Source organism: Humulus lupulus, chromosome 7 (assembly GCF_963169125.1).
Source record: "Humulus lupulus chromosome 7, drHumLupu1.1, whole genome shotgun sequence".
In the NCBI taxonomy this organism is placed as follows: domain Eukaryota; kingdom Viridiplantae; phylum Streptophyta; class Magnoliopsida; order Rosales; family Cannabaceae; genus Humulus; species Humulus lupulus.
Window position 1 is genome coordinate 126,984,237 of NC_084799.1, and position 72,089 is coordinate 127,056,325.

Here is a 72,089-nt window from a genome sequence, read left to right on the forward strand (position 1 = left end):
GGATCAGACAACACAAGCTGATCCCACAACTTCTATTATCCCCGCCACCACCGTATGTATCCCAGTTAATGCTTAGGACTTGGAGAAGATCCCTGATACCTTTCGGGGGACTCTCTATGAGACGGATAACCATGTGGTGGAACATATATACAAGGCCAATCTGAAGGACCTGGGGGTAATTGAGGAGAGGATCCCGGAGAACGTCCTAGAGTCCGCACTGGGGATGAATCTCACAGTGCCAACTTTCCTCAGTTGAACATACACACATTATTATTTATTATTTATTATATTTTTTTTACCCTAGTATGCGTCTAACTTTTTTCTTTATTTTTTTGCAGTTGGTCTTGGCTCATCACCACATCATAGCTCGGGTCAGGGCTAGGAATGAAGAGCTTCAGGCTGAGCTATCAGGCTGCTCAGACTGCCTTGACTTCTGCCCAAGCTGCCCTCGCAGTTGCTCAACAAGGGGAGCTCTATGCCAAGGCTACCCTTGCATCGTCTCAAGAGAGCGAGGAGGCTACAAAGGTTGCCTTGGTCGCTCTTCAAGTCGAGGTCGTGGAGGCTAAAGCCAAGCAACTGGAGGCCGAGGTTGCTATTAAGGAGGAGAGGGCGACCTCGCTATCCTCCATGGAAAGCATGTTGTATCACTGCTGGGATTTCAACCAGGATGGCAACTTCTCCTTCCTAGCTTCTGAAGTGTGGGATCCTTACCTCGAGAAGTTCAAAGCTCGAATCCTACAAGAGCAGTTTGAGACTGGGGATGCTTCCATTGTGGGCGAGCAGGAGACCGAAGAGGTTACATCCTCAGAGCGCCCTAGAGGGGCTTGATTTTCTTTTTCTTTTTCTTTTTTTATCTTTTTTTGTAAACATTTGCCATTTGGCCTGGTGTGAGGTTATTTTTCCTCGAAACAATTTACTTATAATTCATTTATCTACCTTTTTATCTATTTTTCTTTTCCTTGATTATCTCTCATGTTTATGCTTTTTTAGACTTGCACATTCAAAACTTAGGAATCAACTTTTAGATTGGGATAGATATTTTGAACTTGGTTATTTCCAAAATTAATTAGTTGATTTATATCATACATGTCAAGTATCAGGCCTTGCACCCAGTTATATCCAGGATTTTAAATATTTCAAACTTAGTCCTTGTTAGGTTTATTGCTTTCTCGAGCTTCTAAGGAAGCCATTGAATTTTCAATTTTGCTAACTTCTAAGTTGTGGACCTGGTTATATCCAGCATTTTAAATGGTTTAATACTCAGTTTGTGCTATGTTTATTGACACCTCGTGTATTTAGAAAAAGCATGGGTTAATTAATTTTACTAACTTCCAAGTTTTGGACCTAGTTGTATCCATGATAGTTTTGTACCTGGTTGTATCCAGGATTTTAAGTGCTTCGAATGTTCTGATTTGTCTCGGGTTATATGCCCCCTAAGTAACCAGAAAGTGAACTTTCTCGATTACTTGGACAAATGTTATCACACGATCTAATACATAAATGAACTTCATGAAAGACAAGAAATACATATCGATTCCTTCATTTCTTAATCAAATGGCTTTTATAACTAAGCCTTACATAGATGGACAGTGTCATTATTGGTAATACTTCTTTAGGTGCATGGCATTCCAGGTCCGTGGGACTGTTTCCCCACTAAGTCGAGCTAATTTGAAAACTCCTTCACGCACGACCTCCCCTATTTGATAGGGCCGTTCCTAGTTCGGACCTAAAGCACCGTCTTTGGGGTCCTTGTTTGCCAAAAGGAAACTTCGGAGGACTAGGTCGCCCAAACCAAAGCTACGCCTTTTGACCTTGGAATTAAACTAACGTGTGATTTTTTGTTGGTAATGCGCGAGCTGTAGATGCGAATCCTCTCATTTCTCATCAATTAGGTCAAGAGATGCATTGAGCAACTCATCATTCTGCTCCTGGTTGAATGCCTGGAGCCTGTGTGTGGTTACTTTTATTTCGACAGGAAGGACGACCTCACTTTCAAAAGTCAGGGAGAAAGGGGTGTGTTTTGTAGAAGTTCGTTTGGAGGTCCGGTACACCCATAACACCCGCGGGAGCTGCTCAGGCCAGGCTCCCTTGGCCTCGTCTAACCTCTTCTTAAGATTCGCCTTGAGGGTCTTATTCACGGCCTCGACCTGCCCATTGGCCTGCGGGTATGCAACCGAGGAGAAACTTTTAACTATGCCGTGCTTTCCACAGAACTCAGTGAAGAGATCACTGTCGAACTGAGTTCCATTATCTGACATGATCTTCTTCGGAAGCCCAAACCGACACACAATGCTCTTAACCACAAAGTCGAGAACTCTCTTTGAGGTGATGGTTGCCAACGGTTCGGCCTATACCCACTTCGTGAAGTAATCAATGGCCACCATCGCTTACCGAACTCCTCCCTTTCTCATAGGCAAAAATCCTATTAAATCGATTCCCCACACTGCAAATGGCCAAAAGGATGAGATCATTGTTAGCTCAACCGGCAGAGCTCGTGCAATTGTGGCTAATCGCTGGCACTTGTCGCACTTTCGAACATGGGAGATGGAATCTTTTGTTAAAGTGGGCCAAAAATAACCATGCCTTAATATTTTTAAGGCCGGGTTTTGCCCCATAGCATGATCCCCATAGAAGCCTTCATGTATTTCCTGCAGGATAGTTTTAGCCTCCTCTGGCAGAACACACCATAGCAGAGGAAAGGAATGGCATTGTCGGTACAATGTTCCATCCATTATCACATATCTTGGAGCTTGATAGAGTATCCTTCTCGCGTCTTTTCTTTCATCAGGCAGTTTTCCTATTGTAAGATTTTCTATAATAGGGGTCATCCAGGTCGGTCTAGTGTCAATCATCTCAACCTCCATCACGCTTCCTGCCACGCTTGGACTTTCCAAGAATTCCACTGGTACTACGTTCAAAGTCTCAGCTTCCTTGGAGGTGGCGAGCTTCGCCAAAGCATCTGCATTAGCGTTCTACTCGCAAGGGATTTGTTCGACGGTGCTAAACTCGAATTCTAATAGCTCATTCTTTACCTTGGCTAGGTAAGCTCTCATCTTGGTACCCCGCACTTGGTATTCCCCTTACACTTGATGGACCACGAGTTAGGAATCGCTATAACACTAGATGGCCTTGGCCTTCAATTCCTTTGCAACTCTAAGCCCGGCTAACAAAGCCTTGTACTCGGATTCGTTGTTCGATGGCTCAAACCCGAATCGTAGTGCGGTATGGAATCGATGTCATTCTGGAGAAATCAATATGATCCCAACTCCGCACTTGTTCTCATTAGAGGAGCCGTCCACGAATATTCTCCACAACATCTGCACTGGTTCATTCAAAAGCTCTTCTTGAAATCCAGTGCATTCAGCCATGAAATCAGCAAGGGCCTGGCCTTAATTGATGTCCGTGGTACGTATAGTACTTCAAAGTGGCTGAGTTCGATAGCCCACTTTGGGAGATGTCTCGACGCTTCAGGTTTTTGTAATACCTGCCTTAAAGGTTGGTCGGTCATGACATGGATTGAATGGAACTGGAAGTATGGCCTAAGCTTCCTGGAGGCTAATATCAGACAGAACGCCATATTTTCGATTAGGGGATACCGCGATTCAGCTCCAAGAAGTCTTTTGCTTATATAATATAATAGAGTTTGAACCCAGTCTTCTTCCCAGACCAATACGGCGCTGGTTGCATTTTCTATCACAGCCAAATAAAGGAATAGGGGCTCCCCTAACACTGGCTTAGACAGTACTGGGGGTTCGGCCAAATGTGTTTTTAGATCGAGAAATGCCTGTTCACACTCCTCAGTCCACTTAAATTTCTTATTCCCTCAGAGCAAGTTATAGAATGGCAAGCATTTGTCCGTGGACTTTGAAATGAACCGATTAAGGGCTGCCACTCTTCTAGTCAGGCTCTGGACTTCTTTACGCGAGTTGGGTGAAAACATCTCCAATAACGACCTGATTTTATCTGGATTTGCCTCTATCCCCCTTGTATTGAATATGAATCCCAAAAATTTTCCGGACGCCACTCTGAAAGTACACTTCTAGGGATTCAACCTCATGTTATATTTCCCCAGGACTTCAAAACATTCATTTAGGTCGGATACATGGTTGTTGGTAGTCTTGGATTTGACTAGCATATCATCGACATACACTTCCATGTTTTTTCCGATCTAACCAATGAACATTTTGTTAACTGACCGTTGGTAGGTAGCCCCGACATTCTTTAATTCGAAGGGCATGACTTTATAACAGTATAGGTTTGTTGGAGTCATAAAGCTACTATGCTCCTGGTCCACAGGATTCATCGCGTTCTAGTTATATCTAGAATACACATCCATGAAGGACATGAGCTCGTGCCCCGTAGTGGCATCTACCAACTGGTCAATTCTCAGCAATGGAAAGCAATCCTTGGGACATGCTTTGTTTAGATCGGAGAAATTGACATTGTCCATTTGGCTTCGGGACCAGAACAGGATTCGCGACCCAGGTCGGATATTTTGCTTCACGAATGAACCCGCATTTTAATAATCGAGCTACTTCTTCCTCCAACGCCTCAGCTTGGGTTGTTCCTAAACGTCTCTGTTTTTAAGATTTTGCAAGTATGCTTTTATCCACAATTAGGGTGTGCATGATAACACTCGGGCTTATTCCCACCATGTCTTCATGAGACCAGGCAAAAACATCTAGATTCCCTTGCAAAAAATTTATCAGCTCCATTTTTCTCTCATCGCCAATATTTTTCCCAATTTTAACGATTCTCGAAGCGTCCTTGGGATCTATATATACCTCCTCGAGCTCTTCGATAGCTTGGAGCTCTGATCTATCCTCGCCCATTCATGGGTCAATAACATCACTTGGGGTGATGCCTCTATCCTTGGTTTCGTGAGGTTCTTCCGTCCCAGAAGCAACTTCCACTTCCTGGGACTCCTCGCCTCTGTCATTTATGGCCATTGCTTGCTGCCCGAGTTGTGATTTTCCCTTCATGGAAATGCTATAGCATTCCCTGGCAGTGAGTTGTTCACCCCTGACAGGGCATATTCCCGCAGAGGAGGGGAATTTGATTGTAGGTGGCGAATAGAGGTTATGGCTTCAAACGCCATCAACGCAGGTCGGCCCAAAATCGTGGAATAGGCTGCTGGACAATCGATGACCACAAACTCAAGGAGTTTTGAGACAGTTCGTGGGCCTTCTCCCAATGTCACCACTAGCTTGATTGTTCTGATTGCCACTGATCCCTCACCAAAAAATCCATATAGAATCATGGAAGTCTCCTTTAGGTCGGCTACAGACAACCCCATTTTTTCTAAAGTGGACCTAAATAGTAGATTCACAAAACTTCCATTATCTACTAGTAGCCTCCTAACTCTTTGGTTAGAAAGCTGAACCATTACGACTAAAGGGTCGTTGATTGGGAACTGGACATGGCTGGCATCTTCTTCCATAAAAATGATTGGTTGTTTTTCTAACCTCCGGTGCTTTGATAGTCATTGCTCTGGGATGAATCCACTCCATTGTGGGATTTTAGCTCGTTGATATACCTCTTCTGGGCACCTCTGCTCGTGCCTGCCAGGAGAGGACCTCCAGAGATGGTTGCCATATCTCCTCCCGTGATCGGGGGAGGGTTGTCTTGATTCACCTGACCTCCATTTTGATTTATTGGAGCCTCCAGAGTTGATGAAATGTTTTGTCCAGCGGGCTGTCTGGGAGTCCCTCGATTCCGGGAAAACTGAGCCAACGGTCCTGCCCTGATGAGAGTCTCGATCTCATTCTTTAATTGTTTGCAGTCATCAGTATTATGATTGATATCATTGTGGAATCAAATTTTTTTCGAGGGATCTCTCTTTTCCCTTTGATTCTTTAACAGTTTTGGCGTTTTCCATGGAAGGCAAGCAGAATTCGCCAAGAAGATTCGTTCTCTAGTATCCGTGAGGTTGGAATAAGTTGCATAGATCAGTTTAAATTTCTCCACGAAATTGTTTTTCTTTAACCCGCTCTGGCTGCCTTCACCATTTCCCTTTCTTTTGCCACCCCCTTGGTTATTCTGGGCAATGGTTTAGGCTATAGCACCAGCCACAATTGTTGTCGCTCCAACGGGTTGAACAAGGCCTGGCCGGTTCCTGTAATAGAAGCTTGCACTTCTTCTAGATTAATCCACCTTTGAGCTCAGTTCAGGAACTCAACCATAGTGTCAATTCCCTTTCTCTATAGTTCCTGCCATAGGTCGCCTCCCACAAGGATTCCTGTCCTCATTGCCATGTGTTTAGAACTCTCGTCGGCGTCTCTAGCTCGGGCGGCAACGTTGGCAAACCTACTTAGGTATGCTTTCAATGGTTCCCCGGGCTACTGCTTTACATTTGCCAGGGAGTCAACCTTAATCTGAGCTGCCTGAGAAGCCCTAAAAGCTTTCTTGAAGTTTGCAGAGAATTCTTCCATGAGCTAATAGAGTGCTTTTTGTATTGTTTGAACCATTGCCTAGCCAGTCCGATCAGAGTCGAAGGGAATATTAGGCATCTTAGCTCGGGTCCAATGTTGTGGGCCATCATCAGGGTGTTGAACATTCCCAAGTGGTCGGACGGGTCTCCATCTCCATCAAATTTTGATAAATGGGGCATCCTGAAACCCGGCGGGTACGCAGTTGCTGCAATGTTTGGGGCGAAAAGCTCGAGCTCATCCCCTGAATCATATTTATCTTTTTCCTTTTCTGATAGGAGTCTTTTCATTAGCTCCTCCATCCAGGCTAATCTTTCGAGGGTTTGGTCTTTGATTCCTTGGTTATTCTGGGGTTGTTCAATAACTCCCATCCCATCATGCATGTTCGGCGGGTTGTTGTCCCTCCAAGTTCGAGCTTGGTTTGGTGGGACATTCCCAGTATCACGTACTTCAGAAGGACCTTCCTCTTGACGAGTGTAACTGACTCCATTTTGGGCCGAATTTATCCTATGTGAGTTTAGGTGATCTCGAAGATTGGCCTAGGGATCGACTTGAGGGCTTTGAGGCGAACTCAGGTGATTTCTCAAATCTGTATCAGACCTGCCACTTTGACGACCCTCAGTCCAATAACTCCTATTAGAGAAACTTAGAGCTCACAACTGAGGATGGGGATCTGGGATGTTGCCGCGTGTCCGCGGGGCATAGGTAGGGGCAGCGGGAGGAGGATCTCTCCTGCCGTAATGCCCAAAATTTCCTAATAAGGTTTAGGACCTTGATTAAGAGGCCGGGAGGGCCATAATTGATTTATTATGTTATTTAATGATAATATGCATGTTTAGGTGTATTAAATATGCATGTGAACCCATTTGTGATTAATTGGGTGATTTTCATATTTTGGCCATTTCGGGCATTTTTGGCATATATGTGAAATGGGCGTGGTGCTTTATTATTGTTTGGTTATGCCAGGGTTACCCAACACAAGACGATCCTAGGAGGTAAGCTAGTGGGAAAGTCACAACGGGATTTAAGCTTGACTTGGAGTAAGTCAAGGGGTATTTAGATCATTACCAGGTTATTGGGTAATGGGAATTAATATTTGGTGATAAATTGGGAGTTAGTAAGATCAGGGGGAAATTATGGAAGTTTTGACTATAATGTCCCCAGGGGTCTTTTCGGGACCCCAAGCACTAGGTTTTATTGGAAGCTACTTAAGCTTGAAGTAACCCTTTTAAGAAATAAAAAGAACGTTGTGTACGTTCTCTCTCCCTAAAAGTTCCCTTTTCGTCTGCCGATCGCGTTTCGAAGGTATCTTGAGTTCTAGGACTCGGATTCAAGCAAGGATCGAGGCATAGAAATCCTAAGAAAAATTAGAAGCTTATTAGCTGGAGGATTTAGTTGAAAACAACTCAATCAGAGGTAATTCAAGTTTTAAGTTTTTTAAAGTTTTAAGCTTGAATTGGATTTTGTGAATCGTTGAGTTTTTAGTTCGTTTGAGCCTCAGGTTTTGGTGGTTTTGGACCATTGGGGAGTTTGGGAACTTTGATTTGATGATTTGGGAATGTTTAGACATTTTTTTGGGAGGTTTTAAAAGGTTAAAAACGAAGGAAAATGGTTTCCCCGAAGTTGGGCCGCGGCCCTTGCTCGATGAAGCAGGTGCCCCAGTTCTGTGCTTGTTGGGCGTCGTGGCCCTTGGTGTTGGGCGCCACGGCGCTTGCTTCAGGTTGTGCTGGGGGCCGCGGCTCAGGCAGTCTTTTGAGCCCGTTTCCGTGTTTTGACCCCGGGAACATGGGTTTAGGCCTCGAGATCATTCCTACTACCCGGATTAGTGAGGATTGATGTCTTGGAGGCTAAGTTTTAGTTCAAGGATTGGTTTTAGAACTTGAACTCATTGGATCACCATTTGTGGTTGTGACTAGGTTATCACTAGAGGCTTGGAATCAGGATCGTGCTTGTGGCTCGTTTGTTGGTAACCTGTGCTTGGACCGAAGGTAAGAAAACTACATCCCATGGATGACATGCATGGCCATCTTTGATGCATGTTGGATGTTTAAATGTAAACATTGATAGCATAATGAATGCTTAGCAATCTTGCTCATTTTCATATGATTATTATTGAGGCATGCTGGATAATTAAGTGTGATGCATGTGATGCACGAGAAACATGTGATTAGGGCATGCCATGAATGATGAATATGAGATTGGTCAGAGCTTGAGTCTCTGTGTTTGTGCATGATCATTATTATGCTCGCAATTATTAAGTAAGCATGCTGAATGCCCCATCTTTGGATGTTTGACATATGATATATGTTTGGTATCAATGCTTACTTGTGCATGGTACTGATTCATTAGTCAGAATTGGCAAAGGTGTGAGTATCAACTGTGAAGCTGTGACTCATTAGTCAGGTTCGGCAGTGGTACTGGGCACTGACCACACGGTGCTGACTCATAAGTCAGGACGGCCTTAGCGTGTTCAACGCAAGCCAAAAAGATTAGATCTAATCGACAATCTGCATTGGATGACTCAAAGAGCATTAATGCCAGACTGACCTCAATTTCGATGAATATTGATAAGCGCTTGTCTAGCCAAAGGCTAGAAATCTAGAGCCAGAGCCGGAAAAGGCTAAGGTGACCCACAAGTCACATGCCTAGGAGGGTATGGGACCTCTAGAGCGTGGCTCATTAGTCACCTAATTAGAGCGTGGCTCATTAGTCACCTATCCCAAGTGTGTGACTCATTAGTCACCTAACCAGAGCGTGACTCATTAGTCACCTGACCAGATTGTGACTCATTAGTCAACTATCCAGAGGGTGACTCATTAGTCTATCCTGAGGGTGACTCATTAGTCTATCCTGAGTGCGACTCATTAGTCAACTATCCAGAGGGTGACTCATTATTCTATCCTGAGGGTGACTCATTTGTCTATCCTGAGTGGGACTCATTAGTCACCTCTTCACTTGATGGCTAGTGGCTTAATCATCAGTCACTCATCCTTTTAGAGCTATAAGCTCTGTGTGATGTAATGACATCATTTGATATTATTTCCATGAGCATGTTCATGTTTTCTTGCTGGGCTTCGGCTCACGGGTGCTTTGTGGTGCAGGTAAAGGCAAAAGGAAGCTGGACCATCCTTGAGTTGGAGAGCTTAGGTGATGACGTGTACATATGCAGCTGCTCGACCAATACTTGGATGAGGTTTGAAAGAGGAACTAGGGTTAAACCCTATTTTGGCGCTTAGATCGGCCTATTGTAAATATTTTCTTGTAATAGACTCTGAAATTATATTTTCGGGATCCCAATGTATGTAGTAAACATTCTAATGAGACGTTATATCTTAACCAAAATTTTTAATCCCTAAAACGCTAATCATACTTAGTTACACGTTTATGGCCAAATGACTCGATTAGCGAGTTTAGCACTATTTGCAATGTGCACTATAGCGGTCCCTGGAGTTGGGGCATTACACCTGCTGTCCGCATAAGCAAGATCATTTCGCACAGAACGAGGAAGTGTTGGATGTCTTATGGGCGATGGGTGATGCCTAACTGACGAGGCAATTCTTGTCCCGTCAGAGCGAAAAAAATTAGCCCGCGGTCATTCTGCTCCACCGTTTCTAGCTCTCTGCATCTGGCGATCTAATCATGACGGAGGAGGGTTGGTTGGAACATGTTGTCTTTGTGAGTTTTCCCTAGACCTTCCTCGTGGGATGCCATGGGCGTTTCCAGGCGCATACGACAGTGGTACTGAACTTGGGGTCGATGTCCTAACTGACCGGCTGACTTGCCGATGACCCCTGGGAGGGCCATCAGGCTAAACATTTTTGTGATCTTGTGCCATGGGTGCGGAACTTGGGGTCGAGGTCTTAACCAATTGACTTGGTCTGGATCGGTTATCCCGGCAGGACTTATGAGACCCACCTTGTCTGTTCTCGACATTAACGCGGTTGTAAAAGGGGGTAGCCAAGCCAAAACCTCCTCGATTTTCTTGTTTGCTATGGCCAAAAGGCTTCTTAACTGCCTATTTGCTAATTCTACCGTAGTCAAGTAATCTGGGTTTGGATTCGGTAGCAATGACGCTGAACTCCCAATGTCCCCGTGGCCCATCGGATGTTTTCTTGATCGTTGTTGGATTTTAGGGCTATGTTCATCTAAAACAGCAGTATGGTGAGCCTCCTGCCCATCAGGCTAATCCATTTCATTATTGTGCCTCAATCGAGTGACCACCATGATGAACTCTGATTGAGATTTTAATGAAAGCACTTATCTGCAGCTCTCAACGAGAGCACCAAACTATTGACACAGTTTTTAGCCAACAGTGAATTATGAAAATAGTTGGGATTGATTAGTGCTTAATGGTAAACCGCAATAAGAAAATAATACTTAAGATTACCAAAAAAGAACTCTCAAGAACACTTGTCTTTTTTACGTGGTTTGGGGGTTAAAATCCATCTAGTCCACGAGTCTATATTATTACTGTTTTTCTCCTTAAATGTTGACAGACTTTTTATATTACAGAGACATCATCCTTTTTCCTATCCAAGATCCTAGTATTTACAGAGAAAACCTTGGATAGGCCTTGAGGTTATCACGTGAATTAACCCCCAATGTGACATGTACCACACTAATTATAAATATTACAATTTACCCTAAGGTATGGTCAGATCATTAAGTAAAAATAATCATGGATCCTTAGAGATAATCGGACATGCCATGCCTCACCATGCACGTTTATATTACGAGTTCAGGATTTAAAGGATTTGCGGACATGCTATGTCTGACCATGTGCGTCTATATAACGTATCTGGGTTTCTAAAGATCCAAGGATACGTCAGGCCTCTAGCGTACCTCGAGCTGAATACATCATGAGCTCGTGTCGCGGATGCTATGCCTTATAAACATTACAAGCTCGTGCTTATTGCTTTGTATTCCCCAGCTCGGGCTATTGACTTGGGAACTGTACTGCCATTGCGGATGGAATACAGACTTATCGGTCATCTATTACAATTCTTTACTTGCCAGTTGTACACGAGCTAAATAAAAGACTCGTGCTGAATCTTAGGATGCACACATACACTTGACAGTGTAGGACAGAGGTGATCTGGGGACCATTGACCTATAATACGAAGCACCAATAAATCAGTTTATTAATTAAATTTTTTAATCCAATATTCTTACTTATTAATTCCACGATTACTCCACTATAAATATGGAATTACACTCTAAGTATTTATAGAATTACATTCACAGAGTTTTCTCTTGTAGTCCATTGATATAATCAATAAATGCAGTTCTGTCCTCAATTTATTTGTTCGTTAATTAGAGCTGGTCGAGATTACCATCTTACCCTTCTAATTACCTCTTGATCCGTAAGTACCATTAATTCACTAGTGAATAATTAATCTATAATCAAATTATAGATTTGAGCTAAATAATTATTCAATTCAAGAATTAACCCTTAAGCGTGTCAATATTGTAACGACCCAACTAATCTAAACTTGGACCATTAGAAACTCTATACTAATCTTAAGAAAACTCACAAGTGAAATAATCATAACTTTATTAAAAGTTGTAAAAAAAATGTTAAACCACATAAAATTTAAAGTAGGATATGGGATCCCATTGTTTTTTAAAATAAAAACATAACATAACCTTAAATAAATGGGTTACAAAATTAAGTGCGGAAAATGCATATAAAGCATAATTTTTAAAAGACTAGGAAGCGACTTCATCCTCAAATCGAACGCTCAATTCACCAATTCCATCTTGCCTCAATACACATCCCCGAGCTGCCAAGAATCTTCCCGCCGCCATAGCTATTTTCCTACACATATTAAACATAAAGGAATGAGCCTAATGTCAGGCAAGGAAAATCTACTACAAGCATGAAACATGTACATACACATAGACTATAAACTATAAACATGTCTCTTTAAAGACATACATCATATAAGACTAAACTATTAACGGCCATTAAAAACATGTGATAAACCATCTACTTCCCCTTTCTAATATCTGAGGTAGGTTAGATCACATGGTAGGTTTATTATAACCCATCTTTGTCCCCTGTCTAATATCTGAGGTAGGGTAAATCATCACCTTGAAACATAAGAAAACATAACATAACATACTATAGCATAACTTATCATAACATATTAGCATAACACATAAGCATATAAAACTATCCTATTTTCCTTACCAATATACTTGGGTGATGAGAACATAGTCGGGATTTTGGAACACTCCTAAATACCATAATAGAGAGGTGAGTATACTAAGGAATAGAGATGAAAAGAATAACTACACCATCGAAATGATACTTGCCAACAAGAATCTTACGTTCAAGATCTTAGATGCCTAACCAAGAATAGAGAATACGAGTTAGGATTTTGAGTAGAATAACTATAAGAACTTAAAGAAACAATACAGAAATGATCTAGAATTTGGAATACCTTGAATGCTTCTATGACCGAACTATACCTCGAACCAAAATATACTACAAACCTTACTTCCTAAGTGTTTATTAAGCTTATAACCCAAACCCAAGTGTTTAACACTCTAAAGTAATCCTAGCAGCTTGTAGGCTCTGAACTCAGCTTGATGAATGAAGAAATGGCTGGGTACTAGGTCCTATTTATAGAGTTCAAGAATGAAAAGATCTTCATTTAACCTGAATAAAATAATGGCTTTTTAATTGAAAAACATTTGAACAATCGTTCAGCAGAGGCTGAAGACTCGGTCAGAAAGATTCTGGACTTATCAAGAGGTTAAGGATTGAAATGAGCTCAGTTTCAAAATCATTCAAATTTTTTGCTCATGGGCTGATATATCGCCCACTATAGGCGATATATCGCCTGGCTTCATATGCCCGAGGCTTGTCGAGGTTGTCCTGCAAAGCTACGTGTTTTTCGTATCCCCGTATGGCGATATATCGCCCCCTAGAGCTGCGATATATCAGCATATGCTGAAATATTATACACGTAATTACACTTTTTAAGCCTAATTTGAATTGAGTAAACAGCCTTGACTAAGTCCTTTAACGATTTCAAAGCTACTGGCAGACCCTAGAATATTCAAATATTACTCTTAATAAACTTATTCCTCAAAAATACTTAATTTCTCATTAAACCTTCATATGACAAGTGTTACTATCTTATTGGGTCTATCTAAACCTTATAGTATAATAATTCTCACCTTCATAATCAGTCATATTAATCAAATCTTAGGTTATAATTAATATTCTTAGACTATAGGTTAAACTTAGAAAATCTACAAGTGTTACTACGAGTGTCCAACTAAATCCCTCCTTGAACCTAAAATCCACAATCATAAAAATACTACAACTATCATTAGCTATTACTATTACTACTACTATCTAACTAGCTAAGTAAAGTTCTTGGACTCTACAATTCTCCCCTACTAAAAAGAATTTCGTCCTCGAAATTTACGTACCAAATAATTCCGGATACCGGCCTTGCATGTCCTCCTCCAACTCCCACGTTGCCTCTCACTCAGAAGTATTACTCCATAGGACCTTGACTATAGGAATACTCTTGGATCGTAACTGCTTCACCCCTCTATCTAGGATGCTAACCGGTCGTTCCTCGTAACTCAAGTCTTTCTGGAGTGCTATCGTATCATACTTGAGGACGTGAGATGGGTCTGACACATACTTGCGTAGCATTGAGATGTGGAACACGTTGTGACTATCAGCTAAGGCTGGCGGTAGGGCTAGTCTATACGCAACTGCTCCCACTTTGTCCAATATCTCAAAAGGACCTATAAATCGGGGACTAAGTTTGCCTTTCTTCCCAAACCGCTTCACACCTTTCATAGGAGATATATTCAGGAAGACTTGATCTCCAACCTTGAATTCCACATCACGTTGCTTGGCATCTGCATAGCTTTACTGACGGCTTTGAGCAGTAAGCATATGCTGTCTAATTAGCGCTACTGCTTCTTGAGCTTTTCTAACAGCTTCAGGACGAAGAAGCTGCCTTTCTCCTACCTCGTCCCAATGCAAAGATGATCGACACCTTCTTCCATATAGCAACTCATAAGGTGCCATCCCAATCGTTGACTGGTAGCTATTGTTGTAGGAGAACTCTATTAGCGGCAAGTACTTATTCGAGGATCCTCCGAAATCAAGTACACAAGCGCATAGCATATCCTCTAAAATCTGAATCGTACGCTCGGACTGCTCGTCTGTCTGAGGATGAAAAGTTGTACAAAGACTTAACTTAGTACCCATGGCTTGCTGTAAACTTCCCCAAAATCCCGATATAAACACTGATCCTCTATGCGACACTATCGTCTTGGGGATTCCATGCAACCTTACTATCTCTTGGACATAGATGTCTGCATATTGGTCTGTCGTATATGAAGTCTTAACAGGTAGGAAATGAGCGGACTTGGTTAGTCTATCTATCACTACCCAAGAGGAATCATGTTGCTTGTTCGTTTGTGGAAACCTTGTCACAAAATCCATAGCTATATCGCCCCACTTCCATTCTATTATGCTAAGCGGTTGCAATAAGATTGCAGGCCGCTGATGTTCTGCTTTCACTTGCTGGCATAATAGACATTTAGACACAAATTTTGCTATGTCCTTCTTCATCCCTGGCCACCAATATATTGCCCTGATGTCGTGCGTCATCTTGGTCGACCCTGGGTGAACTGAGTACGGGGTACTGTGCGCTTATTCTAGAATCGCCATCTTAATCTCTTGAGTATCTGGTACGCATACCCGATCCTTATATCTCAATAATCCTTGACTTGATATTGAGAAATATGTGGCCTTGCCTTCTCTGACTGCATCCATATGTGTTGCTAGAGTGTCGTCATGCCCTTGCCCAATCCGTATATCTTCTAGCAGATTTGACTGGATAGACAAATTAGCCAGCTTGTTGATAACTACCTCTATTCCAGCATTGATCAGCTCCTGCTACAACGAATTTTCTATTCCAGCTAGTGCTGCTAAACTTCCATAACTCTTCCTACTTAGCGCATCGGAAACTACGTTTGCCTTTCCCAGGTGGTATAAAATTTCGCAGTCGTAATCCTTTACTAGCTCTAACCACCTGCGTTGCCTCATGTTAAGCTCCTTCTGAGTAAAGAAGTACTTTAAACTTTTGTGGTCCGTATAAATCTCGTACCATTCTCCGTAAAGATAATGGCGCCAGATTTTCAATGCAAAGACCACCGCTGCCAACTCCATATCGTGAGTTGGATAGTGTTGTTCGTACTCCTTCAGTTGCCTTGAGGCGTAGGCTATCACCTTGTCATTCTGCATCAGCATGCAACCCAACCCTTGCTTTGCCGCATCGCAGTAGACTACGAACTTATCGTTGGGTGTCAGTACACAGAGTACTAGTGATGAGCACAGCTATCATTCCAGTTGAATCTTTGCTGTTTCCGGGCCAGGTTGGTGAGCGGAGTGGCTATCTTAGAAAAGCCTTCTGGGAACCTCCTATAATAACCTACTAATCCCATAAAGCTCCTTACTTCAGATGCGTTCTTCGGTCTTGGCCAATCCTTAACGGCCTCTACCTTTGATGGGTCTACTGCAACTCCGTCCTTGGATATAATGTGCCCGAGGAACGCCACTTGCGAAAGCCAAAACTCACATTTCTTGACCTTGGCGTAGAGTTGATGCTCCTTTAATCGTGACAAAATCAACCTCAAATGCTCCTTGTGCTCTACTTCATCCTTGGAGTATACTAAGATGGCGTCGATGAACACTACGACGAATTTATCTAAGTAGTCCTTGAAGACCCTATTCATTAAGTCCATAAACGCGGCTGGTGCGTTGGTAAGACCAAAAGAAATAACCAAGAACTCGTAATGCCCATAACGAGTTCTAAAAGTTGTCTTAGGAATATCTTCTCCCCGTACCTTTAGCTGATGGTACCCAGACCGTAAATCAATCTTTGAAAATACGGTCGTCAATCCGAGGTAGCGGGTATTTATTCTTAATCATTACTTTATTCAGCTCGTGGTAGTCTATGGACATCCGCATACTTTCGTCCTTTTTCTTCACGAATAGCACTGGTGCTCCCCATGGCGAATGGCTCAACCTAATAAAACCCAAGTCTAGGAGTTCTTGCAGCTGCGTCTTTCACTCCTTGAGTTTCATAGGTGCCATCCGGTATGGTGCCTTTGAGATAGGCTCGGTTCCTGGTACTAATTCTATCGTGAAGTCAATTTCCCGAGTCGGCGACAGTCCTGGTAAGTCATCAGGAAATACCTCTGGGAATTCTCTTACTATGCGAACATCTCCAACCTTAAGTGGTGTTTCCTTTACCACATTTGTGATGCTGGCTAAGAATGCTTGACATCCTTTTTCTATCATCCTTTGAGCTTTGAGAGATGATACTAACGGGGTGCATAATCCTGAAGCTTGTCCCATGAAACATAGTCTCTGGCCGTCAGGAGTCTCGAACGTCACCTTCTTGCGTTTGCAATCGATGGTTGCGCCATGCTGTGCTAGCCAGTCCATGCCTAGTATTACGTCGAAATCCTTGATCTCCAGTTCTATCAGGTCTCCTTCTAGTTCTATGTCCTCAATCTTAATTGGTACGCCTCGTACTCTACGTGATGATAGAACTACTTTGCCCGAAGGCAACTCGGTTACAAACCTAGTTCTAAATCTTTCACAAGGTTTGTCTAGTTTTTCTATCATTCCTAACGAGATATATGAATGAGTGGCTCCCAAATCAAATAATCCATAGCATATATTATTAAGGATAGAAACCTGACCTGTGACCATCTTATTGCTAGCATCAGCCTCTCCTTGGGTTAAGGCGAAGACCTTGGCAGGAACCATCTTGTCTTCCTTTTTCCCTTCTGTCTTGAGCTGAGGATAGTCTTTCTTCCGGTGTCCTTCTTGACCATAATTGTAACATCCCTTGGTGTTTGCCCGACATTCACCCAGATGTTTCTTCTGGCACTTAGCACATGGTGGGTATTCTACATAACCCAATCTATTACCTCCATTATTCATCCGTGCCCTTTTATCGTTGTCGGACTGTTTGTTGTCAAGATGCCTTCTTTTCTGACCGTTATTGTTGTTGTTACTGGACTGATTGTGGTTGTTGTGGCTGGACTGATTACTGCTGCTATGGTTATTGTTCCGACTAGTCTTAGGTTGACCCTGCTGTCTAGGCTCAAGCTTACTGGCTTCTTCTTTACTAACATTAGCCTGCAGCCTTTCTACTTCTATTGCTGTCTCTAGAACATCGGCATAAGTAGTGTTAGCAGGGTTTGCTAGCTTAACCCCTAGCTCGATCTTCGGTCGAAGTCCTCTAACGAACTTAGACACCCTTAGATAGTCAGTTGGAACCATTTCCGGTGCGAACTTAGCTAATCGGTCGAACTGCCGAGCATATTCTGCCATTGATAAATTCCCTTGCTTCAAGCCAGCGAACTCCTCTACTCTTGAAGCGAGTACAACCGAATTGTTATACTTCTTGTGGAACAGCTCCACAAATCGAGTCCAAGTCATGGCGGCAACATCATGCGTTTGCTGGACCATGTCCCCACATATTCTGGGATCCTTCTTGAGCAAAGACGAAATGCAGGATATGCGGTCCGCGTTACTGAGGTTCATGTGCTCAACGTTCCTGAGCCACTCTTCTGCCTCGAAGGGGTCTGTAGTCCCTTCAAAGTTCGGAGCATGATGCTTACAGAACCGCTCATAAACTGGCTCCATGTGCTGTACTGGATACGGCGCATAATTCGCCACTGGCCATCCCCCATATGGACCAACTTGTTGGGGTGCTGAGGCCAATTGCTGCGGCTGTGGCTGCGGCGGAGGCGGAGGCTGAGTTTGGGGCCGAGCCTATTGTCACTGTTGCTATAATAGTTCCTCGACTTGTTGTCACAGTCTGGTGATCTCCATAGTGTTGTCAGCTGGTGGCGGCGACACGTTGCGGCTGGCAGTAGCACGCATTCCCCTTTTGCAATCTGGAGGGGCTTCGTTGTTCACTGGAACAACGTTAGAGGCGTTTCTGTTGGTGCGAGCAGATCTTCGGAGCGACATCGCAACAGAGTTCTAACAGTTGAGAGAAACATGTCAGAACTTCACCCTAATAGGCTCTAAGGCAAAAACTTAATCTAAACAAACATATCTCGGACCTATTGATTATGAATTTTTATGAAAATTATATAAGTCTCTTTTGTATTTAGAGTGGGTTTCTATACTTAGAAAAACAAGCCATCTTTATTTTCTAAGTTTGTTTCTAATCATCTTATATGACTTAATTCTCAGGCTCGAAACTCATCTTTGTTCCAAAGTTAACCATATTGAGGGAGGGCTGGGATCAGTAAAATCGTTCCCACTACTATGGCCCCCTAACTCTCAATATAGAAACTTGGTTCATTGATTTGTATCCACCCTCACTGAACTTAGTCATTATTTATTTTATTTATTATTTATTATGATTGCAATAGAAATCAAACTCATACATGTTAACAAGATAACATTGATATTAATTTGGAAAAATAAAGTTTTCACTATTTACAACCATAAAAGAAAACAAATAATAAATTAAAACAAACAATGAAACTAACTATTCTAAAAATCAGGATCTTCTATATCCGATCCTTCATCTAGTATATCATCTTCTATCTCCTCATAGTCCTCATTATCATGTGCCTCAAAATTCCCTTGAGGAAGATTCTTAAAAATTCTATGCTTTTGCTCATTTGTAAACTGAAACTCCATTTTTGAAGTGAACCTAATTAAGAGAAAATAATATCTCATCGCTATAGGCAGTTCATCTTCATTATGCATTGTCTCCCATATCTCCTCTAAGGCTGCAATTATGGTACGATAATCTCTAAATAATCTTATTACTAAGACATATTGCTCTGTTGCTCTCATCATGATCTGCTTAGTTTCTTGGAGATGACCTATTTCTCTGTGGAACAAAACTAGCCTCTGAGTTATTCTTTCTAGCACTCCTACGGTGTTTCTCGGTTCTCTAATTCTTTTTAAAGCCTTAATGTCTCGGATATCCCCATAGGTTAATGCTCCGTTCATTCTTAACTGAAACATAAAGACTAAACTTGTTAGCTATGCATATAAACATAATAACTATAATCATACATACTTACTTGGCGGTCAGATTCGGAGCTTTGAGTGTGTGTATCGAGGAGAACTTCATGCGGATGAACTGTTGATCTGATACCAACTGTAACGACCCAACTAATCTAAACTTGGACCATTAGAAACTACTATAATAATCTTAAAAAAACTCACAAGTGAAATAATCATAACTTCATTAAACCTTGTAAAACAAATGTTAAACTACATAAAATTTAAAGTAGGATATGGGATCCCATAGTTTTTTAAAATAAAAACATAATATAACTTTAAATAAATGGGTTACAAAATTAAGTGTGGAAAATACATATAAAGCATAATTTTTAAAAGACTAGGAAGCGACTTCATCCTCGAATCGAACGCTCACATCCCCAAGCTGCCAAGAATCTTCCCACTGCCATAGCTATTTTCATGCACATATTAAACATAAAGGAATGAGCCTAATGCCCAGCAAGGAAAATCTACTACAAGCATGAAACATGTACATACACATAGACTATAAACTATAAACATGTATCTGTAAAGACATACCTCATATAAGACGAAACTATTAATGGCCATTAAAAACATGTGATAAACCATCTACTTCCCCTTCCTAATATCTGAGGTAGGTTAGATCGCATGGTAGGTTTATGATAACCCATCTACATCCCCTGTCTAATATCTGAGGTAGGGTAAATCATAACCTTGAAACATAAGAAATTAACATAACATAACATAACATACTATAGCATAACTTATCATAACATATTAGCATAACACATAAGCATATAAAACTATCCTATTTTCATTACCAATATACCGGGATGATGAGAACAATGTCGGGATTTTGGAACACTCCTAAATACCATAATAGAGAGGTGAGTATACTAAGGAATAGAGATGAAAAGAATAACTAACCATCTAAATGATACTTACCAACAAGAATCTTACGTTCAAGATCTTAGATGCCTAACCAAGAATAGAGAATACAAGTTAGGATTTTGAGTAGAATAACTATAAGAACTTAAAGAAACAATACAGAAATGATCTAGAATTTGGAATACCTTGAATGCTTCTATGACCAAACAACACCTCGAACAGAAATATACGACAAACCTTACTTCCCAAGTGTTTATTAAGCTTATAATGATTAAGCTTATAACCCAAACCCAAGTGTTTAACATTCTAAAGTAATCCTAGCAGCTTGTAGGCTCTGAACTCAACTTGATGAATGAAGAAATGGCTGGGTACTAGGTCCTATTTATAGAGTTCAAGAATGAAAAGATCTTCATTTAACTTGAATAAAATAATGGCTTTTTAATTGAAAAACATTTGAATAATCGCTCAGCAGAGGTTGAAGGCTCAGTCAGAAAGATTCTGGACTTATCAAGAGGTTAAGGATTGAAATGAGCTCGGTTTCAAAATCATTCAAATTTTATGCTCATGGGCCGATATATCGCCCACTATAGGCGATATATCGCCAGGCTTCATATGCCCGAGGCTCGTCGAGGTTGTCGTGCGAAGCTACGTGTTTTTTGTATCCCCGTATGGCGATATATCGCCCCCTAGAGCTGTGATATATCGGCATACGCTAAAATATTATACACGTAATTACACTATTTCAGCCTAATTTAAATTGAGTAAACAGCCTTGACTATGTCCTTTAACGATTTCAAAGCTGCTGGCAGACCCTAGGATATTCAAATATTACTTTTAATGAACTTATTCCTCAAAAGTACTTAATTTCTCATTAAACCTTCATATGGCAAGTGTTACTATCTTATTGGGTCTATCTAAACCTTATAGTATAATAATTATCACCTTCATAATTAGTCATATTAATCAAATCTTAGGTTATAATTAATATTATTAGACTATAGGTTAAACTTAGAAAATCTACAAGTTTTACTACGATTGTCCAACTAAATCCCAACTTGAACCTAAAATCCACAGTCATAAAAATACTACAACTATCACTAGCTATTACTATTACTACTACTATCTAACTAGCTAAGTAAAGTTCTTGGACTCTACAAATATTCGATTCGTTAAGAAAGTATGGATTCTATTATTGTAATTCATGTTCCGAGCCATTCATGATATTGAATCTGCAAAACAAAAGTCATTAGCCTCAGAAACCTCAACAAGTGAACCAAAAGATCCAAGAAAGACAAACATGAGTTCATGAGTACTCAGGATGTAGATTATGTGCAAATGATCATCTATTATGATAAGAGTCAAATTTTTATGTCAAACGGTAAGCTTATAAAGATAATTAATTCTTATTGGTCATGTCATATATAATCTCTATTATATATAACACCTTTACTAATATGTTTATCCACATCAGTAATTCGAATCTAGATCACTTGCATCCCATATGTTAAGTAAACCGCACTAGTAACCTTTCATAAATGATTCATTACTTTAATATGTTAGTGACTATTTTATTCATTATATATGATCTTAATTCTCTCGTAATAATAAAATATCATATTCTCATTAATGAATAAGGAATTTTCTTGATAATATCATATAATAAATTCAAACAATAATTATAATATTCAAATATAATTAAAAAATTCTTTATATTTAATTTAATAAAATGTCTTTACATACTTTTAGGGCTTTAATCCTAACAGCCTTGTACGTAAAATTGAAGGGGCTGCTAGCACTTAACTGTTTTCTTTCTAATTTTATGGTAAAATGATCACTTCGCCCTTGCCTCCACTTAACCCTCTTAGCTAACTCAAGGAAATTTTTGTCTTTTGGCTTAAATTCCCACTAAACCTCAAATTACACTACTAATTCCACTAATCATCAAATTACCAACTAAACCCATCAAACACAATTATCCCACTAATTTATTTCATTATCAACAATTCCCAAAAATATGGAAATTACCAAAATACCCGTTGGCTCCCTCGAGCCGGGTCTTTATCCCCGTTGTGAGTTTTTTGCTAAAATTGCTGAAAAGAATCCACCACTCCTGCCAATTATCACCAATATATTCACATAAAAATGTTGTCTCAAGCATATAGCACACATTTTCATGCACAATTCAAGATTACGAAAATGCTAGTTTCTAACAAAAGCGGGTCTTTAAACACGTTTAATACACATATTCATGCATACTCAATTATATATTAATATAATTCACATATTTTTTCTACTTTCCCTCCCCACACGCTAATCCAAGAACTTAATCTTATTAGGAGTTTTGGGATGCTACAACTATTCCCTCCTTATAGAAATTTCATCCTCGAAATTTACTTGAACATCTCGAGATACCGGTTCCGCATACCTGACTCTAACTTCTGAATTTGTTTCTCTACGTTGTTATTTCTTTATAATAGTTTCACTAAGGTGACAGTTTTATTCCATAAGACTTTATCCTTTCTATCCAGGATCTCCACTTGCTTCTCTACACAAGATAAATCACGCTGAAATTTCAAGGTCTCCTAACCCAGAAAGGTGTCGTATTTGACACCACTTTCCTTAGCATTGATACCTGTAAGACCCAATGAACCCTAGCCAGTGCTGGGGCAAGGCTATTCTGTAGACTACATATTTGCCTAATTCCTTCCAGGATCTAAATGTAACGTCCTACTACTCCAGGGACCGTTACACTGTGTGTTTTAAATAGTGTTTAACTCACTAAACGAGTCATTTGGACTTAAAAGGTGTAATTAAGACTAACTTAATGATTAGGTATTAAAAATTTTGCTCAAAAAAAAGTCATTTCATTAAAAGAGTTTAAGTGTGTACACGAGATCCCAAATAGAGTTTATAAACTAATACAGTTAAAAAATAAATACACAGGGCTAGCCTAGGCGAAAAAATCAGGTTTCAACCCTAGTTCCAATAAGTAATCCTAGCCATGGCGGTCGAGAAGGGCGGATATGTAAACTCCGCCCCTGAAACTCTCCAACTCATGGCCGGACCAGCCTCTCTATTTCCTTACCTACACAATGTAGCACCTGTGAAACAAGTCTCAGCAAGAAAACATAGATGTACTTATAAATAGTTATTGAGCAGATTACAGATTACAAATCATAAATAGCATGCTTAGTAGTTATAACTAACACTCAGGCATGTACTCAATCCATTAAAGCGACCATAGAGCCACACAGGTGCATATCGCACTATTCCTTTCGAAACGACTATAGAGCCAGCCAATCGTGAACCACACTCTATATTCTAAGCGACTATAGAGTCATGTAAGTTTATATCACGCTTCCGCATTGGCCCAGCCATAACGGCCTGCGTTACGCATGCTATTGTCGACCATGACTTATAAGCCGAGCTTTTTCAATCAATTCCAAACAGATAGGAATCTATCACTTAATACAGCTATGCACAATGCAATTTAATCATGTTTAATCAAACATTTCAAGAATGTTTATAACCACGTTCAACAACCGGGGATCAAGCCTTAATCTCAGTCCAGGTGTAGTTTTCTTACCTCAAGTCCTGAGCGCATGAATATAACGACCCTGAGTTCAATTCTTTCATCACAAGCTTAGCGGTACACTCTAGTGACAACCATAACAAGGAATATTCTTGAAGAATTGAACCTATAAAGGATTCCAGACCTAGTCGTAGCCTCCGGGATCTTGAATTCTACTAGACTAGGTAGTTGAATCATTCCTGAGCCCTTAGATTTGGGTTCCCATAACCCTAAACCTCCATTTCTAATTTTCGGCAATTAGCGCCGTCGCGGCCACAACTTAGGGTCGAGGCACCTGACTTCTAACGCCCTGGATAACCAAGACCATTACACTGTGTAGTTGAAATAGTGCAAGAATTGCTAATTAAGTCATTTGAATAAAAATGTGATCCTAAGGTCAATCGTTAGATTAGGGTTAAAAGATTTTGAACATAAATAGTTAATTTTCATTAAGACGGATTTTTAAGACATGGGATCCAAAAAAACAGGGTATAAGTGATAGTTACAATTTTCAACAGTTTTAATACAATTAACAGCCACTCGAATGGAAAAATACAAATTTTAGGTCTATGTCCCTGTACTTTCCCTCAGTAGTGGCAGTCGAGCAGCTGACTATGCACACTCCGCCCCCAAAGTTCTCCAACTCATGGTTGGTCCAACTTCCCTTTGCCTTTACCTGCTCCATGTAGCACCTGTGAGCCAAGGCTCAGCAAGAAAACCAAAAACAACAAACACATGTAGCAATAAGAATATTCAATTAAGCTTATCTCATTCAAACATAAAACAAAGTATGAATATTAAGATAATCAATGATAAACATATAATCTCAAGTTCTCAAACAATCAGGGTTGGCATACTTAGGCCAAGCCCCCTTGTTGATCTAGGTGGCCCCAGCTCGCTTAGGCCGGGCCGCGCTCAGTAAGCTTACCATCAGCCCTGACTCCCTTAGGTCGGTCGTTCTTGTATATCACATCAATGTTATAAGAACATAGTACAATAAATCAATAATTGGGAATCTCAGTCCCGTTCACAGCCAATCAGGGGTTCAGATTTCTTACCTTGAATTCTGAGGGAAGGATCCAGAACGGTCCCGAGCACGATCCTCAGTCCTGAGCCTTGGCAATAAATCTAGTCATAGTGGTCAATGGGTAATCATCAATTTCTAATCCAAATAAATACTTAGGAAAAGAAAACTAGCCTCCGAGACCTTGATTTCTACTAAACCGAGTGGTAAAAATTGTCCCGAGTGCTTAGGTTCGAACCCCCGAGCCTTACCTATCCTAGAAACCATCCTAAGGAAAAATCCCCTAGGTAGGCCGCGACTTAACCCTAAGGGTCGCGACGAGCCCCCAAGTCAGAGACTCAATCCTCAAGCTTCAGGGGGAGGCAGGCCATGACTTGCCCCTCCAGGGTCGTGGCGCGCCTTCAAGATAGAAAGCCACCCAGGGCCATCTGGGCATGCGGGTAGCGGCGCCCCTAAGCTGGGTCGCGGCGTGCCTCCTCGCACCTAGAATTTCTAGGTTTCTACAACATTCTTCCCAGCCAATTTTCTTAAAATTTAACCTTAACAAACCTCCCAATCAAAAACCAAGCTTATCTATGAATTTAAGACCTTAAATCACATACTTTAGGCATATTATAACTCAACATCTATTGAAATTACTTACAGTTCATCACCTAGGAACCTCAATCAACTAATTCTATAAACCTGAATTCTTAACTGAAACTAAACAAAAATCCTTACCTTAATTAGCTATTAAATCCTCAGCTACAGCCTTCAATCTTTGAGCCTAAGTCCCAGCCCCTTTTCTTCAGCACCTCAAGCCCTTCTCCTTCAATTTTCCTTCCAAAATTCCCAGCTTAGAGCCTAAGTTCTTCTGCCCTTTCTCCTTAGCTTCAAAGTATAAAGAGAGATAGAGAGAGAGAGAGAGAGAGAGAGAGAGTAAGAAATCATGAGGGAAAGGGAAAGGGAGAATGTGAGATGTTTCCTAAAGTTTCAGGTTACTTCCAACACTTCAGAGTATATCTCTTAATTTCTAAAAGTCCTTTTTGCCCTTCTAAGCCTATTAGTCCTCTAATTGTTTCTAGAGGTAAAATGATCATTCCGCTCCAGGTTCCCACTAATTCCTCAAGTGTTCCTACCATTTACCAATTAATCCCATTGTATCCAATTAATTACCACAAACTTATTCAATATCTAATAAATCCCAAAATATTCTCTAAATTCCCACAAATAACCCTAGGCTCCCCCCTAAGCCGGGTATCGAACCCTGCTGTGACTATTTCGCTAATCCGCTCACTAGGACCGTCTCGAGTCACATACTGCAAATATATCCACAAAATAATGCAGTCTCAACAATTTATCACATATAATCACATTTATGCCCTCAACGGGCCAAAATTACAAATAGGCCCTTATAAGCTATAAAGGGCCCACATGCATATCAAATACTTGTAAACATGTTTATCACATATTCATATAATCATGCATGCCACATAGTCATGCATTTAACCATTTAAACACATATATGAACCAATTTTTCCCTTCTGACATGCTAACCAAGGCGCTAAACCCTATTAGCAATTTTGGGTCATTACATGACTAGACAAAGAACCCACACGAATTTTCCCTGAATTTGCGCCGCGGCACTGGCCATTAAGTCCCACGGACCCAAGTCAATCAGAGGCATCCCCCAACCTCGAAGACATTCAAGTGGGTCGCAACACTCTTCCCAAGCGCGGCGGAGCTACTCTACAAACCCCAAAAACCAGAGATTTTATAAAAATTGCAACTATCCCAAATCCATTTTGAAACATAATCTCAACATGAATTGACCACCAAAATGGTCCCAGCTACACATAAATATAAAGTATAACACTAAAAGCCAACTAAAACAACACTGAAACCCAAAATCACCAATTTGAGCTTCAAACTCCATTTTCTTTCCAAATCCAAAAATCACGAACTCAAAACCATGATTTTGACAACAAGAAGCTTCTAAATAAGTTTATAAACCAATTTCCATCATCAATCCAATCTCTAAATAATTATAAGGGCACCAATTACGAAATTGAAATTCAAAACACATCCATTCTCAAGAACACCAAGAACATGACATTTTAGGGGGAGGAACTCATTTACCTCCCTGAATTTCGAGAACCCCAGCTTCTTGATGACCCCTTAACTTCTCCTAACTTCAATCCACTCTAGTTCTTAACTAGAAATCCCTTAGATGTATCAAATGAGCTCCGTTGTCTTAACATAGTGTTCTTCAAATTACAAACCCCTTCAAGAAGGTATTAGGAAGAGAGAGAGTAAGGCCTATACGTGTATGCCCCCAAATACTCAGCACTTGGCTTAATTGACTTAGTCTAATGGTCAAAAGACCATTTTACCCCTAGCCAATCCAATGCCCCTTGACCAAACCCAAGGGCATTTAAGTCTTTTTCTCAAAATTCCCTCTAATTCTCAAATTTTTCCATGAATTCCCAATTAAATCTACCAAACTCAAATACTCACCAAATTAATTTCCATTAACCAATAAATCTTGGTAGTTTACCAAATTACCAAAATACCCATATGCTCACCCTGAGTCGGGTACCTATCCCTATTGTGACTTACGACTATGTTGCTCAAAAGAGTCCACTCCTGCCGAAGATCTCAAATATATCCACATAATAATGTGGTCTCCATCATATAAATAACATATAATCCCAATTATACCCTTAGCGGGTCAAATTACAATATGCCCCTTTTAAATAAAATAGGGCCTTTACGCACATTTAATACACTTAAACATGCATAACCAGTCATATTATCATATAACTCATGAAATTCATGTAATCACATATATATTTAATTAAATCATATAATATCACACAATATTCCAATAATCCCCTCCCGTCACCCTAATCAAGGCACTAAGCCTTATAAGGAACTTTAGGATGTTACTATTATCCCCTCCTTATAGAAATTTTGCCCTCAAAATATACATGAACAGCTCGGGATATTGATCCTGCATGTTTGATTCTAATTCCCAGGTCGCTTCCTTGACCTTGTTTTTCCTTCATTGTACTTTAACTAGAGGAATAGTCTTGTTTCTCAAGACATTGTCTTTTCTATCCAGGATCTGTACTGGTCGCTCCTCATAGGACAAGTCTATCTGTAGCTCTAGATCCTCATAACTCAACGCATGAGTTGCATCTGTCACATACTTCCGAAGCATGGAAATATGAAACACATGATGAACCCCTGACATCGACGGGGTTAAAGCCAATCGATAGGCTACTTGTCCAATCCTCTCCAGGATCTCAAGAGGTCCCACCAACCTAAAGCTCAACTTGCCTTTTTTCCCAAACTACTTCACTCTTCTAAAAGGTGAAACACAGAGGAAGACATAATCCCCAAACTAGAACTCTATGTCTCTACGCTTAGAATCATTGTAGACCTTCTGTCTACTCTGTGAAGCGAGCATCTGAGCTATAATCTTCTCAATAGACTTAATGGTCCTCTAAGCTACTTTAGGACCCTAGATATTTCCTCACCCATTTCATCTTAATGGATGGGTGATCAACATTTCCTACTATACAACATCTCATATGGTGCCACTCTAATAGTCGATTGATAGCTGTTGTTGTAGGCAAACTCAATCAAAGGAAAATACTTACTCCAGGACCCTTCAAAGTCCAAAATGCATGCTCGCAGCATGTCTTCAAATATCTGAAACATCCTCTCAGAATGTCCATCTGTTTGAGGATGATAGGCGGTACAAAACTTCAACTTAGTACCCGTCACCTTCTGTAGGCTTCCCGAAAACTTGGAAGTAAAGGTGTGGGGACCCGATCTGATACAATAGACTTTGGACACCCATAGAGACGTACAATCTCCTTGACATACAACTCAACATACTGATCTACTATAAAATTTATCCTCACAAGCAGAAAACGGACCGACTTGGTATATTTGTCTGGAATCACCCATATCAAGTCGTGTTGCCCCATCATTCTAGGTATGCCCACTACAATATCCATACTGATGTCTTCCCACTTCCACTCGGGAATACCTAAAGGCTGTAACAACCCTACTTGCCTCTGGTGTTCAGCCTTCACCTGCAGATAGGTCAATCATTTAGCCATATATTCAGTTACATCTTTCTTTATCCCAAGCCACCAATATAAAGATTTCAGATCCTGATACATCTTCGTGGTGCTTGGATGCAGCGAATAAGGTGTAGTATGATATTCATCTAGAATCTCCCCTCTAATAGTAGAATCCATCAGAACACAAATCAGCTCTTTATACCTCCGCAAAACCATCTCTGAAACAGTATAGTCCTTAGCCACTCCAGGTAGGACATCCCCTCTGTGCCTCATCACTGAGGATCGTTGAACTGACCTTCCTTAATTCTCTCTTAAAGAGTAGATTACAAGGTAATGTTGGCTAACTGGCCCACCACCAACTTTGTCCTTTCTCTAGTCATATCCTCTACCAACTCCTTTGAAATCTGCTTCAAATTGAATAATTGTCCCAGACCTCTTCGAATCAAGGCATCCACCACCACATTGGCTTTCCCTAGATGATAGAGGATTTTGCAGTCATAATCCTTTATCAACTCTACCCAACGTCTCTGTCTCATGTTCAGACCTTTCTGACTAGATAAGTACTTCAAACTCTAGTGGTCGGTGGAGATCTTGCACTTTTCCCCATATAGATAGTGTCGCAACACCTTAAATAAAAATACCATCACTGCTAGTTCTAGATCATGTGTAGGATACTGTTGTTCATATTCCTTTAATTGTCGTGATGCACAGGGAATCACCTTTCCAACCCGCATAAGGACACAACCTAACCCTGTTCTCGATGCATCACAATATACCAAAAAATTTCTCATGATCTGAAGAAAGTCTTGGAATTGGAGCAGTGATCAATCGTCGCTTCAACTCCTGGAAGTTATTCTCACATCTATCTGAGCATAAAAGCTTCAGATTCTTGCGTGTCAACTCTGTTAGTGGTGTAGCGATTCTTGAGAACCCTTCTACGAAGCGTTGGTATTATCTCGTTAATCCAAGGAAACTTATAATCTCTAAAGCACTCAGTCTTGGTCAGATCAACCTTAATTCCATATTTACTGACAGTGTGGCCGAGGAACGTCACCTGAGGTAACCAGAACTCGCACTTCTTGAACTTGGCATGCAATTTGTGCTCCCTCAACTTCTTTAGTAACTACTAGAGATATTGCTCATGCTCTTCCTTTGACTGAGAGTAAACTAGGATGCCTTCGATAAAGACTATCACAAATCTCTAGGTAGTCTTTGAACACTCTGTTCATCATATCAATAAAATTTGATAGGGAATTAGTTAATCAAAATGAGATGAATAAAAACTCATAATGCCCATACCTCGTGTGAAAACTTGTCTTCGCAATTTCCTCATCTTTAATCCTCTGCTGGTGATAACCAGATCGAAGATAAATCTTTGAGAACACTGTCCTACCCTGTAGTTGTTCAAATAAATCATCGATCCTTGGCAGTGGATACCTGTTCTTGATAGCCAGATTATTCATCTCTCTGTTATCAATACACATCCTCAAGGAACCATTCTTCTTCTTCACAAATAAAACTGGTGCACCCCATGGTGAGAAACTAGGCCTGATAAATCCCAAATAAAGCAGCTCCTGTAACTATACCTACAATTCTTTCAATTATGTTGGATACATTCTGTACGGTGCTTTAGACATTGGTTGTGTCCGCAGTTCCAATTCAATAACAAATTCTATCTCCCTGTGTGGAAGAAACCCTGGTAAATCTTCTAGTAATACATCCAAAAACTCACTTACTAATTTGGCCTCCTCGGGTCCAATTGGCACAAACTTAGTGTTATCAAACACACTAGCTAGGTATCCTATGAAACCATCTAAAAATAGGTCTTTAGCCCTCAATGTTGATATCATAGGAATGCGGGGTTCGTTCATAGCACCCACAAATACAAATGGGTCCTCACCCTCAGGTTCAAAAGTTACCGTCTTTTTCTTAAAATCTATGGTTTCCCCATTCTTCGCTAGCCAGTCCATACCTATAATCATATCAAAGTCGTCCATAACCAACTCAATAAAATCCATTGATAACTCTCTACTATCAACCTCTACCAATAATGATCTGACCCATCTCTTACCCCACAGCGTAATAATCACATGGTCTATACAACCTATCAATTATTCTACTAGACACAAAAGAATGTGTAGCACCATAATCAATTAGCATAGTATAAGAAGTACTAGCACTAGAAAGCTCACCTTTCACTAGGGAGGGACTAGCCTCAACCTCTGACTGCGGCAGTGCGAACACTCGATCCGGAGTCAAGCTATCTACCTTCTTTGGTTCCTCTTTATTCACTTTTGGGCAGTCCTTCTTGAGATGCCCACATATACCACATAAGAAACATGCCTTCGCTCGGCACTCTTCCAGATGGCATTGCCTCCCTAGCAGCCAATATGTACACCAAGTGGCCTCCGGTCATGGCATAAAGCTGTAGAAATATATGCAGTCTTTCTCTTCTGGTCACTAGGGCTTCCACCCCTTCCAGATCCTGTAAATGGAGGTAACACTCTCCTAGTATCCCGCCTAGCCGCGCTCTCACGCTAGATCTTGTTCTTTGCGCCCTCAACAGTAAGGGCCTTCTCTACAAACTAAGTGTAAGCCGTCACTCCAGGTATAGAGGTGATTTTGACATCCCGGGCTATCATATCATTCAACCCCCAAAGGAGTCTTTCCTTCATCATTACATATGTGGGTACCGAGTCCGAAGCAAACTTGGCTAATCTGTCAAAATTCAGAGCGTACTCTGTCACTGTCATGGAGCCTAGCACCAAATTAGTGAACTCATATGCTTTTGCAGCCCTAACTACATCATTATAATACTCCTCATTAAACAGGTTTCAGAACTCTTCCCAGCGCAATGTATTCACATCATCTGTCTGGGATACCATTTCCCACCAAATTCGGGCATCCTCCAGAAATATATAGGTGGCAAAGGCCACTCTCTCGTTACCTACTACCCTCATAAAGTATATCGATAGAGGTAATCATACTCATCCACTGATCAGCCTTGAGTGGATCTAAACTTCCCTCAAAGGTTGGAGGGTGTTGCTTTTTGAAGAGTTCATATAACGGTTCCTATCTGTTCTCACCCTCTAGCAGTTGTACTACTACTGGTACCAAGGCAGGTGGTACAACTGGCGCGACTTTCCCTACTCGAACCTGCTTCTATCTCAACAAGCGGATCTCCTCCTTTTGTCTCTATAGTTTGGCTTGCCTTTCAGCAAGCATTTGTTGCTAGTTATCAGGGATTGGCAAAGGGCTCTGACCCCGGTCCTCATCTCTATCCTGGATCTCGAGGTTGGCTAGTCAATCCAATCACCTTGGAGGCATAACTCTCCAAGTATATCTACAATCAACGCTAGGCTCACCAGGCAATGGTAATGGTACCCAGCACCAAAACCAAATAAATAAGCATACATATGCATCATCAATGCTAATAAGCATTTCAATATCTTTCATAAGAAATAATAGTGCTAATAAGCATTTCTTTAACATTCACAAGCAATAGTAGTGCAAATAAGCACATATTCATCATTTACATAGTAGTCAAGGGCTAGGCCCCATCAGTATATCTTATGCTCCCCAATCAAGCATGCAAATAAGGCATATATATGTCAATTAAACAATTAATGACCTAGTCACATCATTAGTTACCAAACCTTGAGTCGAGCTTATCTTTAGCGGCTAATGAACATGCTCATCCAATCTTTAGGAACCAATAAACCTTGGCAGCTCTTATTCGAAATTGTAACGTCCTACTAATTCAGGACCATTACACTGTATGTTTTAAATCGTGCTTAACATGCTAAATGAGTCATTTGTACTTAAGAAGTGTAATTAAGACTAACTCAAGGACTAGTTATTAAAATTTTTGGTCAAACAATAATCATTTCATTGAAAGGATTTAAATATGTGCACGGGATCCCAAAAAGAATTTATAAACTGATACAGTTACAAAATAAATACACACGGCCAGCCTACATGACAAAATTAGGGTTCAACCATAGTTCCAACAAGAAATCTCGGTCGCAGTGGTCGAGCAAGACAATACGTACACTCTGCCCCCGAAGCTCTCCAACTCATGGCTGGTCTAGCTTCTCTTTGCCCTTACCTACACCACGTAGCACCCGTGAGCCAAGGCTCCACAAGAAAACATAGATGCAGTTATAAAAAGTCATTCAATAGATTACTGATCAGAAATAACATGCTTAGTACTTATAATAACACTCATGCAAGTACTTAATCCATTTAAGCGACCATAGAGCCACACATGTGCCCATCGCATTATTTCTTTCTAAACGGTTATATAGTTAGCCAAGCGTGAACCATGCACTATATTTGAAGCGGTTATAGAGTCGTATAAGCGTATATCACGCTTCCCGGTTAGTCCAACCATAACAACCTGCATTCCGCACACTATTTGCTACCACAACTTATAAGTTGAGCTTTTCAATCAGATACAAGCAGATAAGCATATATCACTTAATGCAGAGCACAATGCAATTTACTCATGTTTAATTAGACATTTCAAGCATGGTTGTAACCACGTTCAATAACCGAGGATCAAGCCCTAATCTCAAACTAGGTAAAATTTTCTTACCTCGAGTCTTGAGCGCATAAATATAACGACCCTGAGTGCGATCATTTCCTCTCGAGCCTAGCGGTACACCCTAGTGAAAACCATAACAAGGAAAAATAATCAAGAATTGAACCGATAAAGGCTTCCATACCAAGTCCTAGCCTCTAGGACCTTGAATTTACTAAATTGGGTAGTAGAATCATTCCTGAGCCCTTAGATATGGGTTTCCATAACCCAAAACCTCCATTTATGATTCTTTTCCAGTAAGCGCCACGACAGCCACCACTAAGGGCCGCGGCGCCTGAGTAGATAGAGAGCCCACCCGAAATTCCCCTCAATTTGCACCAAGGTGGTCTGAACCATCCCCCAGCCTCGAAGACATTTAAGTGGGTAGTGGTGCTCTTGCCAAGCACCGCGATGCTTTCTTATAAACCTAGAAAACCAGCAGTTTTCTAAAAATTTGCAACTGTCCCAAATCCATCCCAAAACATAATCTCAACAAGAATTAACCACCAAAATGATCCCAAAATTACAGAATTACAAGCTACAACCCTCAAAGTACACTAGAACAACACTGAAACCCAAAATCAACAATTTGAGCTTCAAACTCCATTTTCTTTCCAAATGCAAAAATCACTAATTTAAAACAATGATTCTGACCACAACAAGCTTCTAAATCAGTTTATAAAAAAAACCCATCATCAATCCAACCTCTAAACAATCTAACGGCACCAACTATGATATTGAAAATCAAAACCCATCCATTCTCAAGAATGCCAAGAACATGAAATTTCATGGGGAAGAACTCCTTTACCTCTCTGAATTTCGAGACCCCTAGCTTCTTGATGACACCTTAATTGCTTCTAAATTCAATCCACTCTAGTTCTTCACTAGAAATCCCTTAGAAGTATCAATTGAGCTATGTTGTCTTTGTTGGGATTTTACGCCTTAATTAAAACCCAATTTCTTTGTAATCTCATTTATTATCAATAAAATAATAGAAATCAATTTTTTGACTTGGTCAATCACTTTGCTCACATGTTTTATTTTCATGATTATTTTTTTAATATAAACCTCTATTAAATCCTGAGCATATAGCTAATCGTATTTATAGTGACATAATCACAGTGGAATATAAATATGATTATATGTTAAAAATAAGTTAGTCCTAAGATTAGTCAGTGCACAGGATTGACACTCACTTGCCAATCTACGATATGATCTACTTATACATTGTAGTGTTATATTTTTTCTAGAACATTAGCAAAGTAGATAAGATCGGATATATTTGTTACATCAGACAGGATTGATATTGACAGTTGATAGGATAAGTAAACATACCGTTATTATTTATTTTAGTCATATCATATAGTTAACCATAGGTCAATTCAATCTCAATTATGAGTGGTTAGTATTCAATCTCAATTATTTGAGTTCGTTACCAGCTTACCCTACGGACTAGCCCATCACTACAACAAAAACCCATTTCCATAACACTTTAAAAAAGTATTATAATAGATAAATAAGTGTATAGGTGTATGTGGGACTTAATCTTTTGGCGCCTAATTTTTCCCCAGCCCCCCCTCCAAAATTTCACACGGTCCCAAATATAATCAAATTTTATTTATAAAATAAGTAAATAAAAAAATATAATCCCCAAATCTCTTTCTCTCTCCCTCCATAACCGATCGTCTCCCTTTCTCCCTTTCTCTTTCGTTTGCTCTCTGCCAACCCCGAACGGATACCCAACGATTGTCGCCGCTGTTCAAGCACTGGACCAGGAAGACCAGACACCGCCGAAACTCCATCCCCGCGAGCCTTCGTCGTCGTTCTTCCCTGCGAGCAGAAGCCTCCAAGACAAACAAAGCCCAACCAAGGATCGAGCTTTCAAGTAATAGGAGGAGACGAAATGAGCTCTTCAGCGTCCATGGGTTTTCGAGGCTGTTTGACCTTGATTAGCCATCCACGATGAATGGAGAGCCTCCCCACCACAATGAACGGACCCTTGTTGCCTGGTCATCTCAAAGTTGATTTTGGTGATTTGGTAGCCCTTGAAAAAGCTTTTAATGGTTTGGATTCTCTAAGCTTTCTTGCATATTTGAGCTGCTTGTTTATTTTTCTGTATTCTATTATATAATTATAAAATATCTCATTTTGAATTGGTTACTCTAACTCTTTCAATTGTTATTTTGAATTTTGAGATAGAGGGGAAAAAATTTGAAGCGAGACACACATATAGAGAGATCATTGTAATGTTAATTTTTTTTATTTCATTTCTTAACTTATGATTGTTGTGAATTGCAGAAAATGGAGATCGGATAGCTGGATTTTTGTTTGAACCCATCCAAGGAGAAGCTGGGGTACCTTTTCGTGAAACATATTTTTTTTTCTTAAGTTTAATTAGTTAAACTAAAGAAAGCATGTACAAGCATTCATGAGTTTGTTCATTTGTTAGGCATGATTTACTTAGATTTGCCTCTCCCACATTTGGTATAGCATTTTTAAGTATTTATCGACTTTAAACTACCCGAGAAGAATTGTATCTTTTGTTGGTTGGTAGGTTGTTATTCCCCACGATGGTTATTTAAAATCTGTAAAAGAGCTTTGCTCAAAATACAATATTTTAATGATTGCTGATGAAATCCAATCTGGCTTAGCTAGATCGGGAAAATTGCTGGCTTGTGATTGGGAAGAAGTTCGCCCAGATGTAGTGGTAAGTCATCACTTTCTTTTTCACACTCTACTGATATTTATATGTATTAGAGTGTCGCTAAAGTTCATTCACTAAATGAAAGTTTATATTTTTTTCTTTTTTGTTCTTTCCAGATATTAGGAAAAGCCTTGGGTGGTGGAGTGATCCCTGTAAGTGCAGTTCTTGCAAACAAAGATGTGATGCTCTGTATCCGACCTGGAGAGCATGGAAGGTTTGCAGTTATAACTATTCATGACCTCTATCTTATTTCAGAGAAAGCAATTTAAGTAGTGGCTTTATTATTCAGGAACTTGTTGATATTAATTCTAATCATTACTAGCTAATGCACATTTATGGCTCCTAAAACCAAAAATAAATATTAGTTGTGACTTTGCCTCAATGTATTTTATAAGATGTTAATAGAGAGAGAACCATATCACCACCAAAAAATGTTTATGAAAAAGTGTAAGTAGTATGAACGAGGTCTATAGACTCTATACGTATTGTTCGCACAACATACCAGAAAATTCTGTTTAGCATCACAGGTTATTGCTACTCGTTGAAAATATTTTGCTCTTGTTTTCTTTTAAAACCCTTGTTGGATTGGTGCCTTTTTTAGGTGACAAATAATGAATTTGTGTCTAAAAAAATGATGATTTTTCTTCTTGAATTGCATGTCATACCATTCAGTATTTTGTTCTTTCTTATTTTTCCAATTTACTTTTCATAATAGGTCGTCTTTATATTTTATTTTCTTTCCAATTGACACTTACTAAGCAAGAGTTCACCTTGCTTTAATTTGTCATATATATACCATTGTTTACTGAGATTAATTTGTTTGAGAATTTTTGCTCTTTTTCTTTATTTAGTTCAATTAGTTGTCTTCTCAGATTTTGTTTGGTTATGAATTCTCATTTTAGCTCACAGATTCAAGAAACATCACACAAGAGACATTATAAGTTCATAGTTCAAAGCTTCAAGCATTGAAGAATATATTTTTCTTCTTATTATTCTCAGTTTTCATATCCACCACAACATCACTTTCTTTGCTCTTTTAACTGTTAACTAAAATATATTCAATAGGACCCTATTAATAATTACTATTCTCTGCTATGATTATTTGTGTGTGTGGTGCACAATGTTTTAGTACTGTTATTAAAGCAGCCAAGAACAGATGACACTGCTTCTGTTTTTGTTTCGTTTTGGCAAAGTTTGCTTAATCACTCTAAATGCATAATGAGTTTCTTAATGTTTGACAATTCATCCCTTAAAAAAAAGCTATCAAGTCTTTAAGTTCTATAAATAGTAGTAATTAGTTCCTTATTATTTATTTTTTCACAATGACAGATCATAAGGTTTGATATCCTATTTTCCTCCAAAGTCTTTTGGTACTTGCATATAATGTGTTCCATTAGAAGTTGAGTTCTTGTTTATTTTTGCTTTAAAACCTGCAGTTGGAACTTTAATCAGTTTAGGCAATAAAAATAGATCATTTTGATTTCTTGATAGACACAACACCATGCTATATCTACTTTCCTTTCTGAATGGCTGGACTTAAGATGATGCTTGCATTCATGTAGGCATTGTTGGAAGATATTTTATATTGGAGAAGATGTTTTCAATAGCATGACATGGTTAACTTTTAATTTTTCTTGAGTTATGTTGATAAAGAGTGAATTTCTAATAATTTACATAAGGCCAATAATTTACAAGAGTAAATTTATCAATTTTTCAACTGCCAATTATTGTTGGATTATGGACTATGCTCATTTGGCCTTGATTGGTCCACAGTTGCAGGGTTTCTTGGCAGTCCTTTAGCCACACTAGGATTTGCTATCATTAACATCTTAGTAGGCTTCTTCTTGTTTGTTTATGTAGTTAATCACATTGCTTATTGGTCTAATTGGTATGAAGCCAAGAAGTTCCCAATCATTTCTTCCCATACTTTTGACTCAACTGGCCATTCCTTCAACATTTCCAGGTTGTTATGGAGGGTTGTCCTGTTTTCTAATCTAGTACATGTTTGGTTTTCAGGTTGTACAATTATTTTAGTTAATGCTATGCTCTCAGACTACATAATTTGTTTGCTTGCTGTTTTTTAATTTTGCTGGTTTGTTTTCTGATTATTGTTTTGAATAATGATTGTTCATAATGAAGATCATTTTTCAGTGTTTAGATTTCAAAAAACCATATTTTATTTTATTTTATTTTATTTGGTAGCTCTCAAGATTTCTGGTCCCACTATCTGATTCTATGAGCACATTCTAGAATTTCCCATATAAAATATCAAGTAATAAACCATAGATCAGTTTTTTTGAACATTTTAATTGAATTTGACATTGGAATTAAACCTCCTTACTGATGCAGAACCAAGAAAGAAAAAAGAATGAGCAATAGAGGATAATTTAGGGAGAGAAATAGACATTGACATAAATGACAAAGAACTAGAGAGAAAGATAATAGTTTTATTGAGAGACAATTTGATTTTTTTTATTCTATCGTTTTACAAATAATTCACACCCCATTTAATCATTTTCTTTATTCTTTCCTGGATTTTCTTTTTTTCTTTCTGTTTTTGGCTGTTTAAATTTCTTTCCTTAATTGCAAGAAATAAACTAAAGCTTCGAATGTGTTTTTGGTCCCCTTTCTAAAATTGTTTGGATGTTCTCATATGCAAACGTGCTTCACTTACTATGATGTTCTTCTGTTAAAAGTATTCTAGAATGTTCTAGGAGAAACCTAGAATTAATTAGACTATGATATAGATTATTATAGAATTATTTAGAGAATAGTAGAAACTAGTTAATGACTTGGAAAATTCTAGAAAGTTTTAGATTTCTTCATTGTAGCCTAATAGAAGAATGGTGTGTGCTTAGAGGGCAATTGGAAAATAGCAGGTGTGTCAGTTGTAAAAGTGCCTTAGAGAGTTCTTTTGTCATGAGTGCTCTAACCTAAACATCTTGTGTTGCCCTTCAATATTAATAAAGTGTTATTCTTTTCCACTCAACATCTTCTATTTGAATGCTGTTGGTTTAAGTAGTAGTTTGATTAAATATAATGTTATTTGGTAATTCGACACTATATTACTTTCTTCATTTTAAGTGTTTGGACTATATGAACTTTTGAACATGTAATTTATGTATTAATCCTCATTTTTCCAGTTTTCATACATATGATTATGCACGTCATTTCATTAGTGCTTGTACTCGCATTCTTGGCGTGACAAAGTAGTTTTGTTGCAAATTGCTGTGCCAACTAGAACAGATGTTCCAGAGTATATACTTCTGTATAAATTTGCATTGCTTCTTCTTGTGTTTGCCTGATTTGCAAATAGTTTTATTCTTTATGTTTCATGATTTCTTTTTGTTTCCTTGATTAATTCAAGCCCTGGCAGAAGGACTAGCGTCTGTTGCATTTTAGGAATTCTTCTTCTTTAGTAAGGAGAGAAAAACTCATTGGAATGTCTAAATTTAAGTTGAATTCCTTGTGCTAGATCCTTTAGTAGTTTAATGTGTTTCTATGTCTGAATTTGAGCTATAAGCTTTATGTTTTGAGTTCTAGGTTACTTCTGATTGTAGCTTGGGGTTGATGCCGAATAGTGTTCTATTTTGTCTATCCATCTTGTTACTGTCATTGTTTTAAAATAATTTACTCAGTCAACAACGGTTAAGATGTTTTTTTTTCAGAGTTAAACAACTTACCTTGTTTGAGGAAGTACATTTCAATGCTAAGTGCATTTTTTTTGCTTTGTTGCTAAAATTCAATTAATACATTGTTTCATATTGCATTTTCACAGATCAAAAACTCACAAGCCAGGTCCATGAAATTGTTGGACGAATTAACGGCAGATTTGGAACATTAACAGCTGTTCCAATACATCACTTGGTTCGTTTATGGCCATCTTAGTCAGTAATTACTATAGGAATGGACAATTTATATCTCACTATATTCTTTTTGGGCTATTTGGTATTTGGACAAATGTTTTAAGTGTTGTTGACAGTTGTGTAATACTGAACCGTATCTTATCATTGTTAGATTAAGCAATCACTCTTTTAGACACAATGGTTCTATATTTCAAATGGTATAGGCTTACCTGGTACGATTAAAATAGGACCTTGAGAGTGTTAAGGGGTTGGAAAACTGAGTGTATGAGGGGACATTTTATAAATACATGATCTTTGTTCCATTGTTGCTCTGGTTTTTTTTCTATTGATTGAAGTTCTTTCCTCTTGATTCTAAGCTACCCTTACTATAAAAATCTTAGTTTTCTAACCTTTAATCGTTGATGAGATTTCACCGTCAACAGTTTGGCGTCGTCTGTGGGAACGTAAGCACCAAGCTACTGTTCTACCATTACTTCCGGCAAGAAGAAATGCCAAGACGTTCGAAGCGACTCAGGGAGCCACGAGAGGTGGAGGTCCACCTAAACGGAGTCCAGCTGAAGGCTTCCATGAAGGATCTATCTCCACCCCAAGACGTGGAGCTCCCAAGGGACCCTGAGGTTCACGAGAATGACAGGGAGGCCTCGTCACCGACCATCTCGTCCGGTGATAATCCTCCAAGGACAACTACCGCACCACCAGGGAATGCCAATGAGTTCCCTCCTCCCAAACCACTGCAGGTACTGAACTCCGGCCGGCAGGATCCAGACCCCTCGACGCGTAGACATGACAAACAACCCCGGGTCCATTCCGTGAGCTCGAGTTCTAAATCTCGTTTCTATGAAGAGGAGATTCGTGAGCTGCACCGTAAAAACCAAAGACTGGAGACCACCATGGAGAACATGCAGGAGGTGCTGAATGGCCTGTTGCAAGGTAAGTCAAACGTGACCCTGCCCAAGAGGAAAGAGAAGGGTCAGGAAACCACTGTCCCGGTAAATGACGGGAGGACCAGACACTCCACCAGTAATACCCGCAGGGAGAAGCCACATGAGCATCCCGGACCATCAAGGCCACCTCAGGGGCCAAGGCAAGGGAACAATGTTGGCTCTCACAACGACATCGAGGCCACCTCAAAGAGGACGCCCTCAGGTCTACGAGAATAGCTCAACAAGGGAGGGGCAGACAAGAGAACTACACCTCCTACTATCCCTCGAGACGACAAAGGAAAGGAAGATATCAACCCCTCCATGTTGAGAGACTCCCTAAAGGAAAGGAGGCAAGGCCTTGATACAAAGACGAGGAGCCTGCGAAGCAAGATTGTCATCGCACCCGGAGGACAAACCATCGAGGATGAGTTCGATCATGAATCGCCCTTCACTAAAGAGATTCAAGCCATCCGACTCCCAGCCAACTTCAAGGAGCCGCATATGACCCCTTATGAGGGGAGCACAGACCCCAAGTACCATCTGGACGCATTCAATGAATTGATGAAGTTAAGAGGGATCAGCAGTGGGGCTAGATGCTACTATTTCATGGTCACATTGAAAGGACTTGCATACAAATGGTTCAAAAGACTTCGCCCAGGATCCATCAGGTCTTGGCAGCAGCTTTCGGATGAGTTTCTCCGACAGCATCACGCCGTGCGTGATTATACAATGCCAGGCACCAGCCTCGCCAATGTAAAACAAGGAGAAAACGAAAGTCTGAAGGGTTACATCGACAGGTTTAACATGGAGGCAGCCAAAGTGGGGAGCTTGACCCGCAGGGAATTAAAAATGGCTATCATAGCCGGAGTGCGTCCGGGAAGCAAATTGTGGGATAACATGCTTAAGAGGGAATTCACTGACCTAGATGACTTCTACGAGAGGGCGCAAAAGTATATTCGCGTGGAGGATGGCCATGCAAACTTAAAGGCAGGAAACAGCGAGTCCCATGTAAAGTCCCCAGCCAATGAGGGGTCGAATAGAGCACACAAGTGCATACGTGTGGAAGAGGGCCATAACGACTCGCATGTTGAAGAAAGCGAACCTTCCTCCAGTCACCCTACTGCTAATACGTCTAAAGAGTCAATATAGAAGGGGACGTCATGCTAGAAGGGTCGCTGGCGAAGTTTAAAATTAGACGAGGACCATCTAGCCATATAAGTCTCGACATGAGGGGAGATAACCTCAAAGATTGCAAAAAGGGTCTCAAAGTAGACGCTCGCAAAAAGGGTCTCAACGTAGACATTCGCAAAAAGGGTCTCAAAGTAGACGCTTGCAAAAAGGGTCTCAAAGTAGACGCTCGCAAAAAGGGTCTCAACGTAGACGTTCGCAAAAAGGGTCTCAAAGTAGACGCTTGTAAAAAGGGTCTCAAAGAAGACGCTTGCAAAAAGGGTCTCAAAGAAGACGCTTGCTAAAATAGTACTATGCCTAATGACGAGAGGGACGCTTCTTGCAAAAAAATAATAAAAAGCGCGCACAAAGAATATAAAAGGACCTCAACAGCCCAACGGGTTAACGTGTCCTTACAAGTATAATCAAGGTGCACCAGAAAGATTATCGCCATCAGATGAGAGAAAAATATGTAACCCACGAACAGCAGTAATAAGAGGGACTTACCAGAGCCCCTTAAGTTTGATAAAAAAAAAAAAAAAAAAGAGGAGAAAAAGAGAAGAAGTGGCTTCAAGCCTTGGGGGTATTCATAGGGAAAGTCAATGCTCCCTGGCCATTGGATCTATCTCCCTATGAATGGAGGAGATCAAGAGTATGGGTAACCTTGGGATCTGCGATTGAGGATGATTGGTCCTTATGCAATCTTAGGAATTTTCATGGATCCCCCAAGTGTTAGGTGGCTGTTGTGTTTCTTTGGATACTATAAAGAAACACAACTCCAAGCCTCACTTAGTATTTCTTCGAGCGACGTTGTGAAACTTTCCAAGGCTAAGTCCTCCTAGGTTGGCCGTACATGTCAGGCAAGAGAAATAGAAAGAGTCTACAAACACACTTAAAAGTGTACTTATAGACTCGGGGGGAAGTGTAAATGTGGAAATTCCTCCCTTATGAATCCTATTCACAAGTAAAGCTCTATACTACAAGACATCCTAAAAGCTACTCATTGTCTGCACAAGGGGATGAGGACGTCACATGATGGTGAGGGAATTGAGCTAAGAGGGCCACCCTCGCTATGCGAGGGCCCTCGGCCGCTTGCCAATCTGAATGTCACCCTCGCTATGCGAGGGTCCCGGGTTGGCCATCTGCGTGCGCCCCGTTCCATCAAGCATCGAGCCTCGCCTGCACTTAGGAGAAGAAAGCCAGCCTCGCTACCCGAGATACCCTCGCTATGCGAGGATGGAGGCCTTGTTGTGGCGTCCGTGCCCCGAGCCTCGCCACGCCTGCACTCGGGAGAAAAAGGTCAACCCCGCTACGCGAGACACCCTTGCTATGCGAGGGTGAGGCCTTGTTGTGGCGTCCGTGCTCTGAGCCTCGCCACGCCTGCACCCGGGGGGAAGAAGGGCAGCCTCGCTATGCGAGGGTGCTGCCCTGTTGCGCTGCCCGTGTCTTCAGCCTCGATTTCACGTGACCTGCGTAGACCAGCCTCGGCTCCTAGCGTATCGGCCACACATGACGCATACAGGATGAAGCCTCCTTGGCATTAGCATGAGGGGTACTAAGAGACACTTAGTGGGAATGCCAAGCCAGCATTGGGTACCAAACGTGTATTGATGAGGACAACCGGGTACAAGACACGAGTACTGACACGGGGCGTACGGTTGTGAAGAGAACAAAGGTACGGCCCCGTGACCTGCATCTGAGGAGTAGTGGCGGTACGGACCTGTATGAAGAGTAGTGGTACCACTTGGCCACCCCCAACCATACGCCAGAGCCGACAGTACTATGTCCTAGGCCACGACTCTGGCATCATCAGGGTAGACACCACTACGCCCTGAGCCACTACACTATCAGAGTACCTGTGTACGACCCTGTCGTCTGGGACTTGTCTGTATCCAGGGCCAATAGAGCCCCCCTATAAATAGGCCCCAACCCCTCAGGTTAAGGGGTTGGAAAACTGAGTGTATGAGGGGACATTTTAGAAATACATGATCTTTGTTCCATTGTTGCTCTGGTTTTTTTTCTATTGATTGAAGTTCTTTCCTCTTGATTCTAAGCTACCCTTACTATAAAAATCTTAGTTTTCTAACCTTTAATCGTTGACGAGATTTCACCGTCAACAGCCTCTTTAAATAAAAGTAGGCCTTTATGCACATTTAATACACGTAATCATGCATAACCAATCATGTTATAATATAACTCATGAAATTCATATGATCATATAAATATTCAATTATATCATATAATATCACACAATATTCCTGTTGACGGTGAGAATTCGTCAACCAAGTTAAGTTAGAAAAATAGAAACGTAGAGATTATCAAAAGTAAAGCTTTAAAGATCTAATTGGAAACTCAAAGAACATTTGCAGAAGTAAAATGGTGAACTGAATTTGTATTTTTATGGTGTAATGTTAAGTGCTTTTTCCAACCCCCTTCCATGTGGAAGTGGGGTTCATTTTATAGTGGGCTCTAACGGCCCTGGATACATTGTGGTCCAGGGGACCAGGTGGTACACAAGTACACTGTCAGGAGAGTGGTCTCAAGGGTAGTGGTGTTGGTTCCAGTACATGGCCAAGTACCATGAGGATGTCTCCACTACTTGATTCGTATGAATTTCAGAGGAGTGGTGCCAGGCATAGTGGTGCAGGAGGTGATGGTGTCGACTCTGACATCTGGCCATAGACACTCAGGCCATGCCCTCTCTCCTAGTACTTCCACTACTTGTCTAACATGAGTATTTGGATCGGGCATACGGGGTCTTGAAGGTCGTACTCCGTACAATATCGTACTAGTACGATCCTTTCGTCTCGTACTGAAGCCTCTAAGAATTGGGGTCTCCATAGGTCTTCCTAAGAGATACGTCATCGAGGTATAGGGAGTGAGACACATAATGCATGTAAGGGTCGTGGCGCAAGGGGGGCTCTCGAGTCCTTGGCGCGAGATGCCTGAAGCATCTCAAGGCCACCCACGGACATAGGTGAAGGTGTGCGAGACACCCCCTCACGGGGCCTCGGTGGCGCGGCTCCTGTGGCGCGGGGCCTCCCTCGTGAGGCCCTTGGTGGTGCGCCCCTGGTTTGCGAGATACCCCTTCGCGGGGCCTTAGTGGCGCGGCTCCCCTGGCGCGAGGCCTCCCTCGCGAGGCCCCTTGTTGGCGTGACTCCCATGGCGCAGGGCCTCCCTCGTGAGGCCCTTGGTGGTGTACCCCTGGTGTGCGAGATACCCCTTCGTGGGGCCTTGGTTGCTCAGCTCCCCTGGCACGAGGCCTCCCTCGCGAGGCCCCTTGATGGTGCGGCTCCCCTGGCACGAGGCCTCCCTCGCGAGGCCCCTAGATGGTGTGGCCCACCTGGCGTGAAGCCCCCCTCGCGAGGCCCTCGGTGGCGTGGCGCGAGGCCTCCCTCGCGAGGCCCTTAGTGGTGCACCCCTGTTGTGCGAGACACCCCCTCGCGGGGCCTTGGTGGTACGGCTAGCGGGCACGCCTTGGTGACCTCACGAGACAGGGCGAGATACGCGCGCAGCTGGTGGGGACGCGTGTGAGGCCTCGCAAGATGATGGCGCGTGGCTCCATAGGAACTTCAGTGAGGTAATTAAAGCGAAGTGAGCTTGACCCTCGCGTGGGATGAGACAGGACAATCTCACGAAGGCTTTGCGTGAGGCCTGGGTCTTTCAGGATCATGTCAAATTTGCAGTGCTGACACTTGCCCCCCAGTCTAGGAGAGGACCTTTAAGTGCTCTGGTAGACTCTTCTCTTTAATTCTTATAAATAGGCCCCCATGCCAAGCCTATTATTTACACTTCATCTTCTTAGCTTAGTGACATTTAGATCCTTGCTCCTTTCAAGAGGTAAGGGGTTCAATCCCCCACAACCACACTTTTGCTATAGTTTTCTCTTTTTTTATATATATATTTGAGCTAATTTTTGGTATGTCTATATCCCTTCATATATTTGGAGGCTAACACATCTTTTCTGTTTATTTTTGCAGACGTGTATTTTCGACCATTTGGCTCTTTTTGACCGTGACGGTACTTTTGGCCCCCAACCTCCTTTTGACCACGACAACGTTTCATTTTTCCTGCTTGAGGTATATTCTCTTTTTCCCTTATGTTTATTGGGTCCACATTAGCACCACTCGGGATGGGGTACTTTGGCCTGAGCCCGTCGTGAGTTAGCCTTGAGGTATGCCCCTTTATTCACACCCCGTAGCGGGTCATTTAGAGTGTTTGTGCCTAGAAGTTTTGAGCCCATTCCTTTGTGTTTTGTAGCAATCCTCTCATTTATACGTGAACCCTTTTTTATTTCGGGACGAGGTCTCATGGAAAGTGACGGTCCGTTTGGCATTCCACCGGGGGTTGAGTTTGTTGACTTGTCTTCAGATTCAGAGTCCCCTGAGGAAAACCCTTACCAAGACCATGACACCTTAAGGCAGGCCCGTATTCGTCATCTTGAGCACATGGCTGAACTTAGGCATAAAATTTAGGTGGTAGAGAGCGAAATTAACTCGGTGTTGAGGGGAGACGGAGCACCTTTCCCTCCTGACCTTAGTGACCATGTAGCGAGCCTTCGGGTGACCCTTTTAGATTTGCAGGGGGAGTTGGAGTTTATGGAGGGAAATCTTCCGCCTGAGCCTTCTAGCCCATCCTTGCCTGATGACTGTCATGGGGCCTCTTTTGATTCTCTTCAGCCCTTATTTTCGATCTTCCCTAGCTTAGTGCTTCCGCAGCCAGTGCCCCGGTGGAAGACTCTTGCTAGGAAGAGAAAATGGAGGGTCAAGTGTTTTGTCTCTTCCTCACCTTTTTCTTTTGGTTTTGCAGATATGCCAAAGGGAGGACGACGACAGGTGTCCATTAATGAACAAGACGATGCCCCCCTATTGGCATCCACCCTGGTGTCCCACGTGTCTAAAAATAAACTAATGGGAATTGTAAAGCACTACCGTGTTCCTCCGGAGTACGCATTATACACCCCTTCGGACAAGTGCCGGGCTGACTGCCCTAGTCCCGGCTTCGTTGCCCTTAGTGAGCATATCCTGAAGGCAGGTGGTACCATCCAATTACAACTGTTCTTTGTTGCAGTCCTCAACTACTTTGACCTTGCTCCACTTCAGTTGGCACCCAACAGTTGGCTGACCTTGAGCTGCCTCTTTATCGCGTTTGTGGAACTTTCCAAACGTGCTCCTACGACGCTAGAGGTGCACTTCCTATACAATCTCATGCCCTCTCCCAAATCCAAGGGCTTTTATTACCTGCAAAAGGGCAATAATGAAGTCCCTTTGATAGAGGGTGCAGTGTCCAACCCGAGGTCTTGGAAGCAGGACATTTTCTTCGTGAAAGGCCCTCTTTCTGTTCACGAGCACTTCTGTTCTGCTCACAGCAAGTACCTTGAGCCACCTTTTCTTCTCTTTTTTCTTTTTGTTGAAACTTATTGTTTTATAACTTATGTTTGTGTCGACAGTGGTGTGGATCATGCAGAGCAATTCACCATACCCGTAGTTGTTGGGTCGGAAGCGAACGCCGTGAATGATCTTATCAACGCTGACCCCGCCGTGAACAAGGCTGCGTACCTATTCACTGTGGAAAATCTTAACCTTCACAAGCTGTCCCCAGTTTCAAATCCCAGGTTGCTGTAGACTATTCCTGGGTCAAAGAGGATGAAGGTTGCCTTGGCTGAGCACTGTCCGGGTGAAGGTGAGGCTGAGGATGTGCCGGAGGGAGTCTCCCTTGGACACGAGCAACCTTACCAGCTATCCTCGTCCCCCAGGGGATGTCCTCCCTTTTTCCCTTTCGACCTGGACATGGCTTCCCAATCCCAAGGTCAACAGGCCATACCGGGGTACTTTGTTTGCCCTAACCCCTCAGACTTTGACAATTTTCCTCAGGCTCCTCTCGACCCCGGTCCATCGGGGGCTTACTTTCCCGATCTTCCCACACCCCCTCCTGATCAACTCGGGGCTCATTTTTCCAATTTTCCTGCGCCCCCTCCTGTTTTGGCGAGTGGGTCGTCTGTCCTTACCCAGCTAGGTACCCTTGACTCGGAAGGGGTGCCCTAGGTGAATTGCATGGCAACCTCTTACGGGCGGTGGTATGTCCAAATCGCCTCAGACCTCCCCGAAGCTGATTGGAGTGGTCTTGGGAGTTTCGCCATGTCGGGCCTTGGGGAGACTCTGACGCGCACTACTGCTTGGGTGAGTTCATGCATCTTGTGTCGGCCTTTTTTTTTTTTTTTTGTTACTTACCAATGTTGTTGTTATCTTTCTTGTGTAGGCCTATACCGTGGCTCAGTGATTTGCCGACTCGGCTCACAATCTTTCCGCGTCGAGTACCGAGAGGGACCGTCTTACGGCCCGGGTCCAAGAGCTCGAAAGAGAGCTTGATGAAACCATGTCTAGGCTAAAAAAGGCTCGGGCAAAAATTTCTGCCTCGTTAAAAAGGAAGAAGAACATAGTTGTTAAGGCCATGATGCTACAGGCTAAGGTCACCAGCCTAGAGGGCAAACTCCAGGGTGCCAAGGCTATCGCAGCTGCGTCGCAGGAGAGGGTCACTTCCCTAGAGGCCGCACATGAGGTTGCTAAGGCTGATGTAGTTACGTCGCAGGAGAGGGTTGCCTCCTTAGAGGCGGACAGGGCAGCCATTGAGTATAGGTCTATAGAGCGCGCCCTCTACGGTGTATGGAGGCAGGATCCAAACGTCGATTTCTCCTCCTTTGGCGAGCATGCCATCGCCCGGGCGGCTGGGTGGAACGCCCGGGGCAGGAGGCCCTAAGATCATTATTTCATAATCTTTGCCAGTTAGCCCGCTGTGGGTGTATGCTCATTTGAGCCTTGTTGTGCTTGTAATAATTTTTTTTTTATCTTGCCATGTTACTAAGATTCTTTTTTAATATATACATATGCGATTATTCATCCCTTATTCTTTTGTGTTTGAGGTCTTTTTGAGCCCGTATGATGGGGTTTGCTAGGTTCCCCTCTTTTATTTATCAGGCTAGAGGTCCTTTGGAGCCCGTGTGAAAGGGTTCAATGAGTCCTTTTTTGGTGCCTCTTGATTACTTTTATAAGGATATATTGACCCCTTAGGTTCTAGCTATCCTTTTATATATTTTTGCACGCGCTTATTATTTTTTGCGAGAAGCGTCCTTCTCGTCATTATTCATAGTACTATTTTTGCAAGGGTCTCTTTTAGGACCCTTTTTGGCTAGACGGCTTGGTGGCTGCTCTAGGCTTATTGGACCTTTTGGCCTCCTTGATGTTCGTAAGGGTAGCTAATCCTTGTGAACTTCAGGAGATGCCTTGCAAGGTCTCCTCCCTGTTTGTTAAGGTTCACCATGCATTTCTTTTTTAAAGAATTCGTTTAAGGCCCTGATATAAGGGGTTCTTTTTAGGATCTTCCTGATACGATGAGTCCTTTTTAGGATCCTCCTGTTAGAGGGTCCTTTTTAGGATCCTTCTGATACGATGAGTCCATTTTAGGATCCTCCTGATAGAGGGTCCTTTTTAGGATCCTCCTGTTTGCTGTATGCTTGGCCTTCATGGGCCATCATTCCCCCCCAAGTGTTTGGTGAAGTTTATTTCAGCAGGCACTTTAATTGATGTTCACATAAAGGAGAAAAATAGCATGCGAAGATGTGAACAGTTTCATTCATAGTAGGCAGGTTACAATGGTATGTATATATATATATGAAAAGTTTACATCTTCTTGGGAGGTTATCTAGGCACCCTCCTTGATTCTTGTCTATTGAGCTATCATAACACGTAACAAACTAAGCATGGATACTGCTTGCACTGGATGTGGAAGTCTCACTGGTAGTACTTCTTGAGGTGCTCCGCATTCCATGCCCGAGGTACGACGGTGTCATCCATGCGCACCAACTTATAGGTGTTTGGTGGTATGCACTGAGCGACCTGGTAGGGTCCTTCCCAGTTCGATCCCAGTACCCCTGTAACGCCCTGGATAGCCAAGACCGCTACACTGTGTGTTCATAAAGTGCCAGACTCGCTAATCAAGTCATTAAAGTAAAAACGTGTTACTCAGATAGTAGAGGTACTAGGGTTAAAAGCATTTTTGTCTCAAAAGATACATTTTCAATACTAAACATTGTTTATGTACATGGGATCCCAAAAATGACAGTTTAGAAGCCTTTTACAAAAGTTACAAAGTTTAAATACATTAACAGCCATGCTAAGGCAAAATGAGCGGTTAGGTGATCTCTGTCCTGACACACTCCTCGATCATGGTGATCGAACGGCTGGTTATGTACATTTCACCTCGGAGCTCTCCACCTCAGGCTTGGTCCAACTTGCCCTTGCCTTTACCTGCACCACGTAGCACCCGTGAGCCAAGGCCCAGCAAGAACATACATCAATAATAGAGCATGCACATTTAGCTGTCAGGTCAATCTCACATATGTCATCTCATAAACTTCAAGCATAGCAACAATCAAGTATTTCATTTACAAAGCATATCAGCTCATATAACACAATGCACAGATGATAACCAGAGCTAGCGCTCACAAGCTGCTCCCTTTGTTATCCTTTCATTTCTGGCTCCCAGTGGCCAATTCGCGTCCCATGCGCTAAATTCATGAACGGTACCCTTAGACCGCTTATACGTGTCCCTTGGCATAATACCAACGATGACACAAAACAATTCTCGGGAGCACTTAGTCCCATCACAATCATACATTCGGGTGCAGTGTTCTTACCTTTCAATTCACTAGTTTTTGATGTCACGACACCTTGAGCACGATCCCACTCGAGCCCTAGCGCTTACCTAAACACAATCATGGTCAAAGTCAACATCAATCCTCAAGTTCAAAACCTAGCCCCGGGGCTAATCCCGAGCCCCCGGGATGTCCTAGTTCCACCAAACAAGGTGGTGGAACCAAACCCCAAACCTTAGGTCAAAAACCCTTGCAAAATACCCCAAAATCCCCTTCAGAAGGCAGGGTAGCGCTACAGCGCTCTTGGAAGGGCGCTATAGCGCTACAGACAGAACCAAAACCCTTCCAGCATATGGGCCTAGCGCTACAGCGCCCAAAGGCTAGCGCTGTAGCGCTAGTCACAGGCAGCCCAACACCAGAATTTCCTTTGTGCGATTTCTCTCGAGCCAACCTCAACCAAACCTCTTCCAACTCTTACCCAAACCTAAAAACAACCTCATGACCACACTCCACTCATCCCAAGCACCCTAAACCTCCAAACTCCAAGCACATGCAATCACAAACTCAAAATTCACCATAGCCACCTCCAAACTTCAGAACCTAACATAAACCAGCTGAACATCAGAACTAGAGTTTAGAATTCATACCTTTGATAGAATTTCGCCCACAAGCTAACCCTAGGCTCCCTTGGCTTGCTGCTCCTCAGCCCTAAGCTTGAATTCCCTAAAGTTTCATTCAATTCAACTCAAGTACCACAGCTTTAAACAAACCAGAAACAGAGAATGGATGAACTCTAGATTCTTACCTCAAGTATTGGTGAAACCCTGTTAAACCTCTGTCAACTCCTTAGTCTTAGATCAAGGTTCTTGATGTTTGGTTATCCCAGCCCTCCTCTAGGCTTTACTCCAGAAATTCTCCAGAAATAGGTGAAGGAAAGTGTAAACCGACTCAAGAAACTCTCTCTGTTTTCCCTCCTTCTTTTTCCTTCTTTTTCAGACCCTTTTGATATTCTATAAATCCCACTATCTTAAAACCTCAGTAATACCCTTCCTTAAAAGTCAAATGACCTTTATGCCCTCACAGCTAACTCTAATCCTTTAGTCCTCTTAAGGGTATTCTAGTCATTTTGCCTAATTTCCGCTACTTCCTCGAATGTCTCTATTATTTCCCGCTTAGTTCCCAATACCTTACTAATCACCAATAGCCTTCCTCAATGTTACAATAATCTCCAGCTTATCCACTAAATTCCCATTTACACCCCTGAGCTCACCCCGAGCCGGGTATAAATCCCCGCTATAACTTTCACGCTACTTTGCTCACTAGGATCGTCTCGAGTCATAGATTACAGATATATCCACATAATAATGTGGTCTCAACAATTATCACATATATCAAAGCAGTTATGCCCATAATGGCTAAAATTACGATTATGCCCTTCTAACCTAATCTGGGCCTATATGCACACTAACACACATAGCCATGCATCTCAAGTACTCAAGTAATCATATAACATGCTTAAGTCATAATAATCACACATAATTCCCATCATGCCCTCCTGGCACACTAATCAAGGCCCTTAAGCCTTATTAGTGAATTTGGGTCGTTACAACCCCCGCCCCCAGGTCTCGTGTGTTGGGGAGTACTTTCCTCAATACTAAGTCTCCTACCCTTAACTTTCTCTCCCGCATCCTTGAATTATAATACCTCACTGCCCGCTGTTGATACGTAGCCAGCCTTAATTGTGCCCTTCCTCTCTTGGCTTCCTGCAGGTCCAAGTTCTCGACCAACGCTGTGGTGTTAGCCTGGTCATCGTATGTTTATGTGCGGAAGGAGTTAACCTTCATTTCTACTGGAAGAACAGCCTCACAGCCGTAGGCCAAGGTGAAGGATGTTTCCCCAGTGGTGGAACAGGGGGTGGTCCTGTAGGCCCAGAGCACATTCGGGAGTTCTTTGACCCAAGCCCCTTTCAACTTCTCCAACTTAGTTTTCAAGTTCCTTTTTAGGATCTTGTTGATGGCCTCTACTTGCCCATTAGCTTGGGGGTGTACTACTGCGGAGAAACTCCTCCTGATTCCTTTTGCCTTGCAGTAGTCCTCGAACACTCCTCCTTCGAATTGTGTTCCATTGTCAGAGATGATCTTGTAAGGTACTCCAAATCTGCAAACAATATATTTGTTAACGAAGGTGGTGATCTGCTTAGCCATTATATTGACTAAAGGCTCCGCTTCCACCCACTTAGTGAAGTAGTCGACCGCATACATGGGTCCTCCTCTTCTGGTTGGCAGTGCCCCTATCAAGTCAATCCCCCATACAACAAAGGGCCACGGGCTGGTCATGCTCACCAGCTCATTTGGTGACTACCATTGGTAAGTCGCATGTCTCTAGCACTTGTCACACTTTCTCACGAAGTCACTCGCGTCCTTCTCCATGGTAGGCCAATAATACCCCTGGCGGACGACCTTTTTTGCCATGGACTGCCCCCAGCATGGTTCCCAGATTCCCCTTCGTGTATCTCTTGTAAAAATTTTGACGCTTCTCCCTTATCAACGCACCGCAGGAGTGGGGTAGAGAAGCCTCTCATATATAAGATCCCGTCTACTAGGGTGCACTGGGCGACTCTATAAGCCAGTCTACGGGCCTCCTTCTTGTCCAAGGGCGAGGTCCCGTCATTCAAGTACCTCTTAATGGGGGTAAACCATGGCTCCTCGGAGCTCTTGATCGTGTTGATCCTCTCTTCGGCTATACTTGGCTTGAGGAGATATTCAACCGGTATAGACTCAAGCATATCTTCGTCTCGCGTGGAGGCGAGTTTCGCGAGTGCATCGGCGTACGTATTCTGCTCCCTGGGGATCTGTTCTATCGTGTATTTTTCGAACTGGTCCAAATACTCCTTCACCGTGGAGAGGTATGCAGCCATTTTGGGACCTCTAGCTTGGTATTCACCCTTCACCTGAAACACTACCAGATGTGAGTCACTAAAGACATGCAAGTGGGATACCTTTAATTCCTTAGCTAGCCGCAGGCCAGCCAACAACGCCTCATATTCTGCTTCATTATTGGATGCCTCGAATCCAAATCTCAAGGCACAATATATCTTGTGCCCTTCAGGTCCTGTCATCACTATGCCAGCACCGACTCCCCCTTCGTTAGACGCCCCATCTACATGGAGGCTCCATTCTTCGGGGTGCCTTTCCTCTTCAGGCGCCGGTTCCTTCTCCTCTATTTCCCCTCCTCTTGGGGTCGGTATGTGACCTTGACTATAAATTTTGCAAGTACCTGCCCGTTGATGGAGGTCCTTGGGGTGTAAGTGATGTCGAACTGACTCAATTCAATCGACCACTTTAGCAATCTTCCTGAAGTTTCTGGCTTGTGCAAGACTTGACGTAGGGGGTGTTGGTGAGCACCTCATTCGCATGAGCATGAAAATAGGGCCTCAATTTTTTAGAAGCCACTACCAGGGCATATGCTAACTTCTATATTTCTGGGTACCAGGTTTCCGCATCTACCAACCACTTACTCATATAGTAGACAGGGTGCTGGTGCTTCTTTTCCCCCTTGACCAAGGCGGCGCTTATGGCATGCTCAAATATAGCTAGATATAGGTACAACTTCTCCCCTTTCTCTGGCTTGGCCAAAAGGGGTGGCCTTCCAAGGTGCTCCTTCAGCTTGGTGAAGGCATCCTGGCATTCATCATCCCAAGTGAACTTTTTGTTCCCTTTTAGGATGTTGAAAAAAGGGAGGCATTTGTCAGTCGACCTGGAGATGAATCTATTGAGGGCTGCCACTCTCCCCGTCAGGCACTGCACCTTTTCTTTGCTCCGTGGTGGGCTCATTTCCAGCAAGGCCTTGATTTTTTCAGGATTAGCCTCAATACCTCGGGAATTCACCATGAAACCCAGGAATTTTCCTGACGAAACTCCGAAGGTGCATTTGAGTGGGTTTAGCTTCATTCTGTACTTGCAAAGGGTGTTGAACATCTCCATGAGGTCGCTAGTGAGCTCTTCATCATTTTTTGTCTTCACCAGCATACCATCCACGTACACTTCCATGTTCCTTCCTATTTGATTTGAGAACATTTTGTTCACCAACCTCTGGTAAGTGGCACCTGCGTTTTTGAAACCAAAGGGCATCACTTTATAGCAGTACAACCCCTTGTCAGTTATGAACGAAGTGTGCTCCTCGTCAGCAGAGTTCATGGGTATTTGGTTATACCTTGAATATGAGTTCATGAAGCTAAGTAGCTCATGTCCTGCTGTGGCGTCTACCAACTGGTCTATCCTAGGGAGCGAGAAGCTGTCCTTAGGGCAGGCCTTGTTGAGGCTGGTAAAATCCACGCAAGTCCTCCATTTTCCGTTGGGCTTTGGGACCAGCACTGGGTTCAACACCCATAGTGGGTAAAACGCCTCTCGAATGAACCCGTTTGCCTTCAGCTTGTCAACCTCCTCTTTTAGGGCCGCGTATCTTTCTGGGTCTAGTGCTCTCCTTTTCTGCCTCACCAGCCTTGCTTTCGAGTCGATGTTCAGGTGGTGGCACATGACTGCTGGGTCTATCCCTACCATATCCTCGTGACTCCAGACAAATACATCGAGGTTGGCTTTTAAGAACTTTACTAGTTTCTCCTTCATGTCATCAGCAAGGTTTTTTCCTACTTTCAACTTCCTCAACGGCTCATTCATGACCGTTACTCTTCGTGGGGTACTGCTCCAGACTCAGGACGCACGGTGGTGGACTTCGCCTGGCCTCCCTGGCATATCTATCTCATCCCTTCCTTGATTCGACCCCGAATCCTGGTCCTCCAAAGATGGTCCTGACCTCTCCTTGCACTTCTAGGGCTACTTCTCGCGCCCGCGGCGAGGATGCTCCTTCTTCTGGCCTATGGTTCTCCTTGCGCACATATCTACCCAAATGCCCCCTGCGGATGAGCTCCTCAATCTCCACCTTCAAATGGTTGCATTCCACAGTTGTGTGGCCTATGTCTTTGTGGTACTGGCAATACTTGCTGGGGTCTCTTTTAGACCGGTCTTTATTCATTGGCGGGGGCCTTCTGAAAGGGACCTGATTTTCGTTCGTGACAAAAATATGCTCTCTCGCATGAGTGAGGTCAGTATAATAGGTGTAGGGGCCTTGTCTGCGCTCGTTAGAGCGCTGATGCTTTCGGGGTCGATCATCCCTTGCCCCCTCATAGACCCTCTTTTTCTTGACATTGCCTTGGTTCTCCCGGATTGAGGGCTTCGGTGAATTTTGGTCTTTTCCGGCCTTGAGACTCTCGTGACCATCTTCCACACGAATAAACTTTTGTGCCCGCTCGTAGAAATCATCCAAGTCTGTGACCTCCCTTTTGAGCATGTTATCCCATAATTTGCTTCCTGGGCGCACTCCAGCTGTGATGGCCATTTTCAGCTCTCGGCGGGTCAGGCTCCCCACTTTAGCTGCCTCCATATTGAACTTGTGAATGTAGCTCTTTAGACCCTCGTTTTCTCCTTGCTTCACATTGGCAAGGCTGGTGCCTGGCATCGTGTAGTCCCGCACGACGTGGTGCTGTTAGAGGAATTCATCAGAAAACTGTTGCCAGGACCTGATGGACCCCGGTCTAAGTCTTCTGAACCATTTGTACGCAGGTGTTTTCAATGTGACAGCGAAGCAGTGGCATCTGGCCTCACTACTAATACCCCTCAGTTTCATCAGATCGTTAAATGCGTCCAGATGGTATTTTGGATCTGTGCTTCCTTCGTAGGGGGTCATATGGGGCTCCTTAAAGTTGGCTAGGAGCCGGATGGCTTGGATCTCCCTGATGAAGGGTGGCTCATGATCGAATTCCTACTCAAAAGCTTGACCTCTGGAGGCGGTGATGATTTTGCTTCGCATGCTCCTCATTTTTGGCTTCTAGGGCTGTTTCGGTGGCCTGGGATGTTCGTGTTGCTTGGTTCGAGGGGTGTTGCTAGTGGAGATTCGCGTCTTTCTGTCATCTACTGGGACAGTGGTTTCTACCTCCCTCTGGTCTCTCTCTTTGTGCTTAGGGAGTGTCACGTTTGATCTCCCTTGCAACAGCCCATTTAACACCTCTTGCATGTTTTCCAAGGTGGTTTATAGCCTCTGATTCTTGTGGTGAAGTTCTCGTATCTCGTCGTCGTAGAATTGAGACTTCGAGCTTGAGCTAAAGGAGTGGACCCAAGGGTGCTTGTCAGCCAGGCTCTTCGATGGGCCTGGATCCTGTCGACCAGGGTTTGGCACCAGCGGCGGCTTTGGACGCAGGAACTCGTTGACGCCCCTTGCCGGGGCAGTCGCCGACCTTGGGCAATCCTCCTCGGGTGGGACTGCCAGGGACGAGGCCTCCCATTCGTCTCTGGGCGCCTTAGGCTCACTTGGGGTCTCCATGTTTGCAGATGGAGGAGGATCCCTCGTGGAGGCTTTTAGTTGATCTCTGTTAAGGTGGACTTCCACCTCGCGCAACTCTCTCAACCGTTTCGAATGTCGCGGCATTATTTCTTAACAGAATCGACGGAAGAACAGTGACTTGCAATCTATCCTTCCCACAAACGGCGCCAAACTGTTGACGGTGAGAACTCGTCATCCAAGTTAAGTAAACGTAGAGATTATCAAAAGTAAAACTGTAAAGATCTAATTGGAAACTCAAAGGACATTTGCAGAAGTAAAATGGTGAACTGAATTTGTATTTCTTATGGTGTAATGCTACAGTGTTTTTTCCAACCCCCTTCCATGTGGAAGTGGGGTTCATTTTATAGTGGAATCTAACGGCCCTGGATACATTGTTGTTCAGGGGACCAGGAGGTTCACAAGTACACTATCAGGAGAGTGGTCTCAGGGGTAGTGGGGTTGGTTCCAGTACATGACCGGGTACCATGAGGATGTCTCCACTACTTGATTCGTACGAATGTTAGAGGAGTGGTGCCAGGCATAGTGGTGTAGGTGGTGTCGACTCTGACATCTGGCCATAGACACACAGGCCATGCCCTCTCTCTTAGTACTCCCACTACTTGTCTGACATGAGTATTTGGATCGGGCATACGGGGTCCTGAAGGTCGTACCCCGTACAATATCGTACTAGTACGATCCTTTCGACTCATACTGGAGCCTCTAAGCATTGGGGTCTCCATAGGTCTTTGTAAGAGATACTACATCGAGGTATAAGGAGTGAGACACGTAATGCATGTAAGGGTCATGGCGCGAGGTGGGGCTCTCAAGTCCTTGGCACGAGATGCCTGAAGCACCTCAAGGCCACCCACGGACATAGGTGATAGGTGTGCGAGACACCCCCTCACGGGGCCTTGGTGGCGCGGCTCCCCTGACGCGAGGTCTCCCTCGTGAGGCCCTTAGTGTTGTGCCCCTGGTGTGCGAGATACCCCCTCGCGGGGCCTTGGTGGTGCGAGGCCTCCCTCGCGAGGCCCGTTCATGGCGCGACTCCCGTGGCGCGGGCCTCCCTCACGAGGCCCTTGGTTGTACGCCCCTGGTGTGCGAGATACCCCCTCGCGGGGCCTTGGTGGTGCGGCTCCCTTGGCGCGAGGCTTCCTCGCGAGGCCCCTTGATGGCGCGGCCCCCCTGGCGTGAGGCCTCCCTCGCGAGGCCCTCGGTGGCGTGGCTCCCGTGGCACGAGGCCCTTAGTGGTGCGCCCCTGTTGTGCGAGACACCCCATCGTGGGGTCTTGGTGGCGCGGCTAGCAGGTACGCCTTGGTGACCTCGCGAGATACGCACGCAGCTGGTGGGCACGCATGTCACGCCTCGCGAGACGATGGCGCGTGGCTCCATAGGACCTTCAGTGAGGTAAGGAAGGCAAAGTGAGCTTGACCCTCGCGTGGGGTGAGACAGGTCAATCTCGCGAAGGCCTTGCGTGAGGCCTGGGTCTTTCAGGATCATGTCAAATTTGCGCCGCTCACAATTCCCATAATGCCCTGCCGACACCCTAACCAAGGCAGTAAGCCTTATTATGAACTTTACGATGTTACATCTAAGGTCCAATTAACTTCACAAATCATTGTATCTCTTTCATCTGTGAAAGTCAGAGAAACACAAAATCCCCAATCTTGGAACTCCACATTCCTATATTTGGGTCTGCGTAGCTTTTTTATCCTTTTAGTGAAGTGAGCATTCCCGCTATGTCATTTCTCAATCCTTTCATTGGTCGTCTAAACCATTTTAGGACAAAAATATACTCTCTTACTCAATTTCATCTCCAGAAATGAGTGATCTACAATTCATCCTAAATCATCTCATATGGAGCCGACTAATAATTGTTATTGTAGGCAACCCAATCAAGGGATTGTACTTACTCCAAGGTCCCTCAAAACCTAATTCACATGCTCAAATTATATCCTTTAAAGTCTGAATCATCCTTTCAGATTGTGTATTTGTCTAAGGATGATAAGTAATACCAAATCCCAATCCCAATCCCAAATACCAAATCAAACAACAAAGATTGTATCCACCATCCAATGTTTGTATATCAGTCCACCACATACTTATACTTATACCATGGTGCAATGATCAGCCTATGTTTCAACTCTTGTAAGCCTGGTTCACGTCTATCGATCCACACAATCCTCAGGTTCTCACATGTTAATTCAGTCAAGGATATTGCAATCCTCAAAGATCCTTCAACAAAATGATGATAGCATCCCATGTACCCGAGAAATGTCTAACTTCTGAAACGTTCCTTGGAAAATATTTTATTCCATCAATCTTAACTAGATCATCCATGAATCCATGCTTTCCCATAAAGTGACTCAGAAACATCACTCAAAGATGTCAGAACTTAACCTTCTTGAAGTTTGTATGTGATTTATGTTTCCTTAGCCTCTATAATACCAAATGAATGTGTTTCTTATATTCTGTCTCTAATTGGGAGTAGACCAATACGTTATTGATAAACTCAATAAAAAATTGTCCAAATAATCCTCGTACTCTCTATTCGTCAGATCCATGCTGGTCGCTTGAGCATTGGTCAATTCAAAAGTCATTATCGAAAATCCACAAAGTCCATACCTCATGTGGAAGGTAGTCCTTGAAATATCTTCCTCCTAGATCCTCAGCTGGTAATAACCAGATCAAATATCAATCCCTATGAACATTGTCCTGCCTCGTAATAGGTTAAACAAGTCTTAAATCCTTGGAAGTGGATACTTATTCTTGATAATCATCTCTTTCAGCTCTCTGTATTCGGTATACATCTTCAATGACTCATCCTTATTCTTAACAAATAATACTTGCACCCCCCATGGTGAGCAGCTCGGTCTAATCAACCCCAATTTGAGTAGTTCCTTCGAAGGAATCATTCAATTCTGTCCACTCTATTGGTGCCATTCTATAAGGTGCTTTGATACCGGTTCTACCCCCAAGTGTAAGTTCAGTAACATACTCAATCTCTCCATGAGATGGCGATCCCGGCAAACTCTCTAATTCAACTTATAAAAGTTTTATGGTATCCACCACACTTGCTAGGAACCCCATGCACTCTCCTTGGGATAGGTCTCTAACCTTCAATATCAAAGTCATAGGAATGTGATGCCCATTCACAGCACCCATGAACACTAACGGGTCCTCTCCTTCAAACTTAAAAGTCACCATTCCCTTCATACAGTTTATAGTCATGTCAAAACCCTCCATTGTTATTCAATAAGTCCATATACCACTCCCTACTATCTACCTCTATCGGTAAAGATCTAATTCCACCTTCTAGAGTCTACCGATTTCTAGTAGGCAACAACATCCCAACTTCCATAACATACATATTCTACGATCAGCGCAATTCATCTATAACCTTACAAAATAAAAATAAAAAAAATGCCTAACACCAAAATAAATTCGTACTTTATAAAAGAGTTAATGCTAGAAATTACACCTATCACCATGGAGGGACTAGCCTCAGCCTCTGTTTATGTCAAAGAAACTACTCAGACTGAAACTGAATTGTTGTTTTTCCTCAAACCCTCCTTCACCAATTGCGGGAATTATTTCCTTAGATGACCTACCATGCCACATAGGAAACATGCCTCAACACGACATTCTCCCAAGTGGCATCTCTTGCAGCAACGCACTCTGGGTAAGTCTTCTAGTTCTCACCCCAACCCTGATGGCTATAATATGCACCCTAAAACCCTCTCACCAGTCTAGTGGTACTAAATGTGTCTACAACCTTTCTTTTCTAATCACTGGGGCCTTTGCTCTTGCTTGACCCAGTAAATGGAGGTAACACTCTACGAGTGTCATGCCCTACGGCACTCTCGCTCCATATCTCGTCCTCTTCACCTTCAACAGTGAGGGCCTTCTCTACTGCCTTGGAATAGTTCGAAATCTCATGTTTTGGAGCGATTCTCATGCCCCGGGCTACCATGAAATTCAATCCTCGAACAAATCACTCCTTCCGAGCCACATTCATCGACACCAAGTCAAAATTGAACTTGGCCAACACATCGATTTTTTTAGCATACTTTGCCTCTATCATGTTTCCCTAAACAAAATTTATAAATTCATTCATCTTCGCAGTTTGCACTGCGTCTTTGTAATACTCCACATTGAACAACTGTCTGAACTCCTCCCAGCCCATCGTAAGGATGTTCCGAGTCTGGGATACCACTTCCCACCAAGTCCAGGGGTCATCTCATAATACGTCGCACAGACAACTCTATCATTGGCCACCACCCTTATAAAGTTGAGGATTGAGCTAATCATTCCCATCCACTGCTCAACTTTGAGTGGATTTAGGCCTCCCTCAATGGTTAGAGAGTACTATTTCTGGAACCTCTCATAAAGTGGTTCCCATCTGTTCTCAACCTCAGGCTGAGCCAAAACTGGTGCAATTATCGATGGAACAAATGGGGTAGTGTTCCACTACCAGTGGATCCCAAAGCAAGTTTTAAATGAAAAGTAGTTACAATCAAAGTTACAAAATTAGTTGTCCCAAGCAGCAAAATCATACTCATAACTTAAGCCCCTTGTAATGACTCGACTGTGGCAGTCGTGCTAGCCGAATATGTATGCATCGCTCCAAAGCCCTCCAACTCATGGATGGTCTAACTTTAGGTTTCCCTTACTTGCACCATAGAGCACTCGTGAGCTAAGGCCCGGCAAGAAAACCTTACATGGCAAAAGAAATACCCAATTAATCATAAGAAATAAACACATTATTCACAAATAATAAATGCATTCATCCTAATCATATAAATTATAAAAAAATTTCACAGTTTAATAGTATGTTCAGTTCAAACACATAAACCATTTACATGGCCTAGCAAAATAGCCTTGTCGAACGGCCTAGCGGACTGAGGAGCGCATTCTAGCGCAATGCTTATTGTCCATGCCGGGCGAGTGGGGACTGCACCCTCAAAATGGTCTCGCCTTCATGGCCTATGTCAAGCACACGCTCGCCTTAGGGACTAAGTCTAAATCTCAGGTTTGAAAACTAAACCCTAGCTCTTGGGACCTAAAATTCCATTCAACCGGGTAATGGAAACGTCCCCCGAGCGCCCAAGTCGGTCCGCAGATCAAAACCCCTAAGCCTCGGGCTAAACTAAAAAATCCTTAAAATTGAACCCTTCAAAGGCATTAGCGTCGCAACGCCCCCTTGAAGGGTCGCGACCCCATAATAGTCTGAGAATCCCCCTCCTTCAAAATGAAAATTAGCGTTGCTGTGCCGCCTCTAAAGGGCCGTGAAGCCACAACTGTCCGAGAGCAAAGTTATGCAAATAATCCTACATTAGCACCGTGATGGCACAACGGTCAGAGTGTAAACTTGGCCCTGGAGGAAACTCATACACGCCGTGACGCTCATTCTTACGCGTCGCGATACCACCGTGCCAAACCCAGAATTTGCGATTTCAGACCTCAAACCCAATCTAATGACCCAAACTCGACCCTAATCCCACTAAACTCTCAACATACAACCTCCACACAACATAACCACTCCTAATAACATCTTAAACTAACAATCAACACCCTAGAATAAAAAATGAATAATCCATCAAAAAATATATGAACCTTACACTAATATCTTAAACTAACAATGAAAATTTGATTCTTTCCACTCTGTTGGTGCCACTCCATATGGTTCCTTGAATACTGATTCTATCCCTGAGGTTAGTTCATTAACTGCCTGGATCTACCACATTAGCCAAGGACTCCATGCATCCTCCATGAATTAGATCTCTAACCTTCAATATCAAGGTCATTGGGTTGTGAGTCTCGTTCACAGTGCTCACAATCACATGTTTGTTTTCTCCTTCAAACTCAAAAATCACAACTTTTCTCTTACAGTCTATGGGCGGTCCAACTTGGCCAATCAATCTGTACCCAGTAACACGTTAAACTCTTTCACTACTAACTACATCAGGTCCACAGACCACTCACTATCATTCACCCCTACTGATAATGGTCTAACTCCACCTTTAGAGGCTACCGATTCCCAGTAGGCAACAATGCCCTATATTTCACAATATACGTAACCCAAAATCAACTCAGTTCATTTATAACCTGACAAAATAATCCATTGCATGCCTAAGGCCAAAATAAGTTCGTATTGTATAAGATGGGTATGTGCTCGAAATCTGAATTGTCGCCACAAAGGGACTAGCCTCGGCCTCCGTCTATATCAAAGAAACAACTCAAACCAGAACTAAATTGTTGTCTTCCCTTGGTCCTTCCTTATCTAATCGCGGACACGTTTTCTTGAGATAACCCACCATGTCGCACAGGAAACATGCCTTAGCACAAGATTCTGCCAATTGACGTCTCCTCCACTGAGCATACTTTGGGTAAGTCTTCCACTTCTCACCCTCACCCTCACCATGTCAGCTACTTTTAGTGCCCCAGAACCCTCTCTCTGGTCTGAGGGTGGTAAATATGTATATAGCCTTTCTCCTCTGATCACTGGGGCCTTCGTTCCTACCTAATCCAGTACACACAGATACCACTCTCTAAACATCGCGACCTATGATGCTCTCCCTCCAAATCTCATCCTCTGCGCCATCAATAGTAAGGGTCTTCACTACTGTCTATGCATAGGTCAAAACCTCAAGCACTGGGGTGATTCTGAGGCCTTGGGCTATCTTGAAATTCAGCCCGCGCACAAATCGCTCATTCCGAGCCACATCAGCCGGCACCAAGTCCAAAGAAAACTTGGCCAACCAATAAAATTTAGTGGCATACTCTGTCATTGTCATGTTTCCCTGAACTATATTAATAAATCCATTCATATTTGCATCTTGAACTGCATCATTAAAGTACCTCTCATTGAACAACTGCCTAAATTCCTCCCAACCAATCGTAACGATGTTCCTAGTTTAGGATATCACCTCCCACCAAGTCTGGGCATCGTGCCATAACATACACGTGGCACAGACCACTCTATCACTGTCTACCACCTTCATAAGGTCGAAGATGGAGCTAATCATGCCCATCCACAACTCAACTCTGATTGGATATAGGCCTGCCTCAAAGGCTGGAGGGCAGTGTCTCTGGAACCTCTTAACTAGTGGTTCCCATCAATTCCCAACCCCAGGTTGAGACAAAATCGGTGCCACAACTGGCAGAGCAAACAGAGCAGTGTTCCCTGGTCGAACCTGCTGCCTTAACCACCTGATTTCTTCATCTTGCATCTGGAATCTCACTTGCAATTCTGAACATATATGTTGCCAATTCCAAGAGCAGGAAAAGGGCTCTGGCTCTGATTATCATTTTCGGTCATGATATCAATATTGCCTAGTCCTATTGATTTCCTTGGATGCATAACTTCCAAGTATGTCTACAATCAATGACTCGGCCCATTTGGCATGATAATTGTACCCAGAAACAATCCCACAATCAAAACCAATAGCCACAACATTCACATGTAATACTAATGCTAAAAGACATGTTTATAATACTCAAATAGCAATCAGCAGGCCTCTCTCTAGCAGTAAATATAATGCTCTCTATTATAGCAAGCAGATAAGGCATATAGTTCAATTAAACAATTAACACATATTCAAGTCGTTATCTACCGAACAATGAGACGAGGTTATCTTTAGCGGTGAGTGTACATGCCCAGGCATTCTTCAGGAACCATTAAACCTTGAAGGCTCAGATACCAAGTTGTAACGTCCTACTAATCATGGACTGTTACACTTTGTGTTTAAAATAGTGCTACACTCGCTAAACTTGTCATTTTGACTTAAACATGCAACTAAAGTTAATAAATAGGTTATGTGTTTAAATTTTTGGCCAAAAGACTAACACTTTTTATTAAAAGAGTTTAGTATTTACATGGGATCCCAAAAAATAATTTATAAAATAATACATGACAAACAGAATACAAAATAGTCATCCTAAGCGACAAAATGGCCGATAGCTATAGATTCCCAAAAAAAGTCTGGACTGTGGTGGTCAAGCAGGCCGCATATGTACACATCACCCTCGAAGCTCTCCAACTCATGGCTGGTCTAGATTCTCTTTCCCCTTGCTTGCACCATAGAACACTCGTGGGCCGAAGCCTAGCAAGAAAACTTCACAAAGCATAACAATAGTCTCAAATATTCAAAAGCAGTAATCGCATGTTTCACAGACATCAAAAACATTTATTCCAATTATATAACTTGTAAACATGTTCCAAAGTTTACAAAGATATTCATTTCAATCACATAATCAATTATAAGGCCCAGGAAAAATAGTCCTACTGATCTTCCCAACCAAGCAAGATGCATACTCAGGAATTCAGCACACGATTCGTGCCAGGCATGGGGGATTGCACCCCAAACTAAACTTAACTTTACGAACTGCGTTTCACATGCTTGCCGACTAGCCACACACTCAATGTGATGGCCGACCGACCCAACATTCAACACGATCGCCGACCAACCCCACGTTTAACATGATGGTCGAAATAGATCATACCAATCACTCAAAAATATTTCAATGCTAACATGCACATCAACTGATTAGCTCTATGTGCATATACCGGTTTTCTTACCTTGAGTCTTGAGCAATGAAGTGAGATGACCCTCAGTACAATCCCTTTCTCCTGAGTCCGACGGAAACCCTAGTCAAGACACCAATGGTAATGTTGAAGGTGAAATCTCGTCAACGAAATTAGATCGGAAAACTCAAAGGTAAGTCAGGTGATCTTTATATAAGAATTTAGGATAAACTTTAAGGACAAGTAAAAACAGATCAACAATGGAGTGAAAAATGTATATTTCTCAATAGCCTCTGCCTACAATGAATTCTCCAACCCCCTTCTCTGTGGAAGTGGGGTTCATTTTATAGTAGGCTCTAATGGCCTTAGATACATGGTGGTCCATGGGACCAGGTTGTACACAAGTACTCTGTCAGGAGAGTGGTCTCAGGGGTAGTGGGGCTGATACTAGTACATAGCCAGGTACCATGAGGAGATCTCCACCACTCTACCGTACGAATGTCAGAGGAGTGGTACAGGTGATAGTGGTGTCGACTCTGACATCTGATTGGGAGTATTCAGGCCATGTCCCTTCTTCTAGTGTTCCCACTACCAGACTAGCATGAGTGCCACGGTTAGACGTACGGGATCTTACAAGCCGTACCACGTACGAGATTGTACCATCGTGACCTTTCAAAATCATGCTTGGGCTTTTACCTCCAACTGTTGGGGCCTCGATAGGCCTTCGTAATAGAGACCACATTGAGATATAGGGAGTGAGGCACTTTATGTATTGAAGGGTCGTGCCGCGCAGGGGCATGAAGCTGTGGGGCGCGCACATGCGAGGCCATGGCGCGGGGCACGCGAGGCCGTGGGCGCAGGGGAGCGAGGCTGTGTCGCGCGGGGCACGCGAGGCCGTGGGGCGTACACATGCGAGTCCATGGCGCGGGGCACGCGAGGCCGAGGGCACACGGGTGCAAGGCCGTGGGCGCGGGGGCGCGAGGCCGTGCCGCGCAAGTCATGCGAGGTTGAGGGGCGCGCGCATGCGAGGCCATGGCGCGGGGCACGCGAGGTCGAGTGCGCACGGGCGCGAGGCCGTGGGCGCAAGGGCGTGAGGCCGTGCCGCGTGAGGCGCGCACATGCGAGGCCATGGCGCGGGGCACGCGAGGCCGAGGGCGCACGGGCGCGAGGCCCTGGGCGCGGGGCACGCAAGGCCGAGGGCGCACGGGCGCGAGGTCGTGGGCGCGGGGGCGTGAGGTCGTGCCGCGCAAGGCACGCGAAGCCGTGGGGTGCGCGCAGGCGAGGCCACACGAGGTCGTGGGCGCGAGGGCGTGAGGCCGTGCCGCGCAGGGCATGCATGGCCGTGGGGCGCGCGCATGCAAGGCCATGGCGCGGGACACGCGAGGCCGAGGGCGTAGGGGCGCGAGGCCGTGCCGCGCAGGGCACTTGAGGCCGCGGTGCGGGGCCACGCGAGGTCGTGGCATGCAGGGGTGCGAGACGAGGCCCTTAAACAGTTGGTGCGATATGCCCGTAACATATCGGGTCGTACCCATGAGGTTCTTATGGGAGTCTATCTCGTGCTTTTGGCCATTTTATAACTGTTGAATTTCGAGCATCCACACTGGTATATGAAAGGAGCATGGCTCAAGACAAGTTGGGCCTCGCTACCCAAGGACCTCATGCACTTGCCCTTTTGCAATGCATGGCTTGGCCCCTTAGCCTAATAAGGCCATACTTGATGGCTCATAAGGTGATGCTTCCCTCGGGGCAATCTCCCTGTTCCGCAAGACTTATGGGCCTGAGTCCAATAACATGACTAAGTGAACTTTTGACTGTATTCCAATGATGGACTTAAAGATTTTTTCTTTTTGGTGGATTTTTGGCATCCACACTTGCTCCCCAGTCTATAGGGAGGCCTTTAGGCATTCTTGTAGATTCTTCTCTTTCTTTTGATTTTTTATTATGTGTATATATATATATATTTTTTTTTTATGCTCGAGGTCCTTTGGAATCCACGCGAAAGGGGGTTCGATAGGTCTCTCTTTGGTGCACCTTGGTTGCACCTATAAGGACATATTGACCCCTTGGGTTCTAGTTATCCTTTTATATATTTTCGCACGCACTTATTATATCTTGCGAGAAACGTCCTTCTCGTCATTAGGCATAGTACTATTTTTGCAAGCGTCTTCTTTGAGACCCTTTTTGCAAGCGTCTTCTTTGAGACCCTTTTCGGAAGCATCTACTTTGAGACCCTTTTTGATAGCGTCTACTTTTGAGACCCTTTTTGCAAGCGTCTACTTTGGAGACCCTTTTTGGTGGCGTCTACTTTTGAGACCCTTTTTGCAAGCGTCTACTTTTGAGACCCTTTTTACAAGCGTCTACTTTGGAGACCCTTTTTGGTGGCGTCTACTTTGGAGCCCCATTTTGGAGGCGTCTGCTTTTGAGGTGATTTCCCCTCGGGTGGGGACTTTCATGGCTAGAGGGTCTTCGTTCGATCTCAAACATGGTCAGCGACCCCTCTAACACGATGCCCCCTTCTATATGGAATCTCCAGACGTATTGGTAGTATGGCCACTGGAGGAAGGTTCACTTTCTTCGACATGGAAGTTCTTATGGCCCTCTTCCACACGTATGTACTTCTGTGCTCTCTCGAAGAAGTCATCAAAATTTGAAACTTCTCTTTTGAGCATGCTACCCCATAACTTGCTTCCTGGACGAACTCCGGCTGTAATAGCCATCTTGAGCTCCGCTTTGGTTAAATCTCCCACCTTTATGGCTTCCATACTTAACCTATGGACGTAGTCCTTCAGACTTTCATTCTCGCCTTGTTATATGTTAGCGAGGTTGGTAGTTGGCATGACGTAATCACAAGCTGCATGGTGCTGCTGAAGAAATTCATCAGAGAATTGTTGCCATGACTCGATTGTTCCTGACCTTAACCTCTTGAACCACGTGTACACCACTCCTTTAAGCGTAACGACAAAGCAATGTCACTTTGCCCTGTTGTTGACCCCTCTTAACCTCATCAAGTTATTGAAGGAGTCTATGTGATATTTTGGGTCTGTAGTACCCTCGTACGGAGTCATGCGAGGCTCTCTGAAGCCAGTGGGCACTTGCTCAGCCTGAATCTCCCTTGTGAAGGGTGAGTCACGGTCGAATTCTTCGTCATCCATGTGCCCCCCAAGCGCAGTGGTGATCTTGCCCCGAGGGCTTCGCATTTTGGTGTCTAGTCCCCTCCTCTTTTTGCATATGGAGTCTTGTGGGTTCTTGGGCTGATCCCTTGCCTTGGTCGTGTTCCTTGGGGGAACTGCGGGGGGTGCGTGTCTTACTTCTGACCTCTTCCCATGGAGCTCTTTTCTTAGGCCAATGGGGGCCTCTTTTGAGGGGATTTCGACCTCGTTCTTACGACCATCATCTTCTCTCTACCTTTGCTCCTAGGGACATTTCGTCGACCTAGGTCCCCCGTGGTACTTTGCCTGGGGGGATTTACTGGTGGAAAGTTGGGTTCCCCCATCGTCTATGGGGACAGTGTTTTCCCCTTTTTCATGCCCCTTCCCTTTATGCTTTGGGAGGGGTATGCTTGACTTCCCTTGCAGTAGGTCGTTTAAAACCTCCTGCATGTTCTCTATCATGGTTTCTAGCCTTCTAGTCTTTTTATGAAACTCGTGAATCTCATCCTTGTAGAAGCGTCCTTGACTGGAACTTACCGAGCGTACCCCGGAACCCTTACCTGGCCAGTGCGTCGAGGGACCGGGGTCCTGGTGGCCTGAGCGTGGGGTCAACCGGGGCCGGTTAAGTGGATACACTAGTGGCTCTGAATGACCTCTGTCGGGCTGGATAGCAGGGGACGATGCTTCCGTCTCCTCCCCTGGGGGAAGAGGTTCTTCTGGCCCACCTCCATGCTCGGGCGGAGGGGGGTCTTTCTTCGAGGCCCTCCGCTCTACTTTGTCTCGGTGAACCTCAACCTCTTGTATTTGCCGTAGGCATTTTGAACGTCTTAGCATCTTTCTTTGTTGGAAGTGATGGAAGAACACTGGCTTGATGCTTGTTCTTCCCACATACAGCGCCAAACTGTTGACGATGAAATCTCGTCAATGAAATTAGATCGGAAAACTCAAAGGTAAGTCAGGTGATCTTTATATAAGAACTTAGGATAAACTTTAAGGACAAGTAAAAACAGATCAACAATGGAGTGAAAAATGTATATTTCTCAATAGCCTCTGCCTACAATGAATTCTCCAACCCCCTTCTCTTTGGAAGTGGGGTTCATTTTATAGTAGGCTCTAATGGCCTTGGATACATGGTGGTCCACGGGACCAGGTTCTACACAAGTACTCTGTCAGGAGAGTGGTCTCAGGGGTAGTGGGGCTGATACTAGTACATAGCCAGGTACCATGAGGTGGCCTCCACTACTCTACCGTACGAATGTCAGAGGAGTGGTACAGGTGATAGTGGTGTCGACTCTGACATTTGATTTTGAGTATGCAAGCCATGTCCCTTCTTCTAGTGTTCCTACTACCTGACTAGCATGAGTGCCATGGTCAGACGTACGGGGTCTTACAAGCCATACCTCGTACGAGATTGTACCATCGTGTACTTTCAGAATCATACTTGGGCTTTTACCTCCAACTGCTGGGGCCTTGATAGGCCTTCGTAATAGAGACCACATCGAGGTATAGGGAGTGAGGCACTTTATATATTGAAGGGCCGTGCCACGCAAGGGCATGAAGCCGCGGGGGGCGCACATGCGAGGCCATGGCGTGGGGCACGCGAGGCCGAGGGCGAACGGGCGTGAGGCCGTGGGCGTAGGGGCACGAGGCCATGCCGCGCGGGGCACGCGAGGTCGTGGGGCATGCACATGCGAGGCCATGGCACCAGGCACGCGAGGCCAAGGGCGCACGGGCGCGGGGGCGCGAGGCCGTGCCGCGCAAGGCACGCGAAGCCGTGGGGCATGCGCATGCAAGGCCATGGCACGAGGCATGCAAGGCCAAGGGCGCACAGGCGCAGGGGCGCGAGGCCGTGGGCGCGGGGGTGCAAGGCCGTGCCGCGCAGGGCACGCGAGGCCGCGGTGTGGGGGCACGCGAGGCCATGGCGTCCAGGGGTGCGAGGCGAGGCCCTTAAATAGTTGGTGCGATATGCCTGTATCATATCGGGTCGTACCCACGAGGCGCTTATGGGAGTCTATCTCATGCTTTTGGCCATTTTATAACTGTTGAATTTCGAGCATCCACACTGGTATATGAGAGGAGCATGGCTCAAGACAAGTTGGGCCTCGCTACGCAAGGCCCTCATGCACTTGCCCTTTTGCAATGCGTGGCTTGGCCCCTTAGCCTAACAAGGCCATACTTCATGGCTCATAAGGTGATGCTTCCCTCGGGGCAATCTCCCAGTTCCGCAAGACTTATGGGCCCGAGTCCAATAACATGACTAAGTGACCTTTTGACTGTATTCCAACGATGGACTTAAAGATTTTTTCTTTTTGGTGGATTTTTGGCATCCACAGGTACATTTATCAGATTAATTCAGATAATGAGCTCCAAGACCAAGCCCTAACCCTTGGGGCATCAAAATCCACTAAATGTGGTAGTGAAACTGTCCCCGAGCCCTTCGTATTGGTTTCCCTAAACCCTAAGAAAAGGTACCCTAAAATCGTTTTAGCGCTATGGTACCCTTAGTTGAGTCGTTTCCCTATAGTGGTTTGAGAAGTCCCCCTAGAAGAATTACATTTTGAGCCAAGGGTATTTGCCAAAAATGCCTGAAATCTTGTTTTATCATCCTTTTTGCCTTCAATGTCGAGATGCCTGGTGTTCGGAGTTCTAATGTTTCTCCCAAGAAAACAAACATCTCTCCACCTTCTAGCTTAAACACCGCTACTTCCCTTTGTCAATGGATGGTTTCTCCTAGGCATTCTTTACCTGCTTTCACTATAGCACAGATCATAACCACTTAGACAAAATGTAATCATTTCTTCTGAAGGTAATGCTATGACAAAACTCTCCCTAGAAGTCTCACAAGGTACGCCTAGTCTTGTTGAAACTCTTACATAAACAAAAGAATACGTAGCTCTAGACTCAATAAGAAATTTACAGAGTTTACCATAAGTCTCACTAGCCTCCACCTCTCCTTCTGTCAAAGCAAATACTTGAGCAGGCACCAGATTGTCATTCCTCTGCTATCCTTCCTTCATAAATGATGCCTTCAGCAGAGGGCAACTCTTTTAATATGGCCCTCCTAACCACACTTGTAACATATTAGCGTAT

At 43.2% G+C, this 72,089-nt stretch overlaps 1 protein-coding gene across 1 annotated transcript; it reads left to right on the forward strand.

Moving 5' to 3' along the window:
- The first annotated feature begins 35,607 nt into the window (after positions 1-35,607).
- Positions 35,608-47,925, forward strand: LOC133792173 (ornithine aminotransferase, mitochondrial-like). The gene is made up of 5 exons (XM_062230089.1): positions 35,608-35,704; positions 35,940-35,995; positions 36,196-36,348; positions 36,462-36,559; positions 47,751-47,925. Exons 1-5 carry the CDS (start codon positions 35,608-35,610, stop codon positions 47,923-47,925), a joined length of 579 nt encoding a protein of 192 aa, XP_062086073.1.
- The last annotated feature ends 24,164 nt before the right edge of the window (positions 47,926-72,089 follow it).

Bases quoted from the DNA above. Each gene is read 5' to 3' on its own strand.
- LOC133792173 (XM_062230089.1), top strand. From the start codon at position 35,608: ATGGAGAGCCTCCCCACCACAATGAACGGACCCTTGTTGCCTGGTCAT. The intron at 35,996-36,195 runs GTACCTTTTCGT...GTTGGTTGGTAG, and splicing joins CCATCCAAGGAGAAGCTGGG to GTTGTTATTCCCCACGATGG. The intron at 36,349-36,461 runs GTAAGTCATCAC...TGTTCTTTCCAG, and splicing joins AAGTTCGCCCAGATGTAGTG to ATATTAGGAAAAGCCTTGGG.